Source organism: Carcharhinus amblyrhynchos, chromosome 14, assembly GCF_965287045.1.
Source record: "Carcharhinus amblyrhynchos chromosome 14, sCarAmb.v2.hapA, whole genome shotgun sequence".
Classification (NCBI taxonomy): domain Eukaryota; kingdom Metazoa; phylum Chordata; class Chondrichthyes; order Carcharhiniformes; family Carcharhinidae; genus Carcharhinus; species Carcharhinus amblyrhynchos.
Genome location: NC_137337.1, coordinates 40386410 through 40458498, shown reverse-complemented (window position 1 = coordinate 40458498; position 72089 = coordinate 40386410). Strand labels below are relative to the sequence as shown.

Here is a 72089-nt window from a genome sequence, read left to right as displayed (position 1 = left end):
AGATAATAGATGGGAAGCCGGTTTGCCTGCTGGACTGGGCTATGTTGACAACCATTTGTAGTTTCCTGCAGTCTTGGTCAGCGTAGGAGCCATACCAGGCTGTCATGCATCCAGAAAGGATTCTTTCTGTGGTGCATCTGAAAAAATTGGTGAGAGTCGTAGCGGACATGCCGAATTTCTTTAGCCTCCTGAGAAAGTAGAAGTGGGTTTTCTTAACTATAGTGTTGGCGTGGAGGGACCAGGACAGGTTGTTGGTGATCTGGGCATCTAGAAACTCTTGAAGTTCTTGATTATGTACAATTATTCATGGTTGATGCAGATAGGAGCATGTCCTCCACTATGCTTCCTGAAGTCAATTACTATCTCTTTCATTTTATTGACATTGAGAGAGAGATTATTGTTGTCGCAGCAGTTCAGCAGATTCTCTACTCTTTCCTATACTCATCTTGTCACTGTCTGAGACCCAACACACCACGGTGGTGTCATCAGTCAACTTGAAAATTGAGTTGAAGGGCAATTTGGCCACACAATTGTAGGTGTATAAGGAATATAGTAAGAGACTGAGGACACAGCCGGTGTTGAGGATGATTGTGGAGGAGGTGCCGTTACCCAGCCTTACTGATTGCGGTCTGTGGATTAGGAAGTTTAGAATCCAGTCGCAGAAAGAACAGCAGAGCCATAGGTCAAGAAGTGTGGAGATGATGTTTATTGGGATAATGGTGTTGAAGGCTGAGCTGTAGTCAATAAGTGGGAGTCTGATATAAGTGTCCTTGTTATCAAGGTGAGTTGAGTGTTGTACCAGGGAGATGGCATCTGCTGTGGATCTGTTGTGGTGAGAGACAAACTGTAGTGGATTCAGGCAATTCAGAAGTCCAGAGTTGACATGTGTCATGACTAATCTTTCGAAACGCTTCATAATAATGGATGTCCGAGTCAGTAGGCAGTCATCATTAAGATTCGCTGCCTGGCTTTTCTTTGGTACAAGAATGATGGTTGTCTTCTTGAAGCAGGCAGTGTCCTCAGATCAGAGCAAGGAGAGGTTAAAGATATCTGCAAATACCGCCATCAGCTGGTCCGCACAGGATCTGAGTGCTCGTCCAGGTCCCCTTCTGTGGAAGAGTCGATAACCAGAGGTTACAGATTTAAGGTCATTGGCAAAAGATTTGGCAACCTGAAAAAAAGCATTCTTATACATCAGTTACATATCGGTGTTGAGGCTGATTGTGGAAGAGGTGTCGTTACTCATCCTTACTGACTGCAGTCTGTGGATTAGGAAGCCTAGGATCTGGTCGCAGAGGAAGCAGCTGATAGCATGGAGTTTGGACTTGAGTTTTGTTGGAATAATGGTGGGCTGAGCTGTAGTCAATAAATAACAGAATACTGGGCTCTCAGGGGGCCAACACACTTGACAGGTTGAATGGCCTTGTTTTGTGCTGTAATCATTCTCTGATCTCAGCTGCATGCACTAGGACAGCATGAAGCAAGAACATTAACAACATTAATCACCTCTTTGCACTTGAGTCTCACTGAGTGATATTGATTGCATCATGGTAAAGGTTTTATCCAATAAAAGCAACATTTTTCTTCAGCTAAGGACTCAAGTGCTCATTTCAGCAGCACTGGGCTGTCACCAGTGTTGTGAAGGAGGCAAGGAGAAGGTCTGCATCGCATGAGTGTAATGCTGAGTGTACATCTTATCATCCAGTCATGACAGGTCAACTGAGATGTTCAGGACATTCTAGGAAAGGCCAACATGTTTGGGGTAGGGAGGTAAATGAAATGCGCACAAAGATGTTTAATGTGTGGGATCAGGAGAAATGTGTGTAGTTCAGTAATTCACAAGTTTCCCAGACACAAATGCTGCTGTCCATTGACATCCCGTGTGTATTGGCATTGTCTACCTAATCTGGAGTCCCCTCCAAAGCCTCATCCTCAGAGGAGGAAGAGTGCTCCTGATCCTTATTTCCCATGCTTATACATCTCTGGAATGGTCATAGAAATCATAGAAACCCTACAGCACATAAAGAGGCCCTTCAGCCCATTGGGTCTGCACCGACCACAATCCCACTCAGGCCCAACCCCCAATTCGTACATATTTTACCCACTAATCCTCTAACCTATGCATCTATGGTCAATTTAGCATGGCCAATCAACCTAACCCGCACATCTTTGGACTGTGGGAGGAAATCGGAGCACCCGGAGGAAACCCACGCAGACACAAGGAGAATGTGCAAACTCCACACAGTGACCCAAGCCAGGAATTGAACCCAGGTCCCTGGAGCTGTGAAGCAGCAGTGCTAACCACTGTGCTACCGTGCTGCCCAGTTGTTGCGGTTGGTAGTTGTTGCAGAGTTGTTACATGGTAGTTGTTGCAGAGCACAGCATACTGAGATGTGAGTATGTGAGACCCTTTGATGGTGCATGCTTCAGGTCTCCACCTGATCCATCCAGGCACAGGAATCTCATTGTTAACAGGCCTATCTATGCTCTGCTCAATGGTTCCCCTGTCATTGTAAGGCACCAGTTGAAGATGCAATGTGCCTCCAGTGCCACATCGGTGTAAGAAGCTATGTCTTCAGAGTAAAGCCTTTGTCAGCCAATATCCATCCACAGAGTTGTTTAGGTGGTCTGAGAAGCTACCTGGGACTGTCTAAGGATGTAAAAGTCTAGACAGGTTTCTGGAAACTTGTACATCTCTGCGGGGTCTGTTTATGCATGCTAGCTGTATATGCAGAAAGTGGAACACCTTCCTGTTCACAAAGGTTGCTAGAGTCATAGAATCCCTACAGTGCAGAAGGAAGCCATTTGGCCCATCGAGTCTGCACCAATCACAATTCCACCAGGCCTAACCCCATAACCCCATGCCTTTACTCTCGCTAGTCCCCCTGATACTAAGGGCCAATCCATCTAACCCGCACATTAGGTGACCATGTGCATGCAGTCAATTATCTCCTGTGCTTGGGGTGCGGTTCCAGTGAGGGCCCTGAATCCAGTACCTGCTCAGTCTGAGTGGCCTGCTCTGTGTGATAACATACGTATTGCCCGAGCTTTGGTATGTGACCATCTTGATGCCACAATGGATCACTGACTAGAAGGAGATCGCCAGAGAATCCCTGGAATGACCTCAATGTGTAAAAACTGGCGATCTGCTGAAGCTCCATGAATCTAACGTTGTCCAGTAAAATTTAAAAGTCAGTTCCAAATTACAGTTCAGCGCTGATGAAGGGTCATCCAGGCTTGAAACGTTGGCTCTGTTCTCTCTCCACAGATGCTGTCAAACCTGCTGAGTTTCTCCAGCATTTTCAGTTTTTGTTTCAGATTCCAGCATCCACAGTATTTTGCCTTTGTCCAATATGGGGAGTGGGATAGTTTGATCTTGGGATTGGACATAGCTCGGCACAACATTGAGGGCTGAAGGGCCTGTACTGTGCTGTAATGTTCTATGTTCTAAATTACAGTCAATTGGTTTCCTAACCGATTGAACTGCCTGATCACTACTGCATGTGCGCTCAATCCCAGCACCTGACCTCCTCTGACAAAAGTGCCCGAAAGGCTGTTCACATCAGGGCTTCATCTGCTTACCATTTTGACACTCCCCACCTCCAATCCCCTCACCCTGCGGCTGGTAAAATACTGCCCTAACTTGCTGATCCCGATGCCTCAATCTCAATTCTTAACCTGAAATCTGATGATTGCTGAGTATATCATAGGATCATAGTATCCCCAGTGCAGAAGGAGGCCATTCGGGCCATCGAGCCTGCACTGACAATAATCCTACCCAGGCTCCACTCCTATAACCCCATGTATTTACCCTTCTAATCCCTCTGACACTAAGGAGCAATTTAGCATGGCCAATCCATCTAACCCACACATCTTTGGATTGTGGGAGGAAACTGGAGCACCCAGAGGAAACCCACGCAGACACGGGGAGAACTCCACACAGACAATGACCCAAGCTGGGAATCGAGTTCAGATCCCTGGTGCTGTGAGGCAGCAGTGCTAACTGCTGTGCCACCATGCCACCCTAATATCCTCTAATATCCCAAATATCCTTTCTGATCAAAATGACTGTCAGATGGTGAACAGTTTAGTGATCATTTGTTTGAGGCTTTTCAGCATTTGGTGCAATGAATTTGAGGTTAACAAATATCTGTGTGACATTAGCAAGAATTGCAGTTTGACAGTATTACAAGCGTCAGTGGCAATCCCTTGGATACCAATGAACAGCACAGTTGCTGTGTTCTATAATTCAGCAATTAACAGTGACAGCAAAGTGTGGAGAATAAAACCATCAGCCCATGGGAAAGAAGAACAGGAATCCATATTATTACTGTTGTGTCTCACAGTACTTAACCTAGAATCAGTTCATTCATTTAATCAATTGTACATGATAGTAAGGTCAAACTCAAATAGGCTGCATGCAGTTTTATTTACGTTGTTCCCATGACATCCACTTGCAGGTTGAGTGCATTTCTTTGGAGCATAATCTTATGTCAGATTCCCTATTGCAAAAATTGGCATCTCTGTGGAATCAACCTGATTTCTTAATGCAACAATCTCCACATAAGCTCATTGTTAGTAATTCTCCAACATCTCTTGGCAATATTACATTATTTTTGGATGAGATACTTCAATATTCTGAGACAGAATAGCATTTTGATCAGCGCCAAGTCCCAATTTCACCCCAGTGATTGAACAAGTACAAATTATTTTTGCCAATTTACAGCAAACAGTCACCTAAAAATGAAAGCAAAATTCTGTGAATGTTGGAAATCAAAAATCAAATCAGAAAATGCTGGAAATATTCAGCGAGTCCTACAGCATCTATGGAGAGAAGAACAGAATCAACCTTAAAATGTCAATGTGCTTAACAATATTCTGCAGATCTTATTTTGATAAATGCAAATATTTTTTACCTACAAAGCAAGGGTTGGATGAAGAAAGTTGGGAAGTGACTCATGTGGAACATTAACACTCCACATGGAATCATTGGCCTGTTCCTGAGCTGGAAGGCCAATGTAATATATTATGAGAAGTCTCACAACACCAGGTGACTCATCTGATGAAGGGGCAGTGCTCCGTAAGCTCATGGTACCAAATAAACCTGTTGAACTTTAATCTGGTGTTGTGAAATTTCTTACTGTGTACATCCCAGTCTAATGCCGGCATCTGCACATCATGTAATACATTATAACTTCTCCAGCCTGGAAATCTATTGTTCAGAAACACCAGTTGTCTGGAGATTCTTTGAGCAGATCTGAACATTGTCTCAGCAGAAAAACAGAAAATGTGGACAATCTTAGTGGATCTGATAGACAGAATAGACCCAATGTTGACCCTGGATGACCCTTCATCAGAGCATCTGATGAAGTCTGGTATTCCAGATTCAAAATGTTGGGTCTGTTCTCTCTCCAGATGCTGTCAGATCTGCTGAGGTTTTCCAGCATTTTCTCTTTTTGTATCAGATTCCAGCATCTGCAGTAATTTGTTGTTATTTTATTGTCATTGGCATCATTTTAGTACGGTACTTTGAGAGTGGAAACATGGGCTGGAATTTTACAATCCCTCCCACCATGGGAATCAGAGCGGGTGAGGGGCAGACAATGAAAAGGTCTGTTGACCTCAGGCAGGATTTTACGGTTTTGGGACGAGCAAGGCCATAAAATCATGCCCATGGTTTTTGGATGAGTTAAGTCATTTTTATTACAGCTTTATAATGTTTTATCATTCTTAGGTTTCAGGTAAATATTTATATCTGTGATGTTTTCTGGTTCACACACTTATTAGACATTTTTACACCACTCTATAATCCAGAAAAATTCAAACTTGGTCCCAAGCATTGCAGACTGGAAAGGTCACAGTGTACTTTGTAACATTTTCCATTCTTATAAAACCAAGGTGCATCTTGTTTAAGTTCATTTATTAGTGTCACAAGTAGCTTTACATTAACACTGGAATAAAGTTACCGTAAAACCCTCCTGGATGCCACACTTCAGCACCTGTTCGGGTACATTGAGGGAGAATTTAGCATGGCCAATACACCTAACCAGCACATCTTTCAGAATATGTGGGGAAACTGGAGCACCCGGAGGAAACCCACGCAGACACGAGGAGAATGTGCAAACTCTGCACAGACAGTGACCCAAACTGGGAACCAAACCCGGATCCCTGGTGCTGTGAGGCAGCAGTGCTACCCACTGTGCCATAGTGCTGCCCACTCCCCAGGGTCTGTTACTCCAGATCTTCCATTTCATCCCTGTCCACTACTCATCCACCTCCTGACCTTTGGAACTCCCTTACCAGCTCCCGTCCTTTGAAAAAACGTCTCCAAACCTCTCATCAATTGTGCTTTTGCTCTCCCAACACAAATGTTCTCATTTTTCCTTTTTCTCCTCTTTATCGACACTCTTGAAGTGCTTTTCTGCATACAATAAGCATTATGGAAAAGCAAGTGTTGTTGTGTACCATCCACATATAATTAAACTTATCAACTTGTTCAACGGTGATTTGTTTGCATGGCTACGGCACAACGATTATCATGCAAAGCCTAGTGTTCTATCCAATACTCACTGCACATTCAGTGCCACATATTGATATTAAAACAGCTTAGCTAAGTACATGAATTAAAATTTTCTCTAACTCAGTGAGTTTTAGGGCTGTGTTGTTTTAAGAACCACTGTAAAGATCAATAAGGAACAATAGCATTCATGGAGGCACCTAAGGCTAGTTCCAGAATCTCAGGAACATGGGAATAGGGAAAACCATTCAGCCCATCGAATCTCCCCTACCTTCAGTGAGATCATGGCTGAATTGTATTAGAACTCCATCCACTCACCTTGGTTCAATATCCCTTCATACATCTGGCTAGCAAAATCAATCACTTTCAAACTTGAAATTATGAATCGAGCTAGCATTTAAGTCATTTTGCGAGAGACAACTCCATACTTCTACTATCCTTTAGATGAAGAACTGTTTCTTAATTTCTCCCTTAGCCATGATCCTCCTGAATTGAAACCAGGTGCCCAGGCCAGTGGGAAAACTTCAGAGTTTCCCCACTAGCGCTGGGAGCGCCTGTCGGGTAGGATTCACCCATCCGATGGATGCAATTCCGGCTGCCCGGCTGCTGAGAGATCGGGGAGTGCAGGATAAGCTCCGCAAGTCTGCCGGAATCTATGAAGAGAGATTCAAGAGTTCAGGCTCCGAGTCCAATATGACTCTTCTTTGGGACTGAGCTAATTATATACGTATCCAGTTTGATCGTTTTATTGTCATTGTATTAACACCAGCTCGTTCATGCAGCAGATACAAACTTCATTTGAAAATTAAACTATAAATAATCTAGAAAAGCCCACATAACAATTTAAGCAGTAAAATTGTTAAAATAGCTCCACCTGGTGGACATTATACAAGGTATTTTTTTTTCACACCACTCTGATGGAATTCGATTTGACATTTTATAGGTGATGTCAGTCATTTTCCTGACCTTTTCACAGGTCTATGTTGAAGCTGATTTTTTTGTTGAAATGTTCCTTAACTTAGAGGGCAAGAGAGTGATCTGTACCTCGGATAAAAGTATATTGGACCAATTAGTCACAAAGAATAATACCGATACCTTTCCTCCTTCTTTCTTAAATCTAATTTAGCCCCTCTGAAAGCTTTTAATCAAGTTCCTGACCAATTTTTTTGTTTAATCAATCCTACAAAGGTACTTACACCTGAAAGGTCAGCTTATGTTAGTCCTTTACCAATTTAGTGGGTTTACTAATGTTCCCCAAGCCCAAACATCTTCAACTCCTCATCAATGACCTTCCTTCCGTCACAAGGTCAGATGTGAGGGTGTTTGCTGATGATTGCACAATGTTCAGCATCATTTGAAACTCCTCAGATACTGAAACAGCCCATGTCCAAATGCAGCAAGACTTGGACAACATAGAGTTGGGCTGATCGTAAAGTCACAGAATCCCTAGAATCCCTACAGTGCAGAAGGAGGCCATTCAGCCCATTGAATCTGCACCAACAACAACTCCACCCAGGGTCTATCCCTGCAACCCCACATATTTGCCCCATTAATCCCTCTAACCTACGAATCCTGGGACACTAAGGGGCAATTTTAGCGTGGCCAATCAACCTAACCCACACATCTTTGGACTGTGGGAGGAATCTGGAGCACCTGGAGGAAACCCACGCAGGCCCGCAGATAAGTGACAAGCGACATTCACACCATATAAATGTCAATCAATGACTATCTCTCCGTGTAAAGGGTTTAAAGGAGGGGAAAACTCACAGATGGGCTTCCCCAGCTCTTTGAAGTGGCTGATCCTATACTGATCCTCACCTTCAACCAGCTCTCACCTGTGGCTCCAAGGAGTTTTTAGCAAGTGACTGTGACCACTGCCTCGTAAACTGCTGAGACAGACAGGCCAAACCAGCTGAGAGTGGTGGTTGCTGAATCTCCGGCTCTCAACGATTTGGAATTTGTCTATCCTGGCACGCAAAGATTCCAGTGGTTTGGGCAGATGAATCCAATGTAAGGTTCAGTGCTGTTGAAGGTTGGTCAGTGCCATTTTGTGGAGCATGTGGAGCTCGATAAGACACTGAAGACATCTCCATCAACTACTGCATCCAAATCTATCTCCAGCCATTGTCACTGCACCAACACAGGTCAGAATGAAAAGAGTGAGGCTGACAATGTGTAACTCTCCCTCACTATAATCAAATTCATCACCTTTCCATCATCTGTCATCCATCACCTATAAGTCCTGTGGAGATGGGTGAATACTGTAGCAGCAGCAGGCATGGATTCACTGGAAATTGTAGCCATGAACCTGCACTCAGGCGACTCTGTTCAGATGGTCATTTTTCACTGGGAGAAAGCAGAGACAGAGTTCAGCAGCATCCTGCGTGACTGAGTAGCCCCTTTCCAGGACCACACTGCTCACCTCCCCAGTATGAGGAAAGAGTGAGAAAAGATACACTAAACATTGTTTCATTTCCCTGAACAGCAGGCCACAGCTGACAAGGATGTCAATTTCAGTAAAGAAGGTGAAGATGAAATGAACCATGTTGTCAGTCAGTTGATTTGCCTTCCTACGAGTGTGAATGGTCAACTATCGGTACTTAAACCACCCACCTGCACTGGAATAGGCAAATAACTCTCATCAATGTGTATGCCATTATCACCCCTGATGAAGACAAGGGTAAATTCTACAATGATCTCCATTCCAGACTTTAGCATTGTTGCAATCATTCTTGGTGATTTTAACTCACAATCTTTCTCAGAGGCACTGAAGAGTTCATAGCAAAACTGACAATCACTGCTTTGAGGATAACTGAGAAACCTTCAGAGATACAATGCACTTCACCTTTCTAGAAGCACTTGGCCTTGCCTCTCGTAAGCACCAAGGTTGGTTCAGTGAAAACTATGAGGCAACCCAGACAATACAGGAGAAGAAACATCAATGATATAGGGTTGACCTCAGTGACAAGTGATCACTATCCAAGCACAATGCTTATCGAACTATCCCACAAGAGTACAAAAACGCTTCCATTGTTCACTGGGAAGGAACTCACCAATCTTGTGATAATAATAGAGGAATCTCAAACCTCTCCACTGCTGGAAAATCTTCACCAGAAACACTCTGAACCATCTAGTGCAACATCTCAATGAGGATCTTTGCAGCGCAGTTTCAGAAAAGGTCACGAAACCATTGAAATGGATTTGGAGTGAGACAGCTCCAGGAGAAATGCCAAGAACAGAACATGGATATCTGCACCATGTTTATTGACCTGACCCAAGGCCTTTGACACAGTCAGTCATGAGGGCCTTTGAAAGATAATGGAGAAAGCTTGTGCTTATCCTGGATGATGGTGGGTGTTCTGATCCATTCTCACTCACTAATGGAGTTAAGAACATAAGAACATAAGAACATAAGAAATAGGAGCAGGAGTAGGCCATCTGGCCCTTCGAGCCTGCCCCGCCATTCAATAAGATCATGGCTGATCTGTCGTGGCTCAGTTCCACTTTCCCGCCCTCTCCCCATAACCCTTAATCCCCTCTCTTATCAAAAACCCATCAACCCGCTTCTTAAAAATATTTAGCGAGGCAGCCTCCACCACTTCAACGGGCAGAGAATTCCAGAGATTCACCACCCTTTGAGTGAAGAAGTTCCTCCTCAACTCCGTTCTAAACCGCCCCCCCTTTATCTTGAGGCTGTGCCCCCTAGTCCTACTGTCTTTTTTGAGCGGGAAGAGTCTTTCCACCTCTATCCTATCCATCCCATTCATCATCTTATACGTCTCAATGAGATCTCCCCTCATTCTTCTAAACTCTAACGAGTACAAGCCCAGTTTATTCAGCCTCTCCTCATAGCTCAACCCCCTCAACTCCGGTATCAGCCTAGTAAACCTCCTCTGCGCTCCCTCCAAGGCCAAAATATCCTTGCGCAGGTGCGGCGCCCAAAACTGCACACAGTACTCCAGCTGCGGCCTCACCAATGCCCTATACAGCTGTAGCAAGACCTCCCTACTTTTATATTCAATCCCCCTCGCTATGAAGGCCAGCATCCCATTCGCCTTCCTGACCACCTGCTGCACCTGCAGGCTGGGTTTTTGCGACTCATGCACAAGGACCCCGAGGTCCCTCTGCACCGTCGCCTGCTGCAGTTTTTCGCCACGTAAGTAATAGTCCTTCCTACCAAAGTGGACCACCTCACACTTGCCAACATTAAATTCCATTTGCCATTTCCTGGCCCATTCGCCCAGCCTATCTAGATCCTTCTGCAGACTCTCCACACCCTCCGCACAATTTGCCTTTCCCCCAATCTTGGTGTCATCAGCAAATTTCGACACCCTACACTCGGTTCCCTCCTCCAGATCATCTATATAAATGGTAAATAGCTGAGGCCCCAGCACCGACCCCTGGGGCACCCCACTAGTCACCAACCGCCAATCCGAATAGCACCCATTGACCCCCACTCTCTGCCTCCTATTTGACAACCAATCCTCTATCCACGCTAACACCCTACCCCCAACTCCATGTCCTCTGACCTTCTGCAGTAACCTCTTGTGAGGTACCTTATCAAACGCCTTCTGAAAATCCAGAAAGACCACATCCACCGGCTCTCCTCTATCCACCGCCCTAGACACATCCTCATAGAACTCCAGTAAATTTGTCAGACACGACTTCCCTTTAATGAAACCGTGTTGCGTCTGCCCTATCAAGCAATTCCCTTCAAGATGCCTCGCAATTTCCTCCTTAATGACGGATTCTAACATTTTACCTACCACAGACGTTAAACTAACCGGCCTGTAATTCCCCGCCTTTTGCCTGGCACCCTTCTTAAACAACGGCGTAACATTAGCCGTTTTCCAATCCTCCGGCACTTCCCCGGAATCCAGCGACGTCTGGAAAATAACCACCAAGGCATCCACTATCACCTCCGCCATTTCTTTCAGAACCCTCGGATGCATTCCATCCGGTCCTGGGGACTTGTCCACAATCAGCCCCTCCAGTCTGTCGCGCACCACCTCTCTAGTAACAGTAATGTCATTAAGACCCTCCAGTCCTACCACCTTTCCATCGCTAACACCCGGCAAATTATTCACGTCCTCCTCCGTGAAGACAGAAACAAAAAAGTTATTCAAGACCTTAGCCATATCCCCATCCCCTACCACTAGGTCCCCTTTCTCATCCTCTAAGGGACCAACGTTCACCCTAGCCAGCCTCTTCCTTTTTATATATTTATAAAAACTCTTGCTATCCTTTTTTATATTAAGCGCTAGCCCAGCTTCATAGCTTCTTCTACCCTCCTTTATCAACTTTTTTGTCAATCTTTGTTGACATTTAAACCTTTCCCAATCCTCTTCTCGCCCACTGCTCTTAGCTACTCTAAATTCCTCCGCTTTTAATTTAACACTTTCCTTCACCTCCTTCGTTATCCACGGCTTATTACCTCTCTTCCTACTGTCCTTTTTAACCATCGGAATAAATTTCTGCTGAGCACCAAGAAAGATCTCCTTAAAGATCCTCCACTGCTCCTCAGCAGACCCTCCCTCCAACGCGCTCCCCCAGTCCACATTCGCCAATTCTTCTCTCATCCTACCATACTCCCCTCTATTCAAACAAAGGACGCGTGTCCGGGAACCCACTTTCTCCTCCTCCATCTGCAACAGAAACTCCACCATACAATGATCACTCTCTCCAAGAGGATCCTTCACCTCAAGGTCCCTAATTCTACCCGCCTCATTACATAGCACCAGATCCAAGATAGCTCGCTCCCTCGTCGGCTCCAACACACACTGTTCGAGGAAACTATCCCGGCAGCATTCCAAGAACTCCTCCTCGAGCCCACCTCGTCCAACATGGGTCGACCAATCAATATGCAGATTGAAATCCCCCATAACTACTGCCGTCCCATTCCTGCACGCCGCACTTATTTGCGCGTTAACAGCCCGCCCCACCTCCAGATCATTATTCGGGGGCCTATAGACGACACCCACCAGCGTCTTCCTCCCTTTGCTGTTCCTAATCTCCACCCACAACGATTCCACTTTCTGCTCTTTGGCTCCGATATCATCCCTTGCTACCACATTGATGCTGTCCTTAATCAGCAGAGCTACGCCACCCCCTCTTTCCTCCTGCCTATCCTTCCTAAACACTTGATAGCCCTGTACATTCATCTCCCAGTCCCTGTCACCTTGCAGCCACGTCTCTGTAATGGCCACCAGATCGTATCCATTTGTGTCGATCTGCGCCACCAGCTCATCCACTTTATTCCGAATGCTTCGTGCATTCAGATAAAGCGCTTTCATCCCAGCCTTCTTCTGGACCCTATTTGCCATAACGCCACCACTTGGGACATCCTCAGCCTCTTCCCTTACCTGTACCCTATCCTTAACTGTAGACCTCCTAACATCACCTACCCTCGCACCCTCCCCCCCCCTAATTAGTTTAAAGCCCTGTCTACAGTCCTCTTTACTCGATTCGCCAGCACTCTGGTCCCAGCACGATTCAGACCAACCCCATCCTGCCCGAACAAGTCCCACCTACCCCAATACTGGTGCCAATGCCCCATAAATTCGATCCCATTCCTCCCACACCAATCTCTGAGCCACCCATTCACTTCCTTTATCCTGTCAACCCTACGCCCGTCTGCACTCGGTTCAGGCAGTAGCCCAGAGAAGACCACCTTGTCGGTTCTACTTTTTAATTCCATTCCCAGCTTCTCATACTCCCTCCCCAGATCCTCAGTCCGCACTTTGCCTACGTCGCCGGCACCCACATGTACCACCACAACTGGGTTCTCACCCTCCCACTCCAGATTCCTCTGCAGCCCAGCTGCGACATCCTGTACCCTAGCACCAGGCAGAAACAGGGATATGGGCCAGCACAACCCTCGTCAGCGTGTTTTTCTCCACCAGGCTCTCTGATGCTTTCCATGATGATGATCTGGCATCAAAAACAGATATTGCTTGGACGGGAAGTTGCTTAATCTGACGCAATGCAGAAACAAAGACCAATGTCCCCAATTCCCTGTTTTCCAATGTCTGTGCACTAGCTTCCTGTTCAGTGCTGGGAATATAATGTAACATAGACTTGTTCTCCAGTGCAGATATCAACTTTGGCCTTCCAGCCAGCACAAAGAAAATTGAAGCAATGGACCAGCCTGCTCCAGGGGAATCCTATCTTTAGTTCAGTCCACAACCAGAACCTGTCAGCAGTGGATAAATACATTTATCTCGGCAGCACACTGTCTCTCAAGTTATCTATATTGAAAATGAGACACATGCAAGAATTACCAAAGCAAGTGCAGTCTTTGGCAGACTTTATGTAGCTGTCTGTAAATGAAGAGCAGTAAGTCTGTCCACCAAACTGAAAATCTATAGAGCAATCATTCTTCTTACTCTGCTATATGCATACAGGACTTGGATTGCTTACCAGCATCATGCCAAGAAGCACAATTAGTTTCACTTGAGCTGTCTCCAGAAGCCTCTGTGAACCAGGTCACAGGACAAAATACCCCAGACACTGAAATGTTCACTTGAGCTGGCATGCCAAATATCTACACCATATTAGGTGGCATGGTGGCACAGTAGTTAGCATTGCTGCCTCACAGTGCTAAGAACCTGGGTTCAATTCTTGGGTCACAGTCTGTGTGGTGACTGCACATTCTCCCCATGTCTGTGTGAGTTTCCTCCGGGTGCTCCGGTTTCCTCCTACAGTCCAAAAGACCTGCTGGTTAAATGCATTGGCCATGTTAAATTTTCCGTCAGTGTACCCGAACAGGTGCCAGAGTGTGGCGATTAGGGAATTTTCACAGTAACTTCATTGCATTGTTATTGGAAGCCTACTTGTGACTAATAAATAAATTTATTGAGACAATCACAGCTGAGGTGGGCTGGTCATGTAGCCAGAATGCCTGGCCACATCAGAGCTTATCAGAGCTGATTTTTGAAGAGAACTTGAGTCTCGGGTGTGCTTACATGGCTGTTAAAGGGAATGCCACAAGGACATTCTGAAGGCTTCACTTAGGAGTTCTAATATTTATTTTAGTTTCTGAGAAAAGCTCATCCAGGATCTCTGTACCCAGTGCAACCAAATAAAAAGTGCAGCCTCCTCCAAAAACAAACCCATGTCAGAGGCAGAGGGCAAACACAATGAGAGGAAATCCCGAGCCAAAAGCTCGTCCACCACTCAACCATCTGCTGAATGCTGTTCCATTAGCAACAGAACCTTCCAGGTGCAGATCATTCTTGGGAATCACACCTACCTACCAAACACCCCAGATGATGAACATAGTCATCTTCACCTCCAAGAATGTACAAGATCTCCAGAAAGAGAGTCTAACCACTTCCCATTGATATTCAATAGCAATACTATTGCTGAAACCTCCATAATCAATATCCTGGGGATCAGCACACAATCAAAGTATAGTTACAGCTCAGAAGGAGGGTTCCAGCGCATCTGCACCAGCTCACTGCAAGAGTAACTTACCTGAGTCTCACTCCCCTGCCAATTATAGATCATCAGGTGTTTATCCAATTCCCTTTTGAAAACCATGATTGAATCTTCCCTCCAGCAATGCCGGCATTGCATAAATGAACAAAAGGGAGAAAAACTGATCGAGGAAGTGTCAAAGTTTCTCATTGTCCTCAGTTAAGTCTATGAACTTGTTGCAAATCTCAGCAGGTTGCAGGTTTACCATTATTTACTGAGCATCACTTCTGGTGCCGATGGCTCTCAGTGCATGCATCAAATGTTCAGCCAGTATAAACCACATTTCACCCAAACAGGTAATACTCACATACTGTGCAGCCAATAGATTAATGTGGGCAATTAAATTATTTCTCACCATTAAAGAACATCACTTCCATTTTGATCCTTACGGCTGAACGATTGTTGACTGCAAACACGCTAATAATAAATCAAAAGAAGTGGATTTGGAGAGTAAGCTTTAATCTATACAGTTGAATGATCGCTTCAAGAGATGATCAATAAAACCAAGTTCTATTGTGTGCCTATATAGGAAGGTATTGACTTATTCCTAATTGCCAAGTACTAAGAATAATTTGTTTCACTCGTTATAAATGGAAGTACAATATAATTATTAACATATCAATACTGTATCTAGTCATAAAATTCTGACTCAGGGTTTTTAAACAACTCTACACTCAGCCTTAACGAACTTGAGCTCAAAGTGTTCAGCTTGCTGCAAACATTCATGGCTTTTGTGCTGTTCTTGGCAGCACTCAAGTGGTCATAAACTGACCCTGCCAATCTAATCTCCTAATCTTCTTGTTTTGGTTCCATCAGGCACCCCTATTGCAGAGTGATAGGAATACAAAATATCCCTGATACATTCTTATTATCTTATTTCCATGCAAACCGCTTACTTCCCTTTCAAAGATATTAAAGCAAACTGCGGTTTGGAAAGAGTAACAGAAAGACAAACTTAAACAGAATCACACAAGTGCCTTTCATTGCCTCAGGATATCCCAAAATGCTACACAGGCCTACTTTAAGTGTAGCCACTACTATAATGTATGAACATTGGCAGCCAATTAGTGTCTGGCAAGCTCCACAACAGCAATGTCATAATGACTAGAGAGTCTGTTTTAATGATGTTGGTTAAGAATGTAAGGAAAAGGAGCAAGATTAGGCTATCCGGATACTTGAACTTGCTCTGCCAGTCAAAAAACAAAGAACAAAGGAAATTACAGCACAGGAACGGCCCTCCAAGCCTGTGCCAATCATGATGCCCTAACTAAACTTAAATAAAAGCTTTTGGCCTTACTTGGTCCATATCCCTCTATTCTCTCCCTATTCATGTACCCATCCAGATGCCTCTTAAATGCTAAAAGCAAATTACTGCGGATGCTGGAATTTGAAACCAGAAGGGGAAATGCTGGAGAATCTCAGCTGGTCTGGCAGCATCTGTAAGGAGAGAAAAGAGCTGACATTTCGAGTCCAGATGAGGATTTGACAAATAGTTGTTTGGATTCGAAACATCAACTCTTTTCTCTCCTTACAGATGCTGCCAGTCTGGCTGAGATTTTCCAATTTTTTCCCTTTTGGCCTTTTAAATGTTGTTAAAGTGTCTGCTTCCATGACCTCCTCTGGCAGTGCATTTCAGGCACCGATCAATCTCTGTGTGAAAAACTTACCCCACACATCTTCCTTAAACATTCCCCTCTCATCTTGAACCTGTGTCCCCTTGTAATTGATACTTCCACCCTGGGAAAGAGCCTCTGACTATTCACCCTGTCTATGCCTTTCATAATTTTGTAAACCTCTATCAGGTCTCCCCTCAGCCTTTGTCTTTCCAGTGAAAACAATCCTAGTTTATTCAGCCTCTCCTCATAGTCAACACCCTTGAGACCAGCCAACATTCTGGTGAACTATCTTTGCATTCTCTCCAAAGTTTCCATGTCCTATTGGTAGTGTGGTGACCAGAACTGCATGCAATGCTCCAAATGTGGCCTAACCAAGGTTTTATATAGCTGGTTTGATTTGATTTGATTTATTATTGTCACATGTATTGGTATGTAATGAAAAGTATTGTTTCTTGTGCACAGACAAAGCATACCATTCATAGAGAAAGAAAGGAGAGAATGCAAAATGTAATGATACAGTCATAGCTAGGGTGTAGAGAAAGATCAACTTAATGCAAAGTAGATCCATTCAAAAGTCTGACAGCAGCAGGGAAGAAGTTGTTCTTGAGTCAGTTGGTACATGTCCTCAGACTTTTGTATCATTTTCCTGAAGGAAAAAGATGGATGAGAGAATGTCTGGGGTTGTAGGGTCCTTAATTATGCTGGCTGTTTTGTCGAGGCAGTGGGAAGTGTAGACAGAGTCAATGGATGTGAGGCATTGGGCTACATTCACAACCTTTTGTAGTTTCTTGCGGTCTTGGCAGAACAGGAGCCATACCAAGCTGTGATACAACCAGAAAGAAAGCTGCAAAATGATTTTCCAACTCTTGTACTCAATATTCTGGCTGATAAAGGCAAGCATGCTACATGTCTTCTTAATCACTCAATAAGATCAATGCTGATCCTCTACCAGCACATCACTTTCTCATCTTCTCTCCATATCCCTTGATTCCCTTAGTGTCCAAAACTTATTGAGGGTCATATATTGGCTAGGATACCAAGGATAACTCCCCTGCCTTCCTTCAAAATAGTGCCATGTGGAATCCTTTATTTCCAGCTGAAGACGCAGACAAGACCTCAGTTCATTATCTCATCCAAATGATGACATCTTTGACATTGCAACTCTCTTTTAGTGCTGCGCTGAAGGGTCCAATGAGAATTCTGTACTGAAATCTCTGGAATGGGATTGTTCTCACAGCCTTCTGATTCAGAGATGTAAGAAGGCACATAACCTAGACCCAGGGTCAGTGTAATGTTACCCAGAGATGTTTTAAGACTCAGGATGGAACTATAGAAATTTTTATGGTGCAGAAGGAGGCCAGTTGGCCCATCGAGTCTGCACTAACTTTGCAAAGAGCATCTTACCCAGGCCTAGCAATGTTACCACTGTTCCATGATTCTATAAAGATGGTGACACATTAATTCTTCATAATTTCAATTACACCTTGAAAGATTTACATTCCAGCAAATCTTTTCAATTTTCTTTTTCAAATCCAAATGAAATGATGTACAAAAACATTGATGCACTCCTCAGTACACTCAGCAACACATTCCCTTGCCATGGCAACTCCATACGCAAGCTGTAAGGTAGCCAACATCTGCCCCATTACTTCCTCCCTTCTCACTGATCAAGGCTGTAAACACTTGTTCTATGTGAAACGACAATTTATTTGTATACTTCAATTCAGTACACTGTATTCTTTGCATTTTGATGCATTTTCCTCTACAATGGGGTGACCAAAAGTAGATTGTGTGGCTGCTTTGCTGAACGCCACTTTTGATCTGATATTTTTATTCTTCTTCCTATTCCCTCTCTAACCTCTCTACTCTCTTTCCCTTTGTTCCTTCCAACTCTCCCCTTTTACTGCCTCTGTACTTGGTTAAAATCCGTTACATTTCTGACATTTTCCAGTTCTGATAGTAGATCATTGATCTGAAACAATAACTCAGATCTCATGGCAGGGGTGAAAGTAACACTTTCAGCATTCTTTATCATTTAGTGATTCTACATTTCCCATGAGGCATGCTGAAAATTCCCAAACTGCAATCAAGTAGAAATTGAATGGGTAAAAACTTGCCATCTTACATCTTACCTTACTGAAAAAAACCTTGGAAAAGTTGACTGAGTTACAATTGGATTCTTAATGGCATTTTAATACATTGTTTTTGGTAAACAGTGTCCCTAGACCTGGAAATCTAATTATACTTGCGGAATGTCAAACTTTCAATTATCATTTTTTTTAAAACATAATTTTTTTGAAATTCCTTTATGATATTCTTTTTTTTAAAGGTTATTTATTAGTGTCACAAGTAGGCTTACATTAATGAGGCAATGAAAATCCCCTAGTCGCCACACTTCGGCACCTATTCGGGTACAGAAGGAAAATTTAGCATGGTCAACGTACCTAACCAGTACGTCTTTTAGACTGTGGGAGAAAACCGCAGCACCCGGAGGAAACCCACACAGAGACTGTAGGGAGAATGTGCAGATTCTGCACAGACAGTGACCCAAGCCAGGAATCAAACCTGGGTTCCTGTGGCAGCAGTGCCACTGTGCTGCTCCTGATGCTTGCAGCTCAGTTGACAATACTTTGGATCAACATAATTTGTGTTTAATTTGGTTCATCAGCCCTTACTTTGTAATCAAGAACAGCTTCAAACCAGTTAACCCTTAGTTTTTCAATCTTGTACTTGTGCTTGACAGCAACACTGTGGCATCATATATGCCATCATCAGTATAACGCTACTGATTTTGCAGGGATCAATAAGCTCCAGAAAGGTTGAGCTTCAAACCAATACAGCAACATAACAGGAGACAACAGAAAAACATCTACATTAAACCATACATCAATACTAATACAACTAAGGGAATTACATCATTATGGAGACACAGGCATATGACTTGGATCACATTTTAAAGGAATAACAAGAAGGTCCTCACTGTTTTTGCATTGGAAACAATGATAAGATGATTGGCAAAGTCTTTTCCTCAGGGTAGGGGAGTCCAAAACTGAAAGGCATAGGTTTAAGATGAGAGGGGAAAGATTTAACAAGGACCCAAGGGGCATCTTTTTCACACAAAGCGTTGTGCGTATATGGAATGAACTGCCAGGGGATGTGGTAGAGGCAGATATAATTACATTTGGACAAGTACATGTGATGGGAAACGTTTAGAGGGATATGGGCCAAACGCAGGCAAATGGGACTAGTTCAGTTTAGGAAATCTGGTCAGCATGGACGAGTTGGGCTGAAGGGCCTATTTCCATGCTGTAAAGACTCTAACTTACATAGCTTGCTCTGTCTAGTAATTTTATTGTTCATAATTCATCAAATAATGAGCTCAGCATATTGTCTCCTTGTTGAAACATTTTCAATGTTCATTTCAATAATTCAATTGTGAAGAACACAAGGTCTAGCATAAGAAAGGGGCCCTGGTCTTTCCAAAATTACAAAGCACCAAAATCAAAGCCTGTTTTCTCTTGATTGAAATAAATCACCTCTGTTTTACTCATAATATCAGTAATTTGTCTATGTTGGATAATAATGTTGTGATTGTGATAGAATCCCATAGGTAGTTTTATCTAACTGCCCCGCCAATTTAACTGACTAACAGACCATAGCCCCCTTCTGGATTGCAGGCACGTAGGAAATATCCAGTAAGCCAACTTACTTGGATCCAAAGACTATCTGGATCTGTAAATGGGAAAGACTGACATGAAAGTTAAAAATAGAGATATTACACCACATAACCTTGATGACTGAAATGATGACAATTGTTGGGACAAGCTTTCAAAAGCAAAAGTTTAAAAGGGCTTCTGCTTTTTGTATCTCAGTATTAAATATCTGCTCTGTTGGTTTTCTTTAAAAGATTCATCCAATTCTTCTCCCAGTCCTCCAATTATCCAGTTCCCCATTTACAGTAAACACTGCAGTAGTTTCTAAATGCACCATGCCAATCTGGGTTCCAGTACACCAAATATTGGCACCAAAATGGATTCCTGGTGCTGTGCAGAAGCTTTCATTTGATCCTAACTGAAGACAGTATCCAGAAATCATCTGGAATTCTTTTGTGAGGAGGGATTGGCAGGATCTTCAAGCTGTGATAGGTGCCCTATGCAAAAGCTTTGATAACATAGAACCCTACAATGCAGAAACAGGCCCTTCAGCCCATCGAGTCTGCACCAACCACAATCCCACCCAGGCCCTATCCCCATATCTCTACACATTTGCCTGCTGATCCCTCTAACCTATACATCCCAGAACACTATGGGGCAATTTTTTAGCATGGTCAATCAACCTAACCCGCACATCTTTGGATTGTGGGAGGAAACCAGAGCACCTGGAGGAAACCCATGCAGACACAAGGAGAATGTGCAAACTCCACACAGGCAGTGACCCGAGCAGGGAATTGAACCCAGGTCCCTGGAGCTGTGAAGCAGCAGTGCTAACCACTGTGCTACCGTGCTGCCCCACTATACTTTGCATATTTTATCAATTTTATGGCTAGACAGCCCAGATTTTGTTCCAGTAAAGAGGGTAAAACAGGTCAGTTTTGACTGTCATTATTTAACTGAAACTGAAAACAACTTCTGTTGTTCAGAAATGCTTTCAATGAGTTTACACTCCACCAGAGGGTGGACTGTAGTCGTTCCCACAGATCAGAAAAGCAAATTGCTGGAGATATTAGAATCTGAAACAGAAACAGAAAATGCTGGAAAAACTCAACAGGTCTAATAGCATCTGTGGAGAGAGAACGAGAGTTAACATTTCGAGTATGGGTGATCCGTCACCAGAGCAGGTCAAGATTTGGTGAGAACTTTCACGCTAATCCTATGAGTGTCGCCGCAAAAACGCTCGTAAAAGTTGCACTATTGAATGTAATGGAATTGGATTTTTCAGGGGTGTTTGCAGAAGGCCTGCACTGCACTGCTGATGCATACGGAACTGATCCAGAAAACATTTTGGTCATCGGGCAGCAGAAGTCGGTGCAGTCACCTCTACTGGACAGGGTATAGCTTTAGAACCTCTCCAGTGATAAACAAGAGGAAGAGCATTCAGCCGAGGCGGCAGAGGAACATTCTGGGAGAAGTCGGTGCAGCCATCTCGATTGTACAGTGGGTAATGGTAGAACCCCTCCAGTGATAAATGGGAGAAAGAGTATCCAACAGAGGCGCATTCTGGTAGAGGTTAGCATAGCACTGCTAAGTGTGTCCTTTCAAACGTGCATCATAGCAGCGGACAATTTGTGGCATTGAGGAGAAAATTGTTTATTAAAACATATGTTCTGCTTCCGATTTGCAACTTGCATAGGAAACAAGCTGTGCAGCATGAGGTAGTGAAATAAAACTAAATGCTCTTAATATTAATTCATGAAGTAGATAGTATTTAATTACTCGCTGAGGAACGAGAGGACAGGTGATCAGTACATGCTGCTTTTTGTCTGTGTTTCCTTTTGGTTCATATTCTGATTTCCATGTATTTTTCTGATAACAAGCCTTCTTTCAGCAGGAAAAGTGCAACATTTCTACATTCAATAATAAACAAGCTCTTGACGAGCACTAATAGCAACAGATGCTATTAGTGCTCATCATTACATCAATGTCCTTAAGAGTCTGGCTGCTTAGAGAACTGCCACATGCAGCCTCCTGCTGTGCCGAGTGAGAAAACAGTCACACACCATATTGACCCAAGTCTTTCCATTTCCGTATTCCGAGTTTCTGTTGAGCTGGCTCAGTTCCTCCCTTAGTACGGATTTTGGGAGCTTTATTCATTAGAAATCCTGAACAGTTGGCCTGGTTTCACCGACTAAAGATCTCAAATTTCTAATCAAACTCAACCTGTATTCTAATCAACCTATATTCCCACCAATTTACATTCGATAGACTGGCACTTGAAAAATTTATTGAATCACAGGGATGCTTCTGCTCTTGGATTCTTGAACTATGAATTAAACACACAATCTGAAATGAAAGAATATGATTCCTTTCATTCTTGTCCTGTTTTCAAACATTTCTGCACTCTTAAAAAGATAAAATATCATTTTTGTATGACCACCAGAACACTTCACAGGCTATGAAACACTTAAGTGTAGTCACTATAGTAAATTAGGAAAGTCAATGTACAGTGTTTTACACGAGAAGTGTCCAGAAAATGTAAACAACCTGATCCGCACAAATGATTAGCTTTTACCTATGTGAAACTTTTCCCACTTATTTCAAAAGTACAAATTCTCAACGGAAAGAACTGACTCACTGTTCAAGAACCTTAAAGTCAAGGAATGGTTTACTTTGATGGCGGAATGAATGCCCTGTTGCAAGCAGGGAGGATACTTACTCTGTCAGTCAAGCAGAGTAACTATAAACTTCAAATGTCTTGTCGACTCAACAGACTTAAATGAACATTAACTGTGTGCGCATGAAAGTGTAGATACGATAGTGACTTTTAAGGGACGCCTTGACAAATACATGAATAGAATGGGAATAGCGTGGTCCCCAGAAGGGTAGAGGGTTTTAATTTAGTCAGGCAGCATGCTGTAATTTTCTTTGTTCTTTGAAATAGATCAGGGACAGAAAGCAGTGAAGTTTTTTTTAAACTGAAGGGAAATATCAGTCATGTTCTCCAGGGGTCAGTACAATGGCAACTGTTACTTTTGGATGTAAATTAATGACATGGACTTGGACATTCAGGGGACACTTTCAAAGTTTACAGAAAACTTTGAAACGTAGCGAGCAGTGTTAAAAATAGTAAAAGGAGATGGATAGACTGGGGAAATGGGTGGACCCATGACTGATAAAAGATTTGGTAGGAACAACAGGAAGAGGCAGTATAAAGGGCATGGTATCATTTTAAAGAAGGCATGATGCTCAAAAGCAAGAAAGTTATAGAAAACCTTCATAAATCACCGTTTAAGCCCTACTCCAACTGGACTAGTAGGAAAGACGGCAAGATCTTCGAGAAGATTAAGATTTGCCAAGATGGTATCAGGAATGAAGGACTTCAATTATACGGAGAGGCTAGATAAACTGCTTTCCTTCGAGGAAAGAAACTTATGGGGAGATTGAATAGAAGTGTCCAAAATTATGAAGGGATTAGATGAAGTAAATAAAGATAACTGCTTCCTGTGGCACTAGAGTCATAAAGGCGAGGATACAGATTTAAAAAAATGCTGGAAATCATAAATAAAACAAGAGACCACTCCGCAAGTCAGGCAGTTTCTTCTGTGAAGAGAAAAAGTTAATGTTTCAGGTCAATGACCTTCGTTCTGATGAACGGATACAGGTTAAGGGTGATTGGTAAAGGAACCAGGAAGTGTCATGTGGAAAAAAAAATTACAGAGCGAATTGTTATGATCTGGAACGCACTACCTGAAAGGATGGTGGAAGCAGATTCAATGGTAACTTTTAAAAAGGAATTGGATATATACACAGTGGAAAGAAATTCCAGGGCCAGAGAGTGGAGCAAACTGGATAGCACTATCAAAGAGCTGGTTAAGCCACGATAGGCCGAATGATCTCATGCTGTGCTGAATAATTCAGTGAACCTAATACAACAGCATGCATTTGCATAGTACCTCTAATGTAACAAAATGATAAAGTCCTTCATAAAAGCATTATAAAACAAAACACATCGTGTCAGTTAAGGCAATATTATGAAGATCAAAGAGCTAGTGTCTTTAAAGAATCAAAGAGGTGGAATGGTGAAAAGCGTCAGTAAGTTCCAGAGCTCGAGGCCCAGGCAGCTGTTAGACACAGCCAGCAGTGGTGGAGTGATTAAAATCAGGGTTGCTAAACAGGCCAGAATTAGGGGCTGTAGAATTAGGGAGGGGCCTGGGAATACAGATTTGAAAACAAGGATGAGAATTTTAAAATTGACACATTGCTTAACCATGAGTTAGGTCAGTGAGTACAGAGGTGATGTGTGAATGGGATTTGTTGGCAATTTTGGAGAAGGGCAGAGTTTTGATGATTCAAATTTAGGAGGATAAAATATGAAAGGCCAGCCAGGAGTGTGGTCGAATCCTGGTCTGGAAGTAACAAGTGCATAGATGAGGGTTTCAGCAAAGGAGCTCAGGTAAGAGAGTTGGGTAATGTTACAGAGGTGGAAATAGGCAATCTTAGTTAGTTAAGGCATGGATGTGTGTTTTAATAATGGGGTCAAAAATGACACTAATGTTGCATGCAGTCTGGTTCAGCCTCAGTTGCCAGGGTGAGGGTTGTACACTGGGGAGCAGAATTTGAAGACAATGGCTTCAGCCTTGCTCAGGATGGCATTTTCAAGACAGCAGAAGGAATTGAGAGAGGTGGTGAAGTACAGCTTGGTACATGTGGAAATTATAGAAATTTCAGATTATGTTGTTGATAATAGAAGGTGGCCAAAGATAGATGCTTGGGGGACACCAGAGATAACTGTGTGGGGCTCATCTTAAAAAGCCCTTTAGTTGGAGATAACTGCACATTCTACTTCTGAACATCAATAAATTGAGAGCTTTCCTTTGTGCAAATGAGTACATCTCCACTCACACTATTTTCTTTGGCTATTATAAATAGCACCACAGTACAGAAAGGTCATAAGAGTGAACATAACATCTAATACAGTGTTAAATGTGGGAGTTATTTATTGCCATTAAAATTCAGCAAAAGATTTGCTATGGAAAAATGTACTTTATAAGTACACTTACATACTGCACGGTACAAGATTAAAAAAGTAGAGAGGCAAGCTCTGATAAACAATTACCTCCACTTCCCTGCCTTTGGAAACTTTACACTTTAAGTCTATTGTAATTGGGACAATTAGAAATGTTGATTGAAGTAGTTTGATATGGTGGAAAAGTGGTTTTATATGGTTTTTGATAAACCATAACCAGGTATAAAAATGACAAATGCATCTCAGTTTTATAGTAAGCGGCTACTGCATTTTGAATAGGCAAACATTTCTGCCATCTCAAAGCTACCAGATAGAATAAATTTGAGAGAGAATCATTATGGGCACATTTGAAAAATGTCAGATTCCCAAAGAATAAAGTTATTACAATAAAACCTGAAATTGTACTTATAGAGTATCATTTCACAAGCTGGGATTTTGCAATCATTTTAACTTCTTCTTTGAAAATTCCTATGGAATAAAACAGGCACTATCCTGAGATGGTGCATTCTAACCTGTGAAATGATCATAATACTTGGGCATGGGTATGTATCAAAAATATTAAAATCTCTTTTTCTCCCAATCACAGAATTTCAGACTCTTAAAACCACTTTTCACTTTATTTTACCGCATCTTACAAAGTTACAAACATTGCAATTGCCATTTAACCCTTTCCTGTAGCTTTTGCCCTGCTCATTTGGAGAGAAGTAGCAGGGACAGCAGTGAAATTCAGCAACAATTATTGACTAAATAGAAGTCCAATCATTCAACACAGAAAATGTTATCAATATTGAAAAGTTGCCCAATCTCATTTACCACCCTTAACTCCAGTAAAACTGTATGGCAAAGTAATCATGTTGGTTTACATAAACCCAAGGTCATATTCCATGAAGTGTGCTCTGCTCTCAATCTCCATCTGATGTTTTATACTTGTAAACAGATGAAAGTATGAAATCCATTGTTCAGGGGCCATCTACCCTTTGAGAAAATAAGGCAGATTAAGTGACGTTTGAACCATGTAAAGCAGTACAGTCCCAAGTAGCTCATGTATTTGAAGGTGAAAGCATTCATTAGCTCCAAAGGAAAGAGCTTAGCTGCAGAAGGCATACAGACATTGAACTGAAATTGGGTAATATGCACTTGGAATTTATTCATCTCCTTTAGAAATGGCTTACATATGCACCTGATGGGTGTAGACCCTAAAGCCAACCTGCTTGCATACTTAAATGGACAATAAAATGTCTCAATCATTTTAAAAATCCAGCCTTTCACAGTTTCCAAGAATTTGAATAGATTTTTGGTTAAAATCATATAAACATAGAATCTACCATTTAAAAATTTCCTCTATTTAAACCAGAAAGGTGCATTATATAGAATCAGCAAAATATGGCTGTGTACAAGGGGACATTAGGAACAGCAGCTACTGGACATTTCTCCAAAATAAAGTCCAATTTCTCTTAAAACATTTACCAGATATCTCCTAAAGCAATAACAGCTTTGCTTTTTGCTGGCGGGAGAAAAAAATCCTAATCAAAAACAGTGGAGTCACTCCCAATCAAAATCATAGTTTGAATAAAGGTAAAAAGCATTGTTGCAAGACTGTCTGGAGGAAAAAAAATGCATGCATTCAAACTAGGAATGAGACATTTATGCATATCTACACAGGCACTGGCAGCGCAAAATTATTTTGTTGTTATGCTCTCTCTCTCACAGACACACGCACACAAACACACAGACAAACTCCTAACGTGTTTTCTTCATTCACTGAGGTACCAAGAATTATTAACGGTAAAATTTAATATGAAAAATAAAATCTGAATAACAGAATCAACAACCTTTGAGGAGTTCAGTATTTAATCTGGCAAATTTCTGTTTGAAATGTTGGTGCAGTCCATGGAGAAATCTCAACATACAAGCTTTCTGGAAGCCACAAAACATTTTCTCACCAACAGGTCATTTGAGATGTCATCTACTGCAAATGACAGGCAACTTTGTTTCTTTCCTCACACTTCACTGAAATGATGCATCTCAGAACAACTGCTCCATCTTTCTGGTACCACAATTCATCCATGAATATTTTGACAATTTTTAAAGAAAAAATTTCCTTTTTTATTTAGCACAACTGCGCCATGCCATAGTGCAACAAATGTATGTGACACTCAATGAGACACAGACAGATAAGAGCTGCATGGAAATCGACAGTCCCATTGCAAAGCAATTCTTTAAAATTGCAGTGCATGCAAAAAGGACTCGTCTTGAACTCGTTCTTTATAGTTCTCTAACGTAGCCACAGTTTAAGACGCAGTGCATCAACTCCATTTAAGTAATATCTGAACAGCCTTTTGTCTCTCACAAATCCAAGATTTTCATAGAGTTTCAGAGCAGATTTGTTTGTAATCTCAGTTTCCAGGACAACCTAGATTAAAAGGAAAAAAAACAATTAGAAAATGTAGTATTCATTATCTATTTATCCTAAAATTACAAACATTACAAACAATACAAATCTGAATGTCAGTATTTTGTTGAGCACTAGTTATTATATTTTATTTATTTTTACAGATGTTGATTAAACTAAAAACTGAACATGACATGGTTCAGGTCTTGTCAATTATTCAGATTCTCTCTCATTGAAAAAGATTCACGAATTCTATTCAGCATATTTTTGTGAATCATCAAAGGAACCTATAAACTGGTATTGTTCATTCATCCCTCGAACCTGTTTCACCACATTATATTAAATCGTGTTTGATCTGTACTCCCATCATTCATTGCCTATCATTGCTCTACATACCTTGATACCATTTCCTAACAAAATCTATCCATCTCAGTCTTGAAAGTTCCAAATGACCCAGCTTTTGCAGCCTTTTTTGGGTAGGGACAATACTTCCTGATTTCACCGCAGCATGGTCTAACTTTAATTTTAAGAGTATGCCTCTTTGTTCTGGAATTATTCAGAGGAAATTGTTCATTTTTATCTATTCTATTGATCCATTTTAAACACTTTGATTAGATTATTATACTCAAAGGAATACAAGTGAATTTTATGGAGCCTTAAATCATAATTTAACCTCATTAGCCTTCACATTCTAGCCAATGTGCACTGCATTCCTCCAAAGCAGATATATCTATGTACTATCCTTCCAACAGGGAATCACCCCAGATGTCTGAAATCAATACAGATCATTTGCTCAATATCACATTGCTTTTTGTGAAAGTTTGCTGCGTGCAAATTGGTGCCACATTTCCTGGATTAAAACAGTGTCTACACCATAAAAAGTACTTAACTGGTTTTAAGGCACTTTGGAATTTCCTGTGGTCACAAAAAGCTCTATGTAAATATTAGTCTTTTTTTCTTCATTCTTTTACTGAGACAAAATCCTCAAAACTGAATTTTGTACTTGATGATATCTGAACAAGATTATACAACTTGAAGCATAACTTCCTACTCTTTTGTTTTTTGGTTCCCTTAAGATTGCTTTTTATACTGGTCCCTGCTTGGAGTAACCTGAATACATGGACATCCAAATTTGCACTTCAATAGTTCCTAGTTTCTCACCAGTTTTCCCCACGTGGACCTCCATTTGTCAATTTTGTCCACTCACTTGTTGTTCCCATCCTCACTGCTACTGTGCTTGCCAATCTAGTATAAGATGCAAACTTCAATTACAGTCCACTCCACTATTCAAGCCTCTGATAGATATGAAGGGGTGAAGCCCCAATACAGATTCCTAGAGGACACTACTTGCTTCACAGTATGTGAACTTTATACCTAATATGCCTCCTATCTCACAACCAATTTCCAATTCATGTTATCTCAAAATCCGATGAGTCTAGCTTTGCCAATATTTTTCTTGTGCAAATCTTATAAGAACTAAGAAATATGAAGAGATGATGGTTATTCTGCCTTTCAAGGCTACTTCAGCATTAAGATCACAGCTGATTTATCTCAACTATACCTTCCTGTATTATTTTCATGCTCTTTGATTTCTTTAGTATTCAATAATCTGTTGATCTTTGCCTTGAGCACAATCAACAGATGACCATCTGTAACTGTCTGAGATTATGAACCCTTGTTTTTCTGGGGACCTTAACGCTAAGGTTGGCCGTGACTCAGAACAGGAGCAGATCCACTGGGAAAAACAGGTGGTCCAAAGCCAATGAAAATGTTGTCTCTGGAAGAATTTCCTCAACCACAAGTAGTAAGCTATTCAGAAGAATCCTTATTAAAATTTTTCCTGCTATAGACAAGAGGGAAATACCCGAATAGTTTGACAGTATGCGTTATCTCCCTTCTCGATGTTAGTTACAATTATTGCATTCCTGAACTCTGGGTAAGGGGAGGGGTTCTTTTTCCTCCCCAGGTCCAGAGGATGAGCTAATGGAATCTTGATGTAAGCAGACAGCTGCATCCAATGGTCTGGACACAGGAGTCCCACTGTTCTAGAACTGAGTTGGATGTGAAATTTTTCCAGATTTGTTGCGAGTTGCACTTGGAATTTCTCTCTTCAGTTGGGCTACTTTAAACGGAGAACATCAATCTTTTCCTCATGAACATTTGGGCCTTGTGATGTCTTGGTGCTAGGTGGAAGTTTATCACCTTTTGAACAAGTCTAAGTTCTGGTCAGCAGGCACCAGTTCCTTCACATGTTTCAGACATCACTTAGACGTTTGACCCAAACGATGGAATAATCCAGGATGTGTTAATCCTTTGATCTAGGCTGTTTTCATGTGATTTTGTATTTGTTCTTTTGGCGGAAGTGTGTTTGCTATAATGAGGAAATGCTAAGCACACTGTCAACAAGCGGATGTGTTTTCATCAGCTTTTCATATGTGCCTTGCTTTTTCCAACGGCTCAATTCCTGATATCAGACTCACGTCCAACCCTGACAGTGAAATCTCCCATAAGAATGGTCTTTTCTTCTTTTGCAGTGGTAGTGAGGACATCATCAAGGTCAGAATGGATTTTTAAAAATCATTACTGGGCTCAAGGATCAGAGCATAAGCACTGATGATGGTAGCATATTGGTTGTAGCTTAGCTGTAAGTGAAGGGTCATCAGACTTTCATTAATACAGCTGGGAGGTTCTGGCAGTGTTTTCCTATTCTGGAAAGGAAAACCAACTCTGTGAGCACAAGAGTCACTGTCAATCTTTCCAGTAGAAGGTGTATCCCCCCCAACTTGTTCCTTCATGTCCCTCCCCAGGAAGAAGGGTCACAAGGGCACTGATATCAATTTAAAGTCTTGATAGCTCGTGATACTATTCATTTCTTCTTTCCAAACTGTCACGAGATTACCCATGAATGTTCTAATATTGCAAGTTGAAAACTTACTTTTTCTTTCTCTGATCACAAATAATGATAGCCTATCTTTCAGGCAGCTTTTCTCGCCCTCTCCCAATATGGACTAAACAGAGTGGACTGCTCAGTCACAGATGATGTTGCCCAAAGACACTTCTTTGCCAAAGGTGTCCAACGATTTCTAAGCATTTGTCAATTGTGTGCAGATTCTTGACGAGAAACTCCCAGGTTCACAGCCCTGTCCCCAATTTGCCAGCACTTGGCAAATGGATCCTGGCAGAAGCCTGCATGTGATTTTATCACGGAGATCTTGGAGTGCCACCACTGTCCACACAATCTTGACGGTTTGGTCTGATTTAGTGATGTGTTAATGACTAGGACTACCTTGCTGCTGTAGCCTTCTTTTAGCTTTGCAGCTGGTAAAACACAAAGTCTTCCTTCCCTGTTATGGACTGAAGAGCTTTTGGACCTCAGTTGGTCTGACAGCTCCACCCAACCTTGCCACCATGAGTGGCCCTGTCAAGTTCAAGGGGACCCTCCTAGAATCTGAGAAATACTGGAAGATCAAAACCAATGCAGACACTATCTCTGCAGCCATCTCTTCAAATGCAGGCCATTGGATCCAGGGAATTTATCAGCTTTTAAGCCCAGAAATTTTTGCACTACCATTTCTTTACCATTACTAATTTTCTTATTCTTATTAAGAAAATAAGAATTTTCTTAATAAGTTTCTTATTCTCACTAGAGCTTTAATTCCTTTTATTTCACAATTTGTATCTTCTACCATGAAGCTACAAAATATTTGTTTTACTACCTCTGCCCTATTCTGTTCCCTTTGCCTAAGTGTGGATCATTCATACTTTTGCTAGTCTTTCTTTTCACTTATTTACAGAAGCTTTTACAATGCTTTAGTCTCTTGTCAGTTTATTCTCAGGTCCTATTTTCTTTGTAACATTGGTGTAATATTTGATTCTGAAGTGAGCTTCTGGCTTCAGATCCATGTCATGACTGCCCATTTCCACCTCTAGAACTTTGTGCCTTCAGCAACCTAGTCCCAAAGGTCTGGAATTCTCTCTTCACATTCCTCCGACTTTCTCTCTTCACATTCCTCCGACTTTCTCTCTTCCTTCCTTTAAAACTCTCCTTAAATCCTACCTCTTTGACCAACCTTTGATCACCTGTTGTACTAATTGCTCGTGTTGTAATAATTACTTTGTAATGCTATGAAGCATTTTGACATCTTTAATCATGTTATAACTGCATTACACAAAATAGGGGTGATAGTTTGAGGATAAACCTTTTAGGACTGAGGAAACAAGAAATTACTTCACCCAGAGAGTGGTGAATCTGTGGAATTCACTATCATAGAAAGTAGTTGACACCAAAACATCCGATTTCAAGAAAAAAATTAGACATAGCTCTTGGGACTAAAGGACAGGTGGCACAGTGATTAGCACTGCTGCCTCACAGCACATGGGACCCAGGTTCAATTCCAGCCTCGAGTCACTGTCTGTGTTGAGTTTGAACATTTTGCCCATGTCTGCCTGGGTTTCCTCCCCACAGTCCAAAGATGTACAGTTAGGTGGATTGGCCATGCTAAATTGCCCCTTAGTGTCAGGGGGACTAGCAGGGTAGTCAAGTAGTTGAGGGTTGAGCTTATGGGAATAGAGCTTGGATGGGATTGTTGTTAGTGCAGATTGATGGGCTGAATGGTCTCCTTCTGCACTGTAGGGATTCTATGAATCAAGGGATATGGTGGGGGGGGGGGCGGGGTGCGTGGGGTGAGGTGGGCAGGATCAGGATATTGAATTTGATATCAGCCATGATCAAAATGAATGGTGGAACAGAAGGGCTGAATGGCCAACTCCTGCTTTGATTTTCTATGTTTCTATAAATTATCAATTCCTTGGTCATCCTGTGAATTCTAAAATTTCCCTAATATTCAACCTTTTGTACTTGGCAACGACTAATAAATAAACTTTACTTGATGTTTACATCTCCATTTAATCTAATGCAATGTATTACTCACTCATCAGCCACAGTATGACTACTTTTCCTGATTCTTTTTATTTCTGAACAGAATGTTTGTTCATTGTGAAATGGTGATGTGTCAAATTTCTTTATATGTTTATCATTGCTTATTGACCAGTATATTTTTTTTAAATAAATTAAATTCAAATGTCATATTGGGGTTCAAACCCAGGTCCTCAGGGCATTACCCTGGGTCACAGGATTACTAGTTCAGCAACAATACCACTATGTCACTGCTCCCCCTTTTCAAGTGTATGCCCTGCTGAAGGTTAGGGCAGGTGGTACATGGGGAGCAGGGAAGGATAGAGGAAGATATGCTCACTTCTGATCACAGATCATCATAAGATCACAGAAATTAATCATAAGATCAGCTGAAAGAGGGAGTCAGGGAACAGAGGAAATCCATTGAGGAGAGGAACATATAAGCAATACAAGGCTAACAACAAAATTAAACCAAAGAAATCCAAAGATAGCTTTGCGGAACATTTAATACCGGCCTTGGCTGACTGTGTGGAGTTTGCACATTCTTCCCGGGTTTCCTCCGGGTGCTCCGGTTTCCTCCCACACTCCAAAGATGTGCTGGTTAGGTTGGTAAGCCATGCTAAACTGACCCTTAATGTCACAGGGATTAGCAGTGTAAATACCTGGGGATACAGGGACAGGGCCTGGGTGGGATTGTTGTTGGTGCAGGCACAGTGGGCCGAATGGCCTCCATCTGCACTGTAGGGATTCTATGATTCTATGAATATGCAGCATTTTGTACCTCGTCACAGTCGCCTTCTACCATGGCATAAATTGCTTTCTTCACCAGATTTGTGCCTGGAAAACAAAACAGTAACAAAGTGTACAGTTAATTAACCAGTGCACCTGAAAAGTAACCTTGATCTCCCAAATTAAATATCAATTGTAAGTCGGAATGCACAAGGCACAGAACCAATAAATGTGTGGTTGGTAGGCCCATTTGCGGAAGTAATTATACATCGTTAATACCTGTCATATAGCTATCGAGAGAAAAAAGGCGGCCATTAATTTTCCCACCGAGAGGGAGCATTACACTTGATATTTGTTTTCAAGGTGGTGTAAGCAGAGGCAAGAAGCAAGTTAACAATCTACCTTGCTGCACATACTGGTTGGTATGGACAAAAATATTAATTGACAAACACCACATTCTTAATTAATGCAAGTTAATAAAACCAAGAACTTAAAAAGTATTTGCAGAGTTAAATTTAATACTAATAATACTGTCAAGGATAGCGAAGTAACCTTATTAAAAGTGTGCTAAAGGACATATACTCAGTTAATCAACTTCTGTAGCAAGAGAAACAAGCCAACATAGAAATAGCAGCATTTTTGGGACAGTAATGGCCTGGGTAGTCAACTGCCAATCATTTGATTTTAAAATATTTTGTGGGCATGAGAGGTGGAGGAGTGACTGCCCTTGATATCAAGGTAGCATTTGACTGTGTGGCATCAAGGAGCCCTAAGCAGGACTGAAATCAATGGGAATCAGGGGGGAAACTTTCCACTGGTTGGAATCAAAACTAGCCAAAAAGATGATGGTTGTGGTTGTTGGAGATCATTCAGTCTCAGGACACTGCTTCAGGAGTTTCTCTGGGTAGTGTCCAAAGCCTTCAGCTGCCATCTTCCCTCCACAAGATCAGAAGTGGGGATGTTCGCTGATGACAGCGCAATCTTCAGTATCATTCATAACTCCTCAGAAACTGAAGCAATCTGTGTCTGCACACATCAAGACTTGGACTGATAAAGCAAGCAAGCAACATTTGCCATGCAATTAACACTTCCGACAAGAGAATCTAACCATTTCACCTTGAAAGTCTACTATCACTGAATCCCCCACAATTAATGTCCTGGGGTCACTACTGACCAAAAATTGAACTAGACCAGTCTTATAAATATTTTGGCTACCCAAAATAGCTGAAAATTCAATGGCAAATAACTCAACAAAACAAGGAGAGCGATGGAATACTCTCCACTTGCCTGGATGAGCTGCCTTGCAGTTCCAACAACCCTCAAGAAGCTTCACGCCATCCAAGACAAAGTAACCCATTTCACTGGCATCCCATCTACCATCTTAAATGTTCACTCCCTCCACCACCGAAGCACAGTGGCTGTAGTGCATTCAAGATGCAGTGCAGGAACTCACCAAGTCTGTTTCAACAGCATCTTCCAAACCCATTACTTCACCACCTAGGAAAGGGCATTAGAACACCACCACCACCACCCGCAAGTTCCCCTCCCCTCCAAACACTGACGCTTGGGCTAATTGGGCCAATGCAGCAAGTGTTTCCTCAGCAGCTATATCAGCAACATCAGCTCACTGCATAAACATAAAACACTGCAGATGCTGAAAATCTGAAACAAAAACAGAAAATGCTTGAAATGCTCAGCAGGACTGTTCTGTTAAGAATGAAACAGAGTTAATGTTTCAGATTGGTGAGCATCTGATGCAAGGTCATCAATCTGAAACATTAACTGTTGCTCTCTCTGCAGAAGCTGTCTGACCTGCTCAGCTGCTAACACAAAGACACAGGAGGGAAATGGACCAGACATTTCTTAATACTGGCAAAGTCTCTGCAGATTTTTACAACTTTCACTGCTAGTCAAATCACCAAATGCCCTGTTTTGAAACAATATGCACATTTGAGACTTAAAGACATACTTATCAATTGATACTGTCAAGCTTTCATTGTGCAATTGCAATAGCGGTAACAAATCCACAAGCATCGACTTTTTGATTATTTCCCCATTCTGTATTTGTCACTTAGATTTTTTAATTAGATATGCTCAATTTACACATAGAAAAGCTGGCAAAACCAACTGGAAAAGTGGATGTAGATCCATTACACTGAATTGCCAACTGGGCAGCATATTTATTTAATGAGTAGGGAGAAAAAACAGGGAAATTGTGCCCACCCAAGTAGATATTAGTTTTAAAAATGTCACCTTGAGTCAGCTGAAAACACGCTTGCCTGAATCAGATGTGGTTGAACTGCCACAAAGAACTTCAAGCGCACAATCCCAGCTGACATTTCAGTATGGAAGGACTTGCATTGCAAGGTGTTTTGTTTCAGTGGAGACATTAATCTACCTGCTGAGGTAGTTGCAAAACGAATTCTTATCACTATTTGAAGGTCAACTGCAAGCTCATTCTATATCATTGCAAACATCGCTTCCTCAACCAACAAACCATTCATTCTTCAACTGTAAATCCTGCTGTACTCATTTGCCTGCATTACAGCAAGACTTCCAAATGTAATCCATTGGATGTAAAGCACTTTGAGACTTCCTGAAGACAGAAAAGTGCAGATATCTCCAAGTGAATTCTTCAGTTTCAGAGTGGTGGTATTTTCCATGTCATGTCATCATTAAGAATTCCAGTTTTAGTTATATTTGTGATCTGATTGGCCAATATTTCTGGTAGTATTAAGAATTTAGAAGTTGAATTAAAGAATGCCTCCCATCTACCAGTATTGACAGGACAACTGTGTACGCACATACACACACAATTCAGCATTACTAGTACAGGCAAAGGCTTCATCTACAATGGAAGCTCAACACGAAACTAAAATATCTTGGATCACTGGTAGCATCACTCAATTCAGAAGGACACAGGGTTAAAACACCGCATTAGAGACTTGAACATGTAATCAAAGCTGATCATTTATTGTACTATTGAGAAAGTGCTTCACTGTAAGAGGTTTTGTTTTTCAGATGGCACCTTAAAGCATCTGCTTCTCAGGTGAGCATGAAAGATCCCATGACAATATTGAGAGAATTTAGCATGGTCATTGCACCTAACTCGCACATCTTTTTGGACAGTGGGAGGAAACTGGAGCACCGGAATAAACCCACATAGACATGGGGAGAACATGCAAATTCCACAGTGACCCAAGCTGGGAATCAAACCTAGAGCCTGGTGCTGAGGCAGCAGTGCTAACCACTGTTCCACTATGCCGCCCTTCATGGAAGGGCAATGGAGTTTTCTTGATGTTGTGATCAAAATTTATTCCTGAAAAAAAAAGCGCCATAAAAACAGATTTTGTGATCATGTGCTTTACTGCTGTTTGTAAGTTCTTCCTGTGAGCAAAATTGGCTACCATATTTACACATATTACCACAGTGACTAACTATAGCAATTATTATTATTCAAAGGTTGAGAAAGGTGCAGCATTAATTGCAAGTTTTCTTTCTTTACCAACCACAATGTTTGGGTTCCCATGGAAGCATTCTGACCACATTGGGCCATGGTTTCAATTGCACTACATGAAAGCTATGTTATTATGATCAGCTAGTGTACTCTGGATGCATTCAGTTAATCACCCAAACTTGCAATGACTATAGGAACCATAAGGTTTGAATTAGTTAAGCCAGTTGGAAAGCTGTCTCATCTGCAGATAGCATCAACACAGTCAGTGAAAGCAAGAGATAGCTGAAGACTAAAATTTGGCTTCACCTTCATCCAGTCATATTAATCTATGGGGATGTGCAATGGAACAGTACAAAGGACTCTTTGCTAACCTCATATCGTACACCTCAACAGTCATTTAACAGTCAGTACAGTCTTGGATGCTGTACTGCTCAGTTGGTTAACCACAGAGTCATGCTTACACCTCAACTTTCCTTCCATTTCATTTTTGCTGGTCATCTTAAATTCTTTCCATCTATTTTGTTAAAAAAGGCTACAACTATATTGATGATTCTTCAGGTTTTTTATGAAAAACTTCAATTGGTTCAATCCTTTAAATTTCACACAGGCAGATTTTAAATATTCTGTTATTGTATTTTACAAATTGTATTAAAAGATTCACTATCTTCCATCCAGTATAATTTAATGAGAAAATATTAAATTTCTCACTCCTTTTCCATAATATCCATGAAAGCAAAAATGTTCAATTTACTTTGGCAAATCTGAGAGCATATTCAAAAATGCACTTTTTACATCTTAAATTTTGACTCAGTCTGTCCATTTCTGCGTTGCCTGCATCTTGACATCCTTCTAATTATTTGCATGTTCCTTAGAGGTCCCTTCATTATCTCACTGGCCATCTTTGGTCATCCAAATGTCTCCTATTAAGCAGTCTGCAGGTCATGAAACTAATTTGTTGATTATTTTCACAGCTTGTTTTCTCAATTTTACTAAGAATGATTGTCTTTTAAGTTTCAAACTTGACGAAATGTACACTTCTGAAATATTAATCTAGCTTTCCTCTTGACAAATTTGGCTCGTCAGGCAGTCATTTACAAAATTTTCTACTTTTAATTTAGGAGCAATTCACTTGTTTTCAAATGTATTTTTTTTTCCTGTGGCACGCTTAAACTATAAAGCCAAAACCATTATTGAACCACTGACATCCAACTTCTCTTCTGTTAATGTAAATTGAATAACCAGTATGAACTCCTAATTAAATCTTGATCTATTTTGAAAATCTCAGTATGTTATTTATAATCTGTTTTATTCACAGCGCAGGTCAAACTCCAGTAAATCAAGAACTTCTTTGTAGAAATGTTACATTATGTACCTCCTTGGTCACTATGACTGAGATAGGGTTTTTGGAATTCAACCTTTTGTTTATTATTTAACACAATAATAATTAATTATTCAAGTAATGAACAGTGAAAATAGAAATCGTATTTCAAACAACTTGCTTCAAGTAATTTAAAAATTTGAGGAAGTACCACTGAACAAGTTGTGAAAAATGTCAATCAATTTAATTGCTTTTAATAAATTTTTTTCCACAACTGAATTTTCACCATTGATATTTTTCAGTGAATTGTAAGGTTCCTTTAAAAAGAAAGGCCTGCATTTTCCAGTCTGCGTGGGAACTGCTGCGCCTGGCACCAGTCCACGTGGGAACCACCGCGCCAAGTGTAAATCTGTGTGGAAACTACAGTGCTCAACCACCAATCAGCATGGGAATTGCAACACCTCAGCGTCAGTCCCCGTAGAAACCACTGTACAGCTCGCCATCCCCTGTGAGAAGCCCTGTGCCCAACAATAATCAGTCAGGAAACCGTGCATTTAGCTAGTTACGTTTAAAAAGGTCAGATTTCTGACATAGCAGCCAGAAGCCGTCCCTCAGTGCAGAAATCCAAGCAGAAACCTGCAAAGAAGTTCAGTGCAGAAGACACAAACCCTTTTTGAGGCAGTAGATCCAGTTTAAATGTTCGTCAATGGGTGAAGTGGGAGATGAGATGAGGTAGGTAGTCAGGTTGGATGGGCGTGTGAGGGGAAGAGGGTAGTTGGTTTTGTAGTTACCCACATGTTAGACTAGGTTTTAATCTCTCTAACATCTCCTGGGTAACTATTCAAACAAGTACCATGGCCTTCACCTAGGTTTCTCAAATTTAGAGAGCTAGGCATTTGTGAAGGGTCTTGGGGGACTGCGGAATTGCCAATACCAAGTTGAAATTTTCCAGGTAATTCCCACAGGTCTCTGCATTAGGATCTGCACAGGGTTCTGAAGCACAACTTCAACCATACATCCAGTCTCAGACAATCTGGAGACCAGATGATTTGGTCCATGATATGCAGTCACAAAACTGACTTGCTGCTAATCAATAGGAAGTGGCTTCAAAACTTCGAATAAATAACATCAAATATGAAAACCATCACAGCTGCTGCTTGTAATAAAGCTTATTATTGTTCATTAACCTTATGTTACTGACATGCAAAAGTGAATTTATAGCATATTACAAATTGATGGAGGCTCAAGATTAAAGATATTTAGCTACATCATTATCTCCAAGCTTCTGAGAAGTGGAAGAGGGAAAACAACAGACCTTTAGCATTGAAGAGTAATCCAAGGTACTTAAAAGTGCAAGAAAAAATCAACAAGCAATGGAACATAGTTTAAGAGAGTTAGTCAAAGTACTTGGTTGCAATGAGTATTTGAACAAGCAGAAACTACGAGGTAAATGTTGCCAGAATGGGGAAATACAGGGAAGGGAACCAAAGAAGTTGAACGTTTGGTTGCTAACAGCGCAACTTGGAGATTGCAAGTGCAAAGAACACTGCAGTCAAAGAAACAGCATGGGAAAGGGAGCTATAAGAATGGAGATTACAAAAAGAGGCACAAAGTCAGACAAGAGATTTAAACTCAAGGATAAAAATTTTAAATTTCAAGCATTGGGAATAAGGAGCCAAAGCCAGGACAGGGGTAATATCTGAATGGGTACGTTACAGGCAACAGAGCTTTGGCTGAGTTCATTATTATAGGTGCAGGACTCAAGTTGGTAAAAAAAAGCCACAGTTTGAGCTATAGTGAAAAACAACACATTTCAACCATAAACCAATCTCTTTGTTTTAACTATATTCAAGTTATGCTAATGACTGCCATGTTGGCCTTCATGGCAAACAAGAATATTATGTATAATTATTTTCAATAATATCATTGCTAATTTGAAAATGCAAACCTTACCAATGGATTTCCTTCTGTATTTGGAATCCACAGCTAACATAGCTATGTACCCTCTCCTGAACATCTTCTTGTGCATGTCCAACTTGCAGACAATGGCACCCACACACTCATCTCCAACCATAGCCTAAAGAAAAATCACAAGAATCTTTAACTATATATACACAATACATCTCGTAAATATTACACATTTGATATAGAAGCATACACAAATGTAGATTTAAGTTAGCAATTTATTTCTGTACAATTATAAGGAACAAGAATTAATGTGTTGTGATGTGATCATTAATTTGAACCTTAAAATTCAGTACATTTCAGTACCAGATAAATTTTGCAAAATAGAATTCAACATACAAAATGAATGGATGATTCTTGTGCAGAGCTTGAAGATGATTGTAACACTCCGGTACAAAGTCCCATCATTGCTATTTGACAGACATTCATTCCTTCACAAGTCATTAAATCTTTACTGGCACATATTTTCTGCCTAGTTTTTTTTTTATAAAACACAATTTTTGACCAGAAATCTAACTGCACCATCCACATAAATAGCGGCTGCAAACACAGGCCAGAGGTTGTGTATTCTGTAGCACAACCTAATTTTCTAATTCCTCAAAGTCTTTTCACTATTTGCAAACTACAAGTCAGGAATGTGTTAGATAAACACAACAGCAACTACAATCAAGACTGACATCATCCAGAGAAATCATGCTGTGTGGCTTTCACCCCATCTGCCACCTTAAACATTCACTCTCTCTGCCACTGTGATTGCAGTGTGTACCATCTACAAATCACACTGCAGCAATTCTTCAAGGTCTCTCTGACACCTGTTGTAAAACACATTGAGTTTCTGACCTGATTTATGTAGCCTGTTTGGATCATTAGTTTTACATCTTGAATTTGGTTAGGATAAACATGATATGTTTCACTTCTGGTATGATTCAAATGACCCACTAGGGAGCTTTTGCCAAACAAAGTTTATTTAAGAATATAGTTAACATGTATAGAAAGAAAATTAGCACTATTATCAATTACAAACAAAAAACAACCACAAAAATGTATAACTCTTAACAAATATATTTAAAATATTCCAATCAAACAAAACTTTCCATAGACCAAAAAAAACCCTTTCCACAGGTTTAAAACAGCAAAGACTAATGCTCATGTGGTCCTGGAATTGAATTCTCTGGTTGGAGAATCAAAACTCTGACTTCTCAGTCTTGTAACTTCTGGATGCACCCAAAACAGTTTGAAGTCAAAAGAGCTTCTCAGAACACCAGGGAGAGAGAAACTCTAGGCAAGCTTGTCACCAATAGCAGATTTTCCACTCCAGGAAGGTCAGGAACTTTACTTCCAGCTAACAGCAAATTCTATAATGCCAGGGAGAAACACTGCTTTCCAGTCTGATGGTCATCCTCTTCTACACTAAAACAGCAGCTCAAAACTGAAAACAAAAGAGCTCCTGTCACCTGATCTGTCAACTAGTCCTATCAATGCACAGTAATAAAATAAATTACAGAATGTCCAAAAGGCCCATGGTAAAAATAAACAAAATATATTTTAAGCCACTGAAGTAGCAATAAAAAAAGACTTCTAGCAGATGATCTGGCAACAATGAAAGTAAAATTGCTTATAGCTGCAAAGAACATGATTTTTAAAAAAAGTTCTCAAAAACTAATGTCACACACCAATTCCCAAGCTTGCAATTTAGAATGGTATGGGCAACAAGGCAATGGAAACATCACCTCCAAGTCTATCCAGCTTCCACCTCCAACTCAAATCTCACATAATCGTGAGTTAGGAACGTTAATCGTCACTGGGTTAAAATCCTAGAATTCCCTATCTAACAATATTGTGGGTATATATTGCCCACATGATTGCAGCTTACCACCTTCTTGAGGACAATTAGGGATGGACAATAACTGCTCATCTTTCCAGCGACCCCCACATCCCATAAACAAATAATTTAAAAATTACTGTTGGCATTACTACAAGGACCGTACTATAATTTCATTAACTGAATAGGTCAGGGTAGTATATCCATAGAATCCCAACTGTGCAGAAGGAGGCCATTCAGTTCGCACCAACCCTTCAAAAGAGCAGTCTATCTAGGCCCACTCGCCCATCCTGTCCCTATAACCCTGCACATTTGCCAAGGCTAATCCACAAATCTTTGAACATCAAGGGGTAATTTAGCATGGACAATCCACATAACCTGCACATCTTTGGACTATGGAAGGAAACCAGCGCACCTGGCGGAAACCTACACAGACACGGGCAGAATGTGTAAACTCCACACAGTCATCTAAGGCCAGAATCAAATCTGCGTCCCTGGCACTATGAGGTAGCAGTGCTAACCACTGTGCCATCCTATCGACACAGAATCAGGAAGACACTGCACAATGGAAGTGGCAGTATATATTGTTTTTAAGACTATCTTATTTCATAGTCACATCATTTCTGGTAAGTAACAAATGCTTTGCCACCATGCTTTATGTTGACTGGCAGTCTTCATATTTCTTAAACATATTAAATCTCGTTTTCTCAACTATAATAATAATGAATTGCCATGTTAACATTCTACTTACCTATAAAGCTCAATAAACAGGAGAATCAATTTATCAAGCAATTTTTAGAAGGCCTGGAAAGCACACAGGATTTAATTTTTATTTGTGTTCCTCAGTAACTGGGTTTCAATACAGGTCAGACTAAAGAACAAATTCTTCACTAAAACACCAGCAAGGTATCTGGCATCTCACTTCAGTTCCTGTTGAGTACAAGTCCACACTTAGTAAAAAATCTGGCAATCTTACTCAAAGGCCATACAGGTGGATAGTAAAGCAACACTTTTTAAAACAGAGTTTGTTCCTCTTAAAAGGCTGATTCAAAGCATGTTAGGGCAGAGAAGAGTGAGCAGTCACCTTAAAAACAGAAACACTCACAAAAGGCTCAGAATGGTAAAATACCTTTTCTCTTTCCCCAATGATTTCGTAATTCTGGGGCCAATTAAACAGCCCCAACTTATTGAAGAAGCCTGTGTTTCTAGAATGCTCCAATATTGAAACAAGTTGCAAAAGAATGCTGGCCAACACCATTACTTTAGTGTATGAAGTGAAGTTTAGGAAGGATCAAAATCTTGCAGACCTCAAACCAGTCTTTCACTGGCCTACAGAAACGATCCACCCAATACACAAGGAAGCAGCAAAACATAAAGGCCACATCCAGATCCCGGTCAAATTATATCTTCACATCCAGATCGCATCAATGTATAAAAGAATACACAAACACATCTAACACCCTTTGCTTTAAAACTATTACTACAATAAGTCCTCAAAGTTGCAGCTGTGCTCCTGAAAAGTGCAACTTTAAGTAAAACAGCTTTAAGCAAATCAGTTTTTTGTCATTAAAATCATTATAAAAGCTGTAGTTCAGTGATCTCCTCCGTTCATGAAAGGAGGAGGTAGAGAGGTGAGTCAGCTTAACTACTGTGTGGAAAAGGTGCTAGAATCAATCATAAAGTTAGAGCTGGGCACTTAGAAAAACTCGAGGTAATCGTTAAGAGTCAGCATGGTTTTGTGAAAGGGAAATTACGTTCAACCAATTTATTGGAATTCTTTGGTGGAGTAACGTGGATAAAACAGAGCCTACAGATATACTGTACTTGGATTTCCAGAAGGCAATTGATAAGATGGTACATCGAAAGTCATGGTGAAAATTTAAAGGTAATGATGTAGGGGGTAACATGGATAATAGATTGACTGGCTGGTAGAAAACAGAGCATGCATAAATGGATCTTTTTCTGATTGGCTGGATATGATGTGATGAGTAGAATTCTTCAGTGGTCTGCGCTGGTGCTTCAACCTTTTACAATTGATATCAAAGCTTAGATGAGGGGAGTGAAGGTAGTTAAATTTGCAAATGACACAAAGATAGATGAGAAAACATGTAATGAAGAGCACATAAGGTAGGTTTGGGCAGTCTAGACTTCTTTCCATTGGACTTTAGAAGAGTGATTGAAACACCCAGGATCCTGAACGGTCTTGAGAAGGTGGATGTGGAAAAGATGTTTCCTTTTGTGGGTGTGTCCAGGAGGTTCTGTTTTAAAATAAGGGATTGCCCTTTTAGGACACAGATGAGAATTGATTTGAGGGTTGTGTAACTTTGGAATTCTGTGCCTCAGGTGATAGAAGTGGGGTCATTGAATATTTTTAAGACACAGGTAGAAAGATTCAGGCTAGGTGAGTGAATCAAGGGTTAATCAAGGGTACATGGGAAAATGGAATTTGAAACACATGGATCAACCACCATCTTCTTACTAAATGATGCAGCTAGCTTGAGGAATCAAATGGCCTACTTCTAGTCCTAATTCTTATGTTCTATAGGACCAACCACGTCAGAAAAATAAATCAGACTCTGAAATTGGAATATTTTACATTGTCAATGAAATAATTTTTGAAATAAAATAAATTTTAAAATACAAAAGTGATTAACTTTCTACTTACTTTCCCCTGAAGCAGTCTATGTCCAAATGCTGTAAGGTCTGGACAATATTGATGCTTGGGCTGATAAATGTCATGTAACATTCACGCCACACAATGACCATCTTCAATAAGAAGGAATTTAACCATTACCCCATGGCATTCAGTATTATTGAATCCCCCCACTATCAAATTTTGGGGGTTACCATCGAGTAGAAACTGAACTGGACCAGCCATATAAATACTGTGGGGACAATAGGTCAAAAGCTGGGAATTTGCAGAGAATAACACCTCTTGACTGCGCAAAGCCTGCCCACAATCTACAACGCACAAGTTAGGAATGTGATAGAATACTCTCCACCTGCCTGGTGGAGTGCAACTTCAACAACCCTTAAGACACTCAATACCATCCAGGCAAAGTGGCTCGCTGAATTGGCACCCTATTCACCACCACCAACATTCACTCCCTCCACTACTAACACACAGTGGCAGCGGTGTACACCATCTATAAGACGCACTGCAGCAATTCACCAATTGTTGTCTTAGACAACACCTTCCAAACCCACAACCACTATCACCTAGAAGGTCAAGGGCAGCAGCCATATGGGAACACCTGGTCTATTCTTTGGCTATTAGCCTGTTGCCCCTTAGTTTGCTTATCCGACTTCCTTAATGTTTTATCAGGGTGCATGTACATTTAAGATTATAAAAGTGTTCAATGGGCTATATGTGGAGAAACTTTTCCATCGTGCGCAAGCCCAGAACAAAGCAGCTTAAGTACAAAGGTCTATAATTCAATGTTAAGTGCTTCCTGCCTAATAGATGCTGCAACCTGCTGAATTTTTCCAGTTTCCTCCATTCTTGATTCAGATTCTAGCATCTGCAGTGTGACAGACAAAATTATAAGCATGAGACGCAGAAGCGGTTAAAGGGAATATACTCAAGTTCCAATGTGTGCTAAAATTGTGGAATGTACTCCAGGAATTAAAGCCCTAAACAACTGCAAAGTAATGGTGTAAAGTTTCCTTCAGAAAATCTTTCTCCTTGTTGCTTTGGTGTTAGATTGGGTCCTTGACCCCAGATTGAGATTACATTCATGCTATAGCTATGGGGTGAAATGAAAGCAATTCACTAAGTGCAAATCCACTGCCAATGCCCAAGCTGCCAGCAACGACTCTAGTTTTCTCTTTTGTATGCAACGCTATTCCCCTCAGCACAGGTCAGTAAAACCCAAGTCCTTTGTGAAAAACAGCACATCCACATCTGAAGATGTTCTTAAGACTTTCTGGCATTCTTGGACAAGACACAAGAGAAAGTTCGGTTATCTTGTCTCAACAATGACCACCAACCTCTTGGTTGGTTCATCACAGCATTACCTCTGCCACTAACAGTAGCACTCCTGTAGGATTTCCCTATTGTTCCTCTGATATGGGGAGAAAAGGGAACTGTTTAATGATAATACAGTCACGTCTCATGTCTCCCATTCTGCACCAAACTTGTTGGATTTTGTTCTTTAGTTAGCTTTCCACAATTCTGCATGAAAAGTCAGTCTAGCACACAGATTTCTCCACACATTGCTAACATTGTTCGGTGTCTTGCCATTTAATAAATTGAACAACAGAAGCAAATAAGCTATAATTGTAGGATTCAGAGCAAAAGTACAGCTCTGCTGAATATTGTAAAATGTTTTAACTTCAGCCATGTTTATACATCTCAGCAACTGGCTCAAGATCATCAGTGAAAAGCCTAGAAGAATTTCTTCGTCAATCAGGGAACAAAAGTACTCACGGATCCAGAGAACTGGAGATTACAATGACAGAAATGAAAAAAGCCCCTTTTGCATGCTGCTCACCACAACAGAGATTACAGAATTATCAATAACCAGTAAGTAATCTGCAGGCAGATGCTTAACTTTAAACAAATAATGATCAGAGTAGAGTTAAAGGAAATCTTGAATCAAAACTCCAACCTAAAACACTTCATGACTTGAATGAAAAAATATGGGATATACATTTAAAAACTAAGTATTAATCTTGGGGCTGAAAATGATTGCTCCATGAACCCTGAGCTGGAGAGATTCACAAGATGAACATATCATGCATATATGTTCAGGAGTGGTCATAAACCAAACACATCATAAACCAAATATAAAAGTTGGGAATTTGGAGAGTGGAACATGGCGAGGGTACAGGGTGGGTTCCATCCAAATTACATAATTATTGTGACAATTACATTTATGTGGCTAAGAGCAACATGGGCCTCTTGAAAACATTACAAGGGCAGGAATGTTGAATAATTACCTTGCATCAGTAGTTACAGCAAAGAATGTGGGGAGATGACAATACCAGGGCAACTACTACTGAATTAGTGATTGAGGATTCACCTAAAGTAAACATCAAAAATAACAGCTCTAAAGTATGTTAAATGACATCTGACATTCTGGACACACCTTCAGAAGGATAGCCTGGCCTTGGAGGAACTCCAGCAAGCATTTACCAGAACGATACCCGACATTCACAAGTTATAGCGAGAAAAGATATAACAAAAAGCAGAGCGTATTTTCGCTAGCTGGCAAGTCCAGAACAAGGAGTCATAATCTAAAAATTGGAGTGAAATCTTCCAACAGTGAAATTAGGAAATATTTCCACACATAAAGGGTGTTGTTTGGAACTCTTCTGTGCATGATACTTGAGGTTAGGTCAATTGATAATTATAGATCTGAGACTGATTGATTTTTGTTATCAAAAGACATTCAGAGACGGGACAAATGCAAGTATGTCAAGTTATATCATCTTGCTGAATCGTGGAACACGTTTCAAGTTAAATGTCCTCTTGTTCCAATCTGTGTCAGGGAAAGAACTAAACTGCCAGTGCTCCTGGATCACTTCTCAACGTAGGAAATACTTCTCCCACAGGTGTGATCCTTTGTGGTCACTTATGGTGCATTGTTTTGTTGTTACATTTTGGACTCTATTTTTGTGCAATACGATTGAGATAATAGCACCCTCATCGCAACATCTGACAAATAATTTATTGCTGATACTGCTCCTGCCATTAAAAACACTTTGAATCACTCCTAAAGATGCAATTTACAACAGGTGATCAGAATGCAGAAGTTGTAACGTATAGTTTTACTGAATGCATTCACTGAGGGTCAACCAGGCACTTCAGATAGGATAAAAAAAAACTTGTACTGAATTTTAATTTGTAATTTACAGATTCTAGTTGCCACTAGTTTCCAATGCATAGCATTATAAATGCACAGCTCACCTTTCACTACAAGAACAAGTGTACCTTCACTCTGAATACCAACAGCATCACCATATGCAATTCAAACAGACCCAACATTTTTAATCCCTTTATGTTTATCCAAAAGTGAATCTGCTCGCTAACGTTGAAGGTTTATGTTTGGTCGGAACATTGGTTAGTAGATCTGTTTTGTTTTAATTGATGGAACAAATTGAGACATATAATTTTGCACAGCTTCCCTCCTCTGGAATTGATGATTCTGACAAAAGGTCAGCCACCTGAAAGGCTAAACCCTTCTCCCAAAAATACAATGTGATTCAAGTGCTTTCAACATTTTCTGGCACACTTCTGAAAAATCTCTTGCTTTTGTCTCCAGTAAAGATACCAGCTCCTTCTGGTCCCTCTTCTAACTGATCATTGTATGAGTCACATCTAATCTAGTCCTCAAAGTCCACATGTATCAAATTCCATCAGGCATTCCAGTGTCAGCATTTAGCAAATGAGGACAATTCTACCTTCTGTACTCTAAGGGTACTTAAACCATCCCCATGTTTAGAAATGCCAGCATTGTATATGGACTGAACTTGGATCTTCATAGAATATGAGACAGAAAGAGGGCATCTTGTCCATCAGATCCATGGTGTTTTTCTCCACAAGCCAGCTAATTTAAACCACTTTCTTGTTTTTTTTTACATATAACATTCCTCTTTAAAGCAACTACATATCTCAATTTTAAAGGAACTCGTGAACTATGATTCAACAGTGCACTGCGGCAGAGAATTCCATATTCTAACTACTTATTGCACAATAATTTTTTTCTGACCTTTAATTTGTGCTCTTTTTATTATCTGGCCAGCTAGTAGAAACAAAGTATCACCCCTTGATCTTGGCAGCTTGTGACAACAGCCCTAAATTCTGTCACACAATAATTCCTCCTTCCTAGCAACATCCTGGTGGAACCCGTTACTTGTTTTTGTATTCTTACTATGAAATCTATAATTGCATTGCCATAATGAAGTCTTATTTATGGTGCTTCCACCTTCCATTTTTACTTCAAAAGGTTGTGGATGCCGCTGTGAAGGCTGTGTTGATTGTCCATCGCTAGTTGCACTGAGGTATTGTTGAGCTATCTCAAACCACTTCATCCTCCAGGTAATGGCAGTGCCAGAGTGATGATAGGATTTCCAGAACCTTGATCCAGCGATAGTGAAGAAATGGCCATGTTTGTGCAAATCAGAATAATGTGCATTTCTGAGAGGAACCTGGAGCTAATGGTGTTCCCATGCTGCTCCTGCCATTATTGGGGGTAGGTCACAAGGAAGGAGGTATTATCAAAGTAACATGTGAGTTGCTAGAGTGTATCCATAGCTTTTGCAGAAACAGTGCAACAGTGGTGAAGGTTATGCATTGCATCTTCCCTCTCTAAAGATCAAAATTCCTCTGGTCCATTAAAATCTTACTATTCAAAATATACTATTAATCCATTTCCTGGTGCATATGGCTCAGAATATCACTTCTGCATAGCCCAAGATAGTACTTCAGTATGTTGTTTCTTAATTTCTAAATGTGATGTGTTTTCCAGAACTCAACAGGATGAGTTGAAAACACTTAATGAGATGCAAATACTTTTGAGAGCAAAAGTCTTTTTGTTAGATACAGTAAGAATACACAATGCTAGCACTCTTGTTCAGGTGATTGCAAAAGACCACATGAGACTTTTTCGAAAGATGACAAGTTGTTGTCCTGGCCACCCTTCATCTTTCAAAGATGACCATCAAAACAGATTAACTGACCATGTACTTTAACTTGCTGCACACAATTGGCTGTCATGTTTTTCCAGAAAACACTATTGGTTGTGAAGTGCCTTGGAGAATTATGTGAATCTAAATGCATAGGAAGCGTTTACGTATGTTAATGATTTTCTTTTAACAAAGAAATCTACTTTGTAGATAATACAAAAATAATGCACACAATTTTAAAAATCTACCTAATTCTCACAATTGTAGAAGTCAACGTGAATTAAGCTCTATAAATAAGCATGGATATAAATTTGATAATGCAGTATTTAGAATTCCTATTGTAAAGTTAATAGCACTTGTCCTTTAGCAAAAGCATAATACTAAATTAAAACCCAGGGATGGTAAGGATATTTTGGCCTTGGAGGGAGTGCAGAGGAGGTTTACTAGGCTGATGCCAGAGTTGAGGGGGTTGAGCTATGAGGAGCAGCTGAATAAATTAGGCTTGTACTCGTTAGAGTTTAGAAGAATGAGGGGAGATCTCATTGAGACGTATAAGATGATGAATGGGATGGATAGGATAGAGGTGGAGAGACTCTTCCCGCTCAGAAAGGATAGTAGGTCTAGGGGGCACAGCCTCAAGATAAAGGGGGGGCGGTTTAGAACAGAGTTGAGGAGGAACTTCTTCACTCAAAGGGTGGTGAATCTCTGGAATTCTCTGCCCGTTGAAGTGGTGGAGGCTACCTCGCTAAATATTTTTAAGATGCGGGTTGATGGGTTTTTGATAAGAGGGGGGATTAAGGGTTATGGGAAGAGGGGGGGAATGTGGAACTGAGCCACGACAGATCAGCCATGATCTTATTGAATGGCGGGGCAGGCTCGAAGGGCTAGTTGGCCTACTCCTGCTCCTATTTCTTATGTTCTTACAATGAGTTGAGGTCAAAGCTAAGTGACTAGGACCAGTTAGCCAGATTACAATATATAAAAATTAAGCATCCAAGCATTTCAATCTTGAGAGAAAAGGCATTGCAAACAGACCATATATAGCGGTTTCAGAATTCAATTAGTGCTCAATTTTGATATATAACCTAGATTTTTAAAAATTGAAAATAAGACTACAATTAACCTTGCAGTTAGCAGTTTCAGGTACTTGTATTTTTGTTGTGGAAAGAGTCCTTAGTAAGGCTCTTTCAGTCTAAATTTCTAGTTCAATACTCGAAGAGAACACACTATTTTTAAAAAAAAGATTGAAAAGTTTCTTTAGCAAAATGAGCAAAGATATGCTCTCTATAAAAACCAATATCCTGGTATTACTGAGACATTACAAAAATATTAACTTGTATCATAAAACGTACAGACATGTGTGTACCTCAATTTACAATCTACCTTTTATTATGTAAAACAGTCTGTATTTATGTAGCCCCTTCAACATTATAAAAGATCCCAAGGCACATGAAAAAAAAGCTGCCATCAACCACATTAAGGTGTGTAAATGAAAGCTTGGCCAAAGAGATGGTTTTTAGAGAGCATCTTAAAGGAGGAAAATGAAGTAGAAAGGCAGAGTGGTTCAGGAAGGCAATTTTAAAGCATTGGGCCCAGGCAGCTGAAGGAATGGCCAATGAAGTAACAATTAAAATTGTGAATACTCAAGAAGCCAAAATTATAATGCCGATACTCAGAGGATTGTGTAATTGTACTAAGACCATGGAGGGATTTGGAAACAAGGATGACAGTTTTGAAATCGAGGCGTTGCCTGACTGCTAAACAACGCAGTTCGGCAAACATGAGGGTGACAGGTGAACAGGATTTGGTGCAAGTTAGGACATGGGCAGCAGAGTGGACGGAGCTGAAAGAAGCAGTGGTGATGCAGAGCTGGTTTACTGTAAGCTTTGGAACAAAGCTAATAGTACTGATTTGTTCAAGACCAAGGTAGTTTATTAAAGCATTAAAATTAGTTCAAGTCTTCGAATAGTTAAATCTGCCCTAGGGCGGCACAATGACTTGGAAACAAGTTAGTTTTCCCTTAAGCAGGCAAAAGGATTGTCCATGAAGCAGTCCTAATGACTACTGACATTACTGAAATTACAGTAGCAATGATGTTGATAATCGCTAACTGTTATGACTGTTTTTTTGTTAGCTATTCCCTCCTCTCCAATTCGCTTCGTCAATCCCCAGCAAGGAGATGTTGGGGTGGTTTCAACAGAGGGAAGTTAGAAGAAAACTGGGGAAGCTGGCAGCATAGGCCAACTTCTGGCTTCTTAAAGTAACTACACAATGTGCAAGCAGGATATTTAATTCTGGTGCAGTTGTGGAAGCAGCTAGGAAAAAGGGACATGGAAATTGAACCTGACCTGGTGATAAGTGTACATTCCTCAATGAATGGGAATGGTTGATTTCCCTGCCACCATTTTCAAGAAACAATTACAACTATACTGAGCTTACTATTGCTGAAATCTCAGATCATTATTGCACAGTGCTTGTGTTAATTGACAAAAGTTCATGTTTTACCAATAATAACTTGAGACGTTGAATTCACTAGATCCCAATTTGTGGGCTGACACAAGAAAATGGCATGAAATAAGCTGACCTGTCATCCAAAACTTAGCAGATTCCTTAAATGTGCCATCATCACTATCTTGTCTCGCCTACATGTGATTCCTGTTTCACATTAACTACTGAATTCAAAGATTACCAAAGGGCAAAGATGCTGATTCGTCCTGTTTAAATAATAAAAGTGGAAACAATATGAATAGCAAAGATCCACAAGCTGTTCCTGCAGGCAAAATAATGAAGGCAAACAAGAGTTTGGCAGGTACCAGTTAAAATCACTTGTACGCACCAACTAAACAGAGACTAATTTATTTAACATGGAATGTGCATGATTGGTAGAACTCAGTCATTATAAATATATTCAGAGAATTTATGCAGGAAGAAAACTTGAATTAGAGAAATGGTCAATGGTGAGTGAGTTTCTGGGTACAATGAGATTGGATTGAGGTTTGTGAATTACAGCTGTTTCTGAGCCATGGTTCTGCTTCTGTCCATTAACAAGCATTAGTGTTATTACACAACGCTACTCAAGTTCAGGTCTTCCTGAGGTATAACATTAACAAATAGCTGACTTGGTGAGCTGATTCTTAAGCTCTCCAAAAGTGGCCTACCTAGCCCCTTAGATTGCAAAGACTAATGTATGGGCTAAAAACCCTGGAATTTTACCCACTACAGGAACACCATCACTGCACCAATTCAAGGGAGTCAAAATATTCTTAGTTGTGGCCTCCCAAACAGAGAGCAAATTTTCTAAATAGAATCTTTATGAAATAGGAGACAATAGGCCATTTGGCACATCAAGATAGTTCTACCATTCAATAAGATTCTGACTAACCTGTTTCTGTTTTGAATTGCACATTCTCACCTACTCCCGGTAAACTCTTGCCCAACAAGAATCTACCAAGCTCCACCTTAAAAATATTCAATGACTCCACCTCCTTCTAAGGCAGCGTTCCAAAGTCACACAATCCACAATATTTTTTATTTCATCTCTGCCCGAAAAGGGCGATCCCCTAATTTTAAAAACAATGCCCTCTAATTCTGAGCTATGAGGAGAGGCTGAATAAACTAGGTTTGTACTCGTTAAGAGTTTAGAAGAATGAGGGGAGATCTCATTGAGACGTATAAGATGATGAATGGGATGGATAGGATAGAGGTGGAGACGCTCTTCCCGCTCAGAAAGGACAGTAGGACTAGGGGGCACAGCCTCAAGATAAAGGGGAGGCGGTTTAGAACGGAGTTGAGGAGGAACTTCTTCACTCAAAGGGTGGTGAATCTCTGGAATTCTCTGCCCATTGAGGTGGTGGAGGCTGCCTCGCTAAATATTTTTAAGACGCGGGTTGATGGGTTTTTGATAAGCGAGGGGATTAAGGGTTATGGGGAGAGGGCGGGAATGTGGAACTGAGACACGACAGTTCAGCCATGATCTTATTGAATGGTGGGGCAGGCTCGAAGGGCTGGTTGGCCTACTCCTGCTCCTATTTCTTATGTTCTTATTCACCAATGAGAGGAAACATTCTTTCGACATTCAATTTCTGAGACCATTCAAGATCTTATATACTTCAATCAAGCCATCCTTCAATCTTCGAAACTCCAGTGGAAATAAACCCAGCCTGCCCAACATTTCCTCAAGACAACGTGCTCATTCTGAGTTTCAATCTAGTAAACTCTCTCTAAACTGCCTCCAATGCACACAATATTCAAGATGTAGTCACACCAATATCTTTCATAATTGAAGCATAGCATGCTTACTTCTATGTTAAATTCCTCTTGTAATAAAGGATAGCATGCCATTAGCCTTATTACCAGATGTACCTACATACTTACATTTTATGACTCTTGCACTAAACACATAGATCCCTCTGCACCTCGGAATTTGGGAGTTGTGCTTTAAGTAACACTCTTTATTCTTCCTGCTACATTTTCCCACATTATACTACATCTGCCAGAATTTTACCCACTCCGTCACTATCTATATCTGCCTACAACCTGAGGAATTAGTACCTGCTGACATTAAAGAAAATATCTGAATGTGCAGTGTTACTTTTGTTGAATCAAGGAACCAAGAGCAACACATTGCATTTAGAAATGGATTCTCAAACACATTCAAAAAAGTAAAATTTGGAACAATACAGCTCTGAACAGGAAGAATAAATGTAAATTATAAATGTAACACAGACAGCTCTCAGCTTCATATGTGTAGTATTTACATTTTAGACAAATATACAAAAGGAATATTAGCAAGACTGAAATATTAGCTTTGATCACTGCCACAAAATCCATTCTCTAAACACTCGATTCCACGTCTCTTCCTGCCAATAGTCTGAGGTTTACCTGTTTGCAACCTTGGTGTCATTCTTGACACAGATAAGCTTCTGACCCTTTTGACCACTTGTGTGCACAATCAAGCCTGTCTACTTTCTTCTCTGCACCATCGCTCAATTCAGGCCTTGCCTCAGCTCTTCTGCTGCCGAAACCCTCAATGATTTTATTGCCTCTTGACACTTCTAATGCAGTCCTGGTTGGACTGCCATGTTCCACCCTCGATAAAAGTGATGTCACCCAAAACGCTGCTCTGTAACTGAAGGTGCTGCAGGTTCTCATCACCTCTCTGCTTGCTGACCTACACTGGGCCTTGATTAAGCAACATTATAAAATTCTTATCCTCATTTTCAATTCCCCCACCCCACTTCCTCTTTGCAAGCCTCTCCAAATCTGGCCTCTTGAGCATCCCTGATTTTATCACTGTATCACAGCCATGCCTTCAGCACTAAAGCTCTGGAATTCCTTTCTCTCTCCGCCTCACACATATCCTTTAAGATATTCCATAAAACCTACCACTTTGACACTTGAATTAAAATATACAGGAAAAAATGCAAATACTGAAATGTGGACTGCAGCGTTTCAAGAAAGCAGCTCACCACCACCTTCTCAATGGCAACTAGGGATGAGCAATAAATGCTGGCCTGCCAGCAATACACACGGGCCACATTTGAATATATTTTCTTTAAATACTCTGTAGCCAGGCAGCATTTTATCACATTTTAACATTGTAATCTATTAACATTTCAGGCCTTGATCTTACATTCTTAACTTTTCACAGTTCTGGTGAAATAGTTTCCGAGGTGAAAGGGGGAAGACACAAATAAAAAAGGAGGCCAGAAGACGGGAAACATCAAATTACAAAAGAATTGGTAGGGCAGAATCTCAGGGAATAGTAATGTCACAAGTAAAGAAACGAAAGATGGGTCCAGTGGAGGTGCGAATGGCAGAATAATGAATAGCTGCTGTCTGAAAGCAAAGTATGGGGGAAAAAAGACAAAACGGAGAGCAGGGTAAACTTCCAGCTCCATATTTGACAGATCATGCTCTGCCATTTCCACCACCTCCAGCACAATACATCAAGTACATTTTTCCTCTTTCAATATTCCAAAGAGACCATTCTCTCAGTGACACCCTGGTTCACTCCTCTATCGCCCCAACACTGTCCCCTTCCCGCAGCAACTTTCCACACAAATACTGGAGATGCAACACCCACCCTTTTATCTCCTCACTGTTCAAGGCTCAAAGCACTCCTTCTACGTGAAGCCATGACTTACACACATTGTTGTCAGTTATAAGACTGCAAGATATAGGAGCAGAATTAGGCTACTCAGCCTATCCAGTCTGCGCGGCCATTCAATCACAGCTGATATTTTTCTCATCTGCATTCTCCTGCCTTTTCCCCATAACCCCTGACCTCCTTATCAAGATCCTTCAAACAAGGACGATGTCTAGCCTGAAATGATGCAGCAAGCAAATCCTGGAGGCACAGGTCTTTAGGCAAAGGACAAGCTGCTGTCACTAAATGGAGTGGGGGTGCAAAAGAAAGAAAAATCAGGGCAGTTTTCAACTCAGGGTTTTACTCTCTCTTCTACTCCCACCACTTCTCTGCAGCAGTTGCTGCAGTAAGTCTCCAATTGTGTTGTGGCTTGTTGGACGAAGTGTTGCCACATAGTACAACCTATGCAAGTTCTTTCCATTCACCAATATCAGGTGCAAATCTCAATTTGCCCTCCTTTTCAATGAGGTTGTCTGAATGCCATCCTGGAGATTGAGTGCCATGCTTAATTTATGAAAGAGAATTTGCTTAGGAAATAGATTATTTGGCATGTGGATGTAATGCCCAAACCAGGGGAACAGATTTCATATGCATCAAAGTGAGTTCCAATACCAGATTGAGGTAAATAGTGAAAAGGATTGGTATAATCACACAGTCTTGCTTAACGTCTGTCTGAATACAAAAGGCCTCATGCTACATTCCATTGCAAAAAATGATGTCTGTCATACCTTCAGGCAGTAGGTACAGATTAGTAGCAACCTTTGCTGGATATGATCACCTCTGGAGGACTTTCCAAAGGACTTCATCTTTGATGGGAGTCAAAGGCATTTGACAGGTCATTAAAGGCCACACAGAGCTCTTTGCATTGTTCCAGGGAGTTCTCTTGGACTTATCAAAGGACTCATGAGAATTTTCAATTTATTACACCATATTTGCTGCTCACAATGCACTCTTATCTAAATTGGGGGGATCAAACACAGATTGGGTAACCACTTTGTAGAACTCTTCAGTTCAGTCTGCAAGCACAACCCAAGCTTCAACTGGCTTGCCATTTAAAATCTTCCCATTACTATCACGTCAACATCTCTGTTCTCGGCCTACTGCAGTGTTCCAGTGGAGCACAAGCACATTCAAGGAACGGTATTTCAGCTTTCATCAGAACTCCCTGTCCAGTTTTTGTTTCTTCAGTGGTCCCATTACCACTCGCTTGGACTCTGTTCCACCAACACTTATCATTTAATGTCTTCCGCCTTATGATATACCTTCTGTTTTGTTTCTCCCCCATCGTCTCTCATTTCATCTCTTTAAAAGCTATTATATTTCTCACTTTTCCCAGTTCTGATGAAATGTTATGAGTTGAAACATTTTGCTCTCCAGAGATCCTGCCAAACCTGAATATTTCCAGCATTTTCTGATTTTATTATATAAATACAAGTGTTACAACTGTTAGGTTTGTAAAATTGTTTTTGAGACTGTGGAGGGAATTTTCCCACCCCACCCTCCACAGAAATTATGGTTTGGGGAGGCTGGACATGCAAAGGCCTGCTGACCTTTGGAGGGATTTACCAGTTTGGTGGTGGAAAATCCCACTGTGTCTTTAATTTAAAGGCAAAATGAAAGGGGCCAAATGACCTGTTCTGGACTTTGCCTGACAGCAGGCCTGGGTGGTTTGACTGGTAGAGATTAAAGGAAACCCAGATTATTTGAGGTGTTTATACTTGGGCAATAGCAGCAGCCGAACAGAGGACAGACTGAGAGCCTCCAAAGTAGCAGAACAATGTTCAAAATGTCAGGTTGCAAAAGGTTGAGTGTTAAACCATCCATTTACTGCCTACATTGGGAGTTGAGGTCTCAGGGATAGTGAATCAGCATTTCTACCTAGATAAGGGGTGCATGTTGTTCATGTTGCCATCAAGATGGGCTTTGAGAGTGAAAGCATCTCTACAACATTGTTGATTGTTCTCAGACAAGTTGGTCTGCCAGAAGCTGAGAGGAAGAGCAGTTATGGGCAACAAGATGCTGTTCACACAGGGATGCAGGTGAGAGCTCCCATTAGGATTGAAAAGACCCAAGTTAAAAATTAGGCTGGGAATTTTGTTTGGCTCATGCTAAATGATGAATTTATGGGGAAATAAATCTCACTGTGAAAGATGGTTCTGAACTTAAATGTTCCCAGACTGAGAAAGGAAAGGAACAGAAGTAAAATGCTAGCAGCATTAATTCCCAGAGATTTGAATATCTACTTCAAGGTCAGTGTAACTTACATGAAATACATTTTTCAGTTGCGCTGAAGAAAAAGGGGAATGTTTATTTTGTGGATTAAAGTACAAGCTGCCTACAAAGAAAGCAGTCAGTCAATACTATTTTTAGTCTTTAGTTACAGTAGTCTTAAAATGCAAAATCTCCTTTCATCCTTTCAGCTATTAATTGGAAATTTGAATTTTTTTTAAAATCTCAATGGAAATCGTAACACAGGTTGTCATTGAACATTTATTGATGTTCTCCATTTGCTAAAATTAATTACATAAATATGAATATTCCTACAAGAGTATTCTGTGCCAACAGTTCCAAAAACTTCCAATTTCAAGCATTGAGACACCAGTATCACACCTATGGTTTGCAATAGAGAACCAGAAAATCACCCTTCATTCCTTCACTAATAGTGACTTAAGATTTTAAATGTGTATTTACAGTGAACCAAAAAAATTCAAACCACCTCCGCTGTTTACTGCTGTGTTTCAGGTAAAGGTAGAAATGCTAGAGGCAAAAATGGTTTTTCGCATTGTTAGATCTGTAGTAGCCAGAGGAATTCAATACATGCTTAGAACATGTGGTATTAACATGATGAGTGTTACCATTAAAGAAAACCTCTCAATGTACCAAATGTAAGTCTAATAAACAACTGTCAGTCCTTTTCACACAACAGGATTTCAACGGATTTTAGAACAAGTCTGTAAGCCTTCGAACTCTTCACTGAGTCTTTCACATTAAACAGAACTGCAAAGTCAAGGTTATCCATCGCATCGAAGTCTATAAATAGCAAGACAAATCCATTATTTTGCAATGCAAGTTCCCAAAGCCTATAGATGCTTACACAAAAATAAAACTACACTCGTTAACATGACAATTATTGCTTACAATTGGAAGAGTGGAGTCAGCATACAATACTTCAGTGATTTTTCAGGCGTTCATATTTAGTCCGTGCAAAAGTGGTGCTACATTCAAAACGTTACACAAGGATTTCTGTATTATTTTAGATACAACTTGCAAGTTATATAGCCCTTTCCCCCAACCACACTTACCAGAAAACAAAGCTGCGGCCAGTTGTGAATAAAATATCTATATGTATATATGGAATAAGGTTCAGACAAATCTTTCGTGATCAACCTCATTATGTCTGGCATTTGCAACTCTGACTCATAGCCAACATATCGTATCCTGTCGGGCTCTTGTTGCGGGTGCAAACTACAAGCAGCTATCGAGGCGGACAGGCGGTACTGTTCTTCATCATCTGGGCTGACACCAATCCGATCGAGTCCATCTCTGGGGTTATGAGTGTCGGGCCCGGCCGCCTCGGCAGTCCTTTGGTTCGCATGGTTCACGTTGGGACCCTCACAATAACTGGCGTCGGCTTTCCTCCTGCCACCTTCGGGCAGTGACAGTCCGGGGTGAAAATCGGCGGCGGCGGCCTCGGTGCAGGACAGGCGGCCTTTGCAGTCCGCCTTGTAGTGGAGCTCGGGGTTTATGATAACACAGCCGTTGAGCAGTCGCTGCTGCTGCTGGTGGTGATGATGGTGGTGGTGAAGGTGCAGGACGCCCTTCTTGGCTCGGTTCGGCTCCGGGTAGCCCCCAACACTGTTCGCCGGCTGTGGCCCACCCTCCTCGCCGTGTTCCTGGCCTGTCCCATCCAGAGCAGCAGCTTCCTCCTCCTCCTCCTCGCCGCCCCCTCCTGGCTGCGGCCCCGGGAGCTGGTCGTAAGCGCCCGAGTGGTTGAGAGTTGCGGCGAAGGGAGAGATGTCAGCGGGGGCTGGGGAGAGCACGCTAGGCCCGGGCGGTACATCAGACATCCTAGAGAGCGGAGAAACACGGCGACAGCATGAGGGCCGAAAGCAGGGAGAGACAGAAAATGATTCCAACCCGGAGAGGGTGGAGGGGAAGGAGGGAGGGAGAGAGGGTGGGGGTGGAAGGGGAGGGGGGGGTGAGGGGGGGAAAGGACTCGCTGCCCGCCCTCAGCACTCACACATCCCGACTGGAGCTACACAGGGATCGGGGGAGGGCTGCCAGGCAGAGCCCGACACCCACACAGACAGAGGGAGAGGTGGCTGGGGAAGAGGGGAAGCCGAGCACAGGCAGCACCGGCCCGCAGCCTGTAACTCGAGGCCGTTTCCACTCTCAACCTAGGCGCTGCCGTAAAGTGAAGCGGGCGCGCGGCCCGGACGCCCCCGGATACGTCACAACCGTCGTAAAGACGGCTCCGCGCTTCCCCTACAACTTTTGTTTTACGACGCTGACCTTTGACCGGCTGCGCGCGCGGGACTGGGGGAGGGAGGGCAGTGAGCCAAGAAGCGATGGCTGTCTGTATGTTTAACCGAGCTCAATGAAACAAATAACTCCTCCTTTCCACACCTCATAGGTGTTTATGAATTTATTTCTGGTTTGTATGTGAGTTCAGTCGGTGGAAGCTGCTGGAAATTATCCTTAAACCATTCTCTTGCTGCAAATGCAACCTTGTGTCTATTGAGTCTTTCCTTTCTTGGTATTGTTCGTGAGTCGTGCTGTTTTATCTCTTCATATCTGTCTGAAATCAAGCAGGATGTTCCAAAGTTAGGATTTATTTGGTTTTAGTGCGGCAACTGTTTATTTTCTTTGATTTTTATGAAGTTTATCATGTTCAAGATGTCTATTTTCCAACTATTGCAGATGATAATCGTTGCCCTGGGCTGGATCACTGTCGAGTTACATATAAAGGGATGTTTTTGCCTTTTGGTGTTTGGTTTTATGAGCGATATTTCATGCATTATACACAAAAACAGTAAATGTTGGAAAAACTCAGCCGATCTGATAGCACTTGTGCAGGGAGAATAGAGCCAGCGTTTCAAATCAGGATCATCCGGATACTGTCAGACCTGCTGAATTTTTCCAGCATTTTCTGTTTTTGTTTTAGATTCCAGCACCCACAGTATTTGCCTTTATTCCCATGTATCGTAGATTCGTTTTTATCTCTGAAGGTTCATCAGACTGATTCTTGGGATGTCCTAGGAAAACCAGTTAGAATGGGGCTATTACTTCTGTGTTCGTGATTATTCTTTTATTCCTATATTCATGTTTAGATCACTGAGAGAAGATCTTTTTGAAACATGTAACATTCTTAAAGGTTTTACTGGTTAGATCCTGAGAGGTTGTATCCCTTAGCTGGAGAATCTTGAACTAAAGTTCATCATATCAGGACAAGGAGTCAGCCTTTTAGAATTGAATGAGATGAAGAATTTCTTCAGTCAAAGGGTTGTGAATCTTTGGAATTCTCCACCCAGCAGGCTATAGAGGTACAGTTGATGAAGATATTCAAGACTGAAGTTAGTAGATTTTTGGACACCAAGGGGATCCAGAGATATGTTAAAGTTGGAAAGTGGAGTTGATGCAGAAATTCAGCCATGACGTTATTGAAAGACAGCAGGTTTGAGGAGCTGAGAGGTTTATTCTTATTTTTTACGTTCTCAATGTTATATTTTGTGGACCAAAAAAATGTTTTTCAAATAAATTATCTAAAATTGAGAGTTACCTTAAGATTGAGGAAAGAATTCCATTCATCTGCTATTGTTATTCTATAATTTTAGGAGATTTCTCAAGGTACTTACTGTTAAAAGGATGCAGTTGGCGGAAAATGCACAGGTCTCCTGTTGGCAAAAAAACTCTGAAAACAAACAACCCACCCTTGGGAAATTAATGGTTTCATAAAAATGTAGGTCAACAAATATGTAGGTCAACAATTATGACTATGTGTGGAGCCAAAAGATTAGAACTCCCAATGTGATAATTAAAAAGAGCTCTTTAATGTTTCCACTGTATCTACAAAAATGTGCATATTCAAAGAAGGGAATTAAGAATGGTGCAGGATTTCAAATCTGGCATTTTGAGAAGCAACTCAAATAACTAAACTTATTTTCATTACTCAAAAATGATGAGGAAAGTCATGAAATAATTCAAAATGATGAATAATGATTTTTGCAAATGAAAGTATTATTTGTCAGTTAATCATGTTTAGATAATGTATACTAAATATGGTAAATATGTAAAGTACATTGTTCCATTTACTTTTATTTTGGTTTAGTTGAAACATAGTCAGATGTCAAAATTTGGAAACATTGGGAGTAGACCTATGATCTGGGAGTCTAAGAATTATGGATCCAGGTTTTGTGAGCACTGAAAGGGGACCCTAGAATCTGGAAATGAGAGACAGGTCCTGAGACTAACGAGGACTAGAGAGAGGTACCGAGTAACTCGAGTCAAAGTCCAACAGTATTTCAGATTTCATTTGTGCTGGAATCCACCGAGATTGTAACAAAGGGCATGGGTTTGCAGAGAAGTTTAGCAGCTTTATGCAGGGATGAAGGTCAATATAATGGGACCAGAATTGTCTTTGGCTAATTTTGACCCACTGCCTTTTTATTTATCTTTCCCAAACCAACTGTGGCTCTTTACATGATGGGAGGCAAACCCTCCATTACTTTCTGCATCAGAAATTTGTTGTCAAATGGTACCCTGATGTAATTGGTGAAGTTTAGTAATATAAGTGATATATAAAATTGCTGTACTGTCGAAGCTGATAAAGCCAACTATCCTATTTTACCGATAGGGAAGAAACTATAGGGTTTAGGAACAAATGTTCCCTCAGATGCATGTAACTTGGTGGATGTTGTACAATAATTAGAGATAATGGTAATGAAAAATATTCATCATTAAATGGCAAATTTGTTCAATATTCTTTTATTAGTGCTTAAATAGAACATTTCTGTTTCTTGTAAAATTGGACATGCAAGTTGAGGGCAAATGAAAATGGGATAGTTGGGGCCATTGTGATAGTTGTTTGACCTTTAACCAATGCATGAGTTGAGGGGATCTTGTGGCACAGTAATATTACCCTGCCTCTAGAGCAGAAGCTCTGCGTTCAATACCAAGATTTGTTGGCCATGGAAGGAGCATTCATAACATGATTTGATGGGCTGATAATCAGTTCAGGAATTCTTCCACCACTTTCCCACTAATCTCCAACGGGGAATTAAGCGTGAGTGAAGATATGCTAAAGAAATATATGAATTGGTAATTAACCCAATTTAAATCTATTGGTTGTTTGGCCCAAAGAATACATTTTGCTTATAAGGGTAGATTTTGCTTCAAGAAATATACAGTAAATATTTTCTTTGGAAACGGCAGAAAATTCTATTAATTTGTGTGCATAATTGACACTGAAACAGCATTAGATTTTGGGATCAAATCAGGCAGCATTTCACTTCACTTTTACATGGGAACACTTAAATATTATGGTGGGGGAAATGCGTAGACAGCTCTGCATAAGAAAACATGTCTTATTTGTTCTGCTGTTGAGTAAATTTCAGAAACAGTGTTGGAAATGATGATCCTGATGAAGCAGAATTTGGACTCTAGAACTGCTTTTATTTTGGTGCTATGCTGCTCAGGAACCAAAATGGCATTCATTGCAGCACACACTTCTGCTTTGAATCATATTGAATGTCATCTTGGTGGAAGTGTTAGTAATTGCATCACTGATTTGATGCCAACACTGATGTTTGGAACTCAACAGTCTAGATGAGGCCCTCTTTAGCTCACAACTGAATATGTGTTAAGCAGCATAAGGACTTGCCCACTAGCACTAATTTAAGGGACTGTCAGCTATTACAGATTAGTTATTTCTTCTGGTTGCTAATACAATCTTGCATGTGTTTGGTGTTTTTTCTACTGTTGTTTCAATTGCAGAAGTCTACCAACGTTGGTATGATGTGGTCCAGAGATGCTGAAGGATGTTTTGTGGACTTCAAGGTTTCTGCACAAATCAGTTGCTCCTAGACAGGGGTATATTAGTGGATCTTCTCCATGGAATGGAGCATGACTGAGGAGAGGCCATGCAGACTAGAGTAAGCTAACAGAGGAGGGATGCGGACAAGGGGAAAAAGGACACTCAGCAGAGGATCTATTTGGCCAGAGTGTTTACGGTGCAATTCTGTTTTCTGAATTTCAGTGTGGAACAATTTCCAAGACATCTTTGCTTCATTAGGATCTCCTTGTTCAAATCTGCCAACTACTGAAGCCACAGTGCCAACCTCAGGGCCAGGACCTGATTGCCAGTGGCTTTGATGTTGACCATGGCCATGAAATTGTGTATGTCCAACTCCTTCCAGCCTGGAGGTGGAAATATTAACAGCATCTCGTGGTTTACCGTTCACTATTTTATAAGGGAAGTCACTAAGGCTCTACTCAAAGACAATAGCCAGAAATAAACAGAGCAAGCACAAGGGTTTGTTAGGATTGCAGGACAGTGCCTTGATGGAGCCATATGCCAACTCTGCCATTATATCAAAATGGAATGGATTCTTCCCTCAACTCCCAGCTGTTATGTGACCTTAGGCAGTGCATTATGAAGGAAAGTGCCCAGTATCCTGACAGCAGTTATGATGTCTTCATTTTGCAGCAAAGTGCTATGTCAGCTGCATTCAGCCAGCACGATAAAAAGAGTGGCTACTGTGCAATGAACGCTATCCACTGATAACGAATCCTCATTCCAGTTTGTAACCCATGTGGTGATATTTTGATGCTGCCATAAAACTGAGAGCATATAGTAATGGTTCCTCTGCCATGACCACTCTGGATGAGCTCTACGGTACTCTGCTGAGCGCGATTTAAAACTTAAGCTCCAGCTTCAACACTGTACCATTTTGGCATAAGTAGCAGCAGCCTGGGCTGACTAACAACAGGAAAGCTGCTGGCAGAGTGACAGGATGGGAACATGAGTGAACCCAAACCTCATCTTGAGAGATGAGAGGTTTGGGCTCTATGGAGCCACTGCCACTTGTCTGGGATGGTGTCTCAGCAATCATAGTAATCTGTTGGAGAACAGATTTGTAGAACTGTTGTGACACCCTTGGGTAGCAGTCTGAGTTTGCACGGCACTTCATGCCCGGTGACCAATATAACATATCTCAGTTCGCTGCCTTATAATGGATGTGACAGGGATTCTTTGTGCTAGGAAAACGGAATACATTATGTTCTGTCTGACTAGTTTGGCAGGAGGAGGTGGAAACAGAAGAGAAAGTTGAGGACAGCAGGGGAGTTAAAGAGAGCATGTTAAATAGTAAAGGCAGTGTCAGTAATTGTAGTACTAGACAGGTCAGGCAAGAACAGGGCAGAGAGCAAAGAAAGTCTAGATTAAACTGCATTTATTTCAATGCAATTGGCCTGATGGGCAAGGCAAATGAACTCAAGGCATGAATGGGTACATGGGACTAGGATATTAGAGCTATTACTGAAAACATGGCTAAGGGAGAGACGGGACTGGCAGCTCAATGTTCCAGGATACAGATGCTATAGGAAAGTAGAACAGGAGGTAAGAGAGGAGGGGGAGTTGCGGTTTTGATGACGGCAGTAATGAGAGGGGATGTTTCTAAGAGTTTGCCCACTGAGTCTATAAGGGTAGAACTGATAGGATTGTACTGTAGGCCCCCAGATAGCAGGAAATTGAGGAGCAAATATGTAAGGAGATTACAGATAGCTCCAAGAAAAATAGGGTGATAATAGTAGGAGACTTTAGCTTTCCCAACATGGAGAGAAATTTTGTTGAGTGTATTCAGAAGGAATTTCTTGTTCAATATGTGGATGGCCTGACTAGAGTGGCAGCAAAACTTGATTTCTTCTTGGGAAATTTGATTTGATTTATTATTGTCACATGTATTAGCGTACAGTGAAAAGTATTGTTTCTTGGGTGCTATAAATTTATTACAATTGGGTATCCATGTCTATAAAGTGTAAAATGCAAATACTCCATGGCAATAGATCCATAGCAACTACCTCAGCCTGCTTTAGCAAAACAGATCTCACAGAAAAATACCACACCCTCAGGCAGACCATAAATGCATTTTAATTTCCATAGTTTCCCTTCTGTATCACTTGCCTCTTGAAAGTGCAAAAACGTCAGTCTCAAACATCTCACTCTGCAGAAACGTGGCTTATGTTAATTGATCTGCACTGCCACAAATATGTGGCCAAAAGTGTGAAGGCTAATTTTCCTGCTTTGGGAAAGTCCACTCTAATATCTATATCACCTAATCTCTCTTCAAAACACCAGGCAAATAGCTTTGCTTTGGTCTTCTAAGTCTCAGATCATCACATGGGAATGGAAAAATTGAAATAGTATGTGACAGTGTCCTCATACATTTTGCATATTTCATTTTTTTGCACCAATGTTTTTGACGAGCCTGTCTACTCCTCATCAACTACACCTTCATCCTTTTGCAGGATCCTTAATCTATGACAAGATTGAACAAATTGTCAATGCAGCTTTAAGACAATTTGCTTCATTTTTTCTCTGTTTCTTAGAGCCTGGTGCCATTAGTAATTCAGAAACATCAAGTTTTGTTAAGGAGAAATAATAATGCCATGATTGAGTAAACTACAGATCCACTAACCTTTCAAAAATAATTACTTTACCATGCTCCAGGTTCAGTTTCATTGGTGCCTTTTTCATGAGAGGCTCACTTAAGAGCAAAGGTATCTCACCAGAAATTATATCAGCACTGATAAAGTGGCTTACTGCAGTTAACTTGCAAGGAACTACCAGTCTTTCAGTTACCTCAATGTGTTGTCTTCCCTGAACCCAAAACAAGTGGATATTTTCATCCTCCCTGACCGCAATCCTCATTAGTGACTGTGTCTAGATAATAATTTAGCCAATCTGAACACATGCTGTCAAGATGCAATTACTTACTAACATCATACAGTTAAGCAAATCTGTGACTAATACACTCATCACCAGACTAAAGCTTGTAATGAGTACAACTCCTCCAGACTGATCATTATCATCATCTTCAGCCTCTGAATTCTCTGTTTCATGCATCATTTTGGGCACACTGTTGCTCCTCTTTTGGTAGTTCATCACATAATGATATTTGAGTCACATGTCAAGCAGCTGCTAACTTCACCAGGATTCATTCGCCTATCGTTGCTACTCCAATTCCATTTTCTGTTGTGGTATCCAAATCTGTTAAAGATGTTTTAATCATTATTACTTCTGCATGTAATTCTTCTTTTGTACTCATGCCTGTGTTCAGTATTTGGAAGATTTTGAAAAATTAAAATTGAATCCTACATCCTTTCTATTTGGGCCATTAAGGTCGCAGAACATGACTGCTTCCCAGTAACTTTTTCCAAAAATTTTGCATCCGCTCCAAAAGGGAATCTCGTTATGAGAATTGGATCTCAGTTAAGGCAGAAGCCGACACATATGCAGCATCTTAGCACAATCCAGTGATTTAAATGTGAGCATTTAGATAACTTACAATGAACTTCTCCCTTATTGTAAGGGAGTTGTTTGTTATTGGTTAAAGGACAGTGCATTAGCTGTCGGTATTGTGTTTATATTATAGCTTGCTGGTCTATAGTTTTGAGTTGTTTGCAACCTTGGAAGGCCTGTTGTGGATAACTTGCAATGCATACTAGCTGTTTATTACTGTGCTATGTTGTTTGTGCTATTGTATTAAAAATGGCATGTTTATTGTTGATAGTGTTATATTGGGTGTTATCGCTATAATTTATTATTGCAGATTGAAATTCTACAATCTCTTCTCCAGTCTTGTCATACTCCATGATATATTTCTCCACAGAACAACTATATTGTCTTTTCAAAAATACTAAAGTCTGGCCAGACACCATAAGCATCCAATAAATCATCTTTTCTGGTGAATTTCATCATGTAATTCAATAGAAGAGACAAACCTTTCTCAGTATCTAACTAATTGGCTTCCACATCAAATTACTTTGCTTCTGATTTTACTTTTCTTAGGAAGCTATAAAGCCTAGGCCACACTTTGTTTCCTCTCTGGTAGGAATGTAACCCGTGTTTGCATATCCATTTCATTTTTACAATAACGTTCAGACTCTGAGAACATTGGCAGTTCATCATACCCTGGCATGTTATACTTGCTTTCAGCCATTCTTTACAACAGCTTCTCGGATTGTAACCTATTTTTTAAAAAATCTTTAGCTTTAGGCCTCCATTCTCTGCAGTAATGTTGAAGTTTTTGCAGTCCTGTTCTTGGTGAAGGAAGAGGCCAGAAGTTGATTTTTACTCAGTTTTATATTTAAACACAAAGTGAGACATTAAAAATATATCTTTCCTTATTCTACAACCCACCATTAGTGTCAATAATTGACTCTTTTTAGTTACACAACTAATTACCCTATGAGTTCCCACTTGTAAACACTTTATCTTAATTTATACAATTAGCTTGCACTATCCATTTCTCCTGCCCTGACAATAGGCACAGGGGGGCAAAGCCCTGGAAAGTTGTAGATAACTTACAATGAACTCCTTTCTTATTGCAAGGGATTTGTTTGTTATTGGTTAAAGGATGGTGCATTAGCTGTCAGTTGTGTGTTTATATTATAGCTTGCTGGTTTATAGTTGTGAGTTGTTTGCAACCTTGGAAGGCCTGTTGTGGATAATTCACAATGCATACTAGCTGTTTATTATTGTGCTATGTTGTTTGTGCTATTGTATTAAAAATGGCATGTTTATTGTTGATACTGTGTTATATTGGGTGTTATCTCTGTAATTTATTATTGTAAAATGGTATTGTATTCTGGTTTATAATTTGAAAGTGTAATGTATTTTGTATTTGTAAACTGTTTGATAAATAAAGAGATTGACAATGAGCATAGGGTGAGATTATGGTGAGGAAAAGAGGCATAAAGCAAGAGGTGCATCCTTAGATCATTAGCTTGTAAATTGGAAGGGGCTGGGAGATGAAAGGGTGAATTAAATGCTGTTATCTTCTATGATTTCAGCCCTGTCATTGCCATGGCTTCAGTTGTTCCTGCACCAGTGATTACCAACACAGTCTCCTCACTGGCGGTGAGAGCTTAACAGTTTCTGTCTGCCATTGTGCACCATCTTGTCCTGTAAGAGAGAGGGAATTGTGTCCAAGTGCAGTATGTTTGGGTGATGTGCGTTTCATGGTTGAATACTTAGCAATATATTCATGATGTGAAGTGTGAGAGAGAGGCTTGGAACACTGCTAAGTGTCTGAGGGTGAGATGATTGATAGAAATTGTTGGTAGGTCAGTGATAGGGGTGTGGTGAATATCTGAGACTAGTGATGCAATTAGTAAGAAAAGGCATTTAAGGATTCAGTCATTCACTGACCTTGAGCATTCATGTGAGATCATTAAACTTCTTTCTGCATTGCAACCAGGTCCTCAGGGATAGACTGTTTCCACTGACAATGGTGACTATCAGCTCCCATTAGTTACACAGTGTCTACTTTGAAGGTCAGCTGCAAGTATCTCTTCCACTAAAGCCTTTAGTGCTGCATCAGAGGGCATTGAAGCATGCTCTGTCTGTTCCTGCTGTGCTATTTCACTGTTCAGAATGTCTTTCCAACTAGTTCCAGCACTTGTTGAATCCAAAAATGTACATTCCCTTTAAAAGATGCAGGCTGGCTTTATGTGATGCTAATCTGGCATAAGCATGAGTCTTTTATTGAGGTATTAAGCCACTCAACAGCGCAGTTCTCTATTAAAGTAGAAGCAGGACAAAGTTTGCCTTCCACCTGTATCAGACTAAACTGGTGGGGGTTAATTCCATATCATGAACTCCATACTCATTTTAGATCTTTCCAATCTATCCAGGATGGCAAACATTCCATTAATATTTTAAGTTTTTTTGTACTTTTGGTGATTTTTGTACGTGGCCCCCAAATCCCTCTGTTCCTAGCTTCTTATTGTTTAGATCAAATTCTGATCTATCATTCTTAGGTCCAAAATAAATGATCTCATACTTTCTCCCACTGAATTCCATTTACTGCAGTTTGGCCGTTTCACTTAACCCACCAGTGTTCTTTTGCAATATACCTCTCGAATCTACATTGCCTATTGTGCAACCCAACAATATCATCAGACAACAGCTCTGTTTCTTCACCTAAGCCATTACCAAAACCAGTGACGTCATTGTGTCTCAATATGAGATGTAACAAAATTGTGTTTAAAGTTTTAAAATGTCACCTTTTGTTTCTTAACCTTATTCCAGCACTTCTGAAGTTATGGTTTGACACTTAGGTTACACATTTCTGAAGATACCAAATCTAATTTCATTATTAATATCTAGACTTTTAGAAAGTAGAGCAGTTTTGAACAATTCTCTGTAATATTTAATTTGAATCATTTTCTGTTTGCAAAGAACAAAGAACAGTACAGCACAGGAACAGGCCCCTGTGCCAATCATGATGCCTGCCTAGATTAAAATTGTAACCACTTACGGAGTCCACATTCTTCCATTCCATCCTATTTACGTATTCGTCTAGATAACGCTTAAATGCCGCTATCGTACCAGCTCCCACCACCTCCCCAGGGAGCGTGTTCTATACATTCATCACACTCTGTGAAAAAACTTGCCTCGCACATCACCTCTAAACTCTCCTCTAAGTGTGAATGAATTGGAACTGATCTGCAGGAAATTTTAATTTTGACAAAGAAAATTCTTTTCGTTCTGTAAAATTGGTAAGTTATATTGAGTTAGGATTATAACTTCTGTGTCTTTGAAACAAGGTTTTGAGTGCATCCATTAATAGGTCGATTTATTTAACAAATTGAACCAAAAGCTGAAAATGTTTTATATTCTCATATATTCCACAAAAATCTATCAGATGTTAGTCCATTTACGCACACAGCATGATAAGCTTAAGAATTCATGGGAAAAGCTAGAACTCATGAATATAAAATTATTTTTTAAAAAAGTTATTAAGCAAGAATAGGATTACAACTCAATACTCTTCAATCTCTTAAATGACTGATACAATTCAAAAGATTAATCTAACTATCTTTCAGTCATCAGTGGTGGCAGTCTACTCTCTTGTGAGACAATGGTTTGCACAGTGGCGATCAAGTGTTAAGTGTTGCCTCGTGTGTCTCAGGAGCACCCAGTCTCTGCAGAGGAAGATGATGGGCTGCAAGATTAAGAAACAAAAGGTCAAGATGGGTAACTCTCCTTCCGTCAGGAAAAAGATACAGAAGTCTGAAGACGCATGCCAACTGACTGAAGAACAGCTTCTTCCCTGCTGCCATCAGACTTTTGAATGGATTTACGTCACATTAAGTTGATCTTTCTCTACACCCTAGTTATGACTATAACACTACATTCTGCACTTTCTCCTTTCCTTCTCTATGTATGTGTATGCTTCGTCTGTATAGCGTACAATAAACAATACTTTTCAGTGTACACTAATACACGTGATAATAAAATCAAATCTTAAAACTTTCAACACAATTTTGTTACATCTCATTGGGACACAATGATTCCATTGCTTTTGATAATGGCATAGATGAATAAACAGTGCTGTTGTCTGATGATACTCTTGGGTTGTGCAATAAGGTAATATAGATAGTAACATGGACATAGAAACTAAAAGCAGGTGTAGGCAATTTGGCCCTTTGAGCCTGTCCGCCAACCATTGTGGTTGTGGCTGGTCATCGAATTCAGTATCCTGATCCCCCTCCCCCCCATATCCCATAATCCCTTTAGCCCAAAGAACTATATCTAATTTCTTCTTGAAATCAGACAGATTAGAGGGGAAAGTTGCAAAAGGATATTGGTGGATTGTGAAGTAGCAAAATTGCATTAAATAGAATTTAATATGAGAAAATGTGAGATTCCCTGGTCCCTATTTTCTCTGGATCCTCTTCTCGACCAACTGCATCTTGGGTGGCACGGTGGCTTAGTGGTTCGCGCTGCTGCCTCACAGCTCCAGTGACCCAGGTTCGATTCCCAGCTTGGGTCACTGTCTGTGCGGAGTCTGCACATTCTGTGTCTGCGTAGGTTTCCTCCAGGTGCTCCGGTTTCCTCCCACGGTCTGAAAGATGTGCTGATTAGGTGCATTGGCCACGCTAAATTCTCCCTCAATGTACCTGAACGTGTGCCGGAATGCGGCAACTAAGGGATTTTCACAGTAACTTTGCTGCAGTGTTAATGTAAGCTTATTTGTGACAATCGATAAATGTCTGCTTGAATAGATGTTTGGATATTGGAATCTTAATAAGTGGATGGGATTCATTGCATCAGACAAAAGGAAAGAAAAGGAGGAAAATGCCAATTGTTCGCTTGGCAAGCTGGAACTTCAGGATCATGTGCAAGGGATTGACAG

At 40.8% G+C, this 72089-nt stretch overlaps 1 protein-coding gene across 1 annotated transcript; it reads right to left on the bottom strand.

The window, feature by feature from the left end:
• Window positions 1–25891: 25891 nt before the first annotated feature.
• Window positions 25892–60087, bottom strand: naa30 (N-alpha-acetyltransferase 30, NatC catalytic subunit). Its single transcript, XM_080202760.1, has 4 exons — window positions 58971–60087; window positions 40058–40181; window positions 33382–33437; window positions 25892–27706 (listed from the first exon to the last, which is right to left on the bottom strand). Exons 1-4 carry the CDS (start codon window positions 59733–59735, stop codon window positions 27569–27571), a joined length of 1083 nt encoding a protein of 360 aa, XP_080058886.1. The 5' UTR covers window positions 59736–60087; the 3' UTR covers window positions 25892–27568.
• Between the last annotated feature and the right edge of the window lie 12002 nt (window positions 60088–72089).

Bases quoted from the DNA above. Each gene is read 5' to 3' on its own strand.
- naa30 (XM_080202760.1), bottom strand. From the start codon at position 59,735: ATGTCTGATGTACCGCCCGGGCCTAGCGTGCTCTCCCCAGCCCCCGCT. The intron at 40,182-58,970 runs GTAAGTGTGGTT...ATTTTTCTTTAG, and splicing joins GGCCGCAGCTTTGTTTTCTG to GCTATGGTTGGAGATGAGTG. The intron at 33,438-40,057 runs GTAAGGTTTGCA...TTTGTTTTCCAG, and splicing joins ATACAGAAGGAAATCCATTG to GCACAAATCTGGTGAAGAAA.